We start from the raw sequence: 53,496 nt of genomic DNA on the forward strand, positions 1-53,496 counted from the left end.
TTTACTTAATATTTGTTACTGAAAATCTGTTTTGATGGAAGCAAAAGAAGGCAAACAAGTCTGGTACACAAGGAACAAATTGTGCTGGTGGGTCTGGAGCTAGTGGGTCTAGTGCTAGTGATTTTGGTGTACAAGGAAGTGATGGAGCTGCAACTATTTTAACTCAAGGATCACAACCTCCTCCAACCCAAGATTCTCAAGCATAATATGTTTATTAATTATGCTTGTTTTTTTATTACGCAATTAGACATATTATTGAAATATTCAGTTGTTATGCTTGTTTTGTGACTCAAATGTTGGATGTATTATTGCATCAACACTCTATCATTGTGCCTCTTTTTGCCATGTTTTTTGAGATGTAACTATGTTAATGGTTATCCAAGATTTTACTGGTTTTTCTGGTTCAATTAGACTATGTTTTTTATTATTTTTTTTACTGTATTTTACTCTTTTTTTTTTTTTGTGATTTTTACTATTTTTTACTTATTATTGGAGATTTACTGATTTTTTTTTTGTTTATGCTATTTAAAGTTATTTTATTTATTTTTTCTTTTTTCCATATTCATTTTGACAAGGGGGTAAAAGTCCGCATTTTTAAATAGGGGGTAAAATTCCGAGTTAAGCAAAACAGGGGGGTAAAACTGCATTTAAGCCTAACAAATAAATATAAATAATAATAATATTATATAAATACATGTGGTTGATATTTTTAGTTTCTTGATATGTCATGATATTTTTAATACATATACAGTTTTTTATAGACACCGGTTCATTCCACCGGTTTAATTCAGTTTAATCAGATTTATCATGCGGTTCGATCAGTGACTTTGTGGTTCGACCAATGAATCAGTGACCCAGTATCCTTACCGGTTCGATATCCGGTTCGGTTTTTAAAACACTGCTCAAAAGGAAAGGTGAAAAAGAACACGCGTTTTGCTGAAAAGATGAAATTGACCCCATGTAATGTTATATCTAATTTTTTTTAATATATTAAAATTGATTACCACTAAAGTTACTAATTTATCCTTATTACTTTTAATCACATTGCAAGTTTTATATACTTCATTGTAATTTCACTAACATAAAAAATATAGAAAAATAATATGCTTAAATATATGAACAAAAACAAATTATAGATAAGAACAAAAACATAAAATTCTATACATAAAAATAGAAAGAAAAAAAATAAAAAAATTATAGAAAGTTTAGTCAATAAAAAAATTATAGAAAGAATATAGAAAAATAAGAAGAAACCGCATAAAAATAGAAATATAGAAATAAAAAAACAATACTCAATAAAATAAAATAAAAAAACATAAACAAAATTTTTTCATAAAAAAAAAAGAAACATAAAGAATTTTTTTATTTTATAAACGAAATTAAACAATATATTTACTACAAAGTTTACTAAATTAACCTAAATATTCATAATAAAATTTCTAATTTTTTATTAAAAATATACACGGGACCATTATTTATCACTTAAACATAAAAATTTAATAAATAAATCTACAAGAAATAATTGATACAATAATTCCTAAGTCAAAAATAAAAAATTAACACAATAATTCTACTTATATTTTAACAATATCATATAACGAATTTTTAAATATTTAATTTTAAATAAATTTTCTACATCAATATACCGACAAACTCAAATATATAAAAAAAAAGAAAGAAAAAAAAGTCAATAGAGGTCTTTAAACTAGTTAATTAATGTTGTGAACATAAATCCTGTAACATTGCTTCTATAAAAAAATCCTGTGACATGCATTGCGTCATTTTTTTTAACACATTGCGTTAATTCTTTTACACATCAAAAATGCTTCATACTCTACTTGTTTTCTTGACGAAAATTCATTGGTCTCACTTTTTTTTTTTACGTTAAGAAAAACTCTTTTAATTAAAGCTGAAAAATTGCAATTTTATTTAATCGAAATTTATAATTAATTATTTAAAATTATCAATAATTAATTAATTCAAGTTGTAAATGATTTAGACTCCTTATGTAGATAGTCAAATGTTTGATATTTGACTCCAATTTATGAAAAAAATTTAGTTAAAAAGAGAAAACCCATTTTACGTAACCTCATAGATTCTCTAATAGGGATTAATCACTGTTAAATAATGTTAAAAACTTCGTACTGAAATCATGGTAACAAAAAAAAAATGTTCATTAATAAAAATTTAAATTAAATAAAATCAAAGAAGATTAATGTCAAGGTTATTTTTATCATTGTATAAATACATCTTTTACTTTTTATCTTTCTTTCCTTTCACTTTCTCTTATACCAAACAACTAAAAAATCATTTCATTTTCCATTCACTTTGTCTTCTCTTACTTTCTTTCCTTTCAGTTTCTTTTTCCTCTCACTTTCTTTTGTGATCCAAACACACCATTAAGCTTCCCAAAAAATCAATTTTTAAAGCTCATTAGAACCCGAAATACTAAACTAGTATACTATTAAGGAAAATGTTAAACGGGACACTAGTTAATAGACATTAATTTTATCTTTTATATCTAGTTTTAATATGTTTAACAAGTGCTCCGAAACATTATTTAGCATGATATCCATTATTAATTAGTACATAAGATAGGTTTAAAATTTCAAATTTGCACGTAGTTCAACTACCCTCATGCAAAGAAGTTGTGATAGTTGCAGTACTTAAAAAGAACCAGACAAGAGTACTCCTGTGAGAAAATTTTGCATTCAATATTACATCAATATTGCTTGATCTTGATCTTAAAAGTAGCATTCTTGTAGCTAATGAAGCTCTTAATTTGTGCCACTTCTATATCATGTATTGTTGTTAAAAAGTTAAGCTAGATCGTGTATATATTTAGAATTTTTAAAAGCCGGATATATGCAAAATGAATTTTTTTAAGCTATTTGGATTTTGAAATTTGATTATGTTAAAAATCTTAAAATTAAAGAAATGTGTCTGAATTTTAAAATTAAAATAGTAAATTTGTCAAAAATAAATAAATTTATTTGGCAAATAATTGTATCTTTTATTCGCAGTTGCGAAGATTAATCTATCCAAATAATCGAAATTCATTTTGCCGTAAAAATAATCGAAATTCAATTAAAGAGTTAATTTTATCTAATAAATATTTGTTTATATGCACCGACTATGAATTAAACTCCAATGCACGGTTTTGATGATTGAAGATTCAAACGTGTGTCCAACTTTGATTTTGTTGCGGTTTCCTAGAAGCTAAACATTGGATAGGGGTTTAGTGAATTCACAAATATACTGATTACAGTTGGCCACATCTAAATCGTCCGTTCAAGATCGGACGGTTCATATTAGGGGTGTTCGCGGTGCGGTTTGGTTCAGTTTTGAGTATAAAAGTCATCCTAACCGCGAGATAAAAAATGCATGCGGTTCGGTTTGGTTCGGTTGGTTTTTAAAAATTCATCCAAACCAAACAAATGCGGTTATGGTTGATTCGGTTTGTGCGGTTTATCACGATATACAAAATATGACAATATTTTTAACTTGTTACAAAATAAACATTAGAAATTTTAATTTATTTTATTGTTTACATGATACAATATGCATATCCAGAAATTGCATATACATAAATTTATTTTTAATTTCTGGATCGCGTGAAATGATATGTTTTGACAGCCTATTATTTTATGGACTCAATTAATTTGGGTTAATTGCTAATAGTTGATAGAGCTAAGTTAAGTATTGCGGTTTGGTTTGGTTTGGTTCGGTTTTCTAAAATGAAAACCGCAAATCAAACCAAACCACCGTGCGATTTGAAAGAAAAATGATCCGTGCGGTTAAAACTAAATGCAATTTCAGTTTGGATTGGTTCGGTTTGCGATTTTACTTTTGGATTGGTTCGAATACGATCACCCCTAGTTCATATTTTAAAATCATATTTTATAATTAAAATCTGACCTTAAAATCCGAGTCATCTGATCAGACAGTCTAAATTTACTGACTGCATGCAGTTGCTGTTGTTTTTAAGGGTAATCAGCTCATCTTATTCATTGATCAAGAGGCCTTTTATAGGCAAAGTACAATAGCTTGCAGTCTAAGCCAACCAGTTGGCTGTGCAAGCCTGCAGGCAAGGCAAGGCAGGCCAGGCTTAGGCGTGCGCGCATATCTGCAGGCCAGCAGGCATGGCTTAGGCTTAGGCTGCAGCCAATTTCTTAACATACAAGCTAACCATTCCTAACATACCCTCCCTTAATTGAACACATACAAGTACAAAAAACACAAAACAAATGTTCAATGTATCAAGCTATTAACATCACACATGCCTAAGCCCTCCCTTAATTTGCAAAAGGACTCCAGCTTCAAAGGCTTAGTGAGCAGATCTGCTAACTGCTCTTCACTCCTGCAGTGAACCAACTCAATAGTTCCATCCTTAGTGAGGTCTCTAAGGAAATGAAATCTAACATCAATGTGCTTTGATCTTCCATGCATAATAGGATTCTTTGAAAGCTTAATTGAGGAGCTGTTGTCACAATAGATCAAAATGCACTCTGATTGCTTCATCTTCAAGTAATTCAGCACATTCTTTAACCAAATTCCTTGACAGGCACAGGCTGCAGCTGAGACATACTCTGCTTCAGTGGTTGACAAAGTCACAATTGGTTGTTTTTTAGAGGACCAAGAAATAGCACTACCTCCCAACATGAACACAAAACCTGTAGTGCTCTTCCTATCATCTAAATCACCAGCATAATCTGAGTCACACCACCCTTTCAAACACAAATCAGACTTGGAATTAGACTTGTACAGAATTCCAAATCCTAAAGTACCTTTCAGATATCTCATAATTCTCTTCACAGCAGTCACATGCATCTCAGTTGGCCTTTCCATGAACCTTGCCACCAAACATACTGAATAAGCCAAGTCAGGCCTTGTGGCTAGTAGATACATTAGACACCCTATCATTTGCTTATAGACAGTTGCATCTGTCCCTTGCTCAGTTTCATCTTTAACTAGCTTGCAACCAGGAACTATAGGGCTATTCACTTGATTACAATGTTCCATTCCAAACCTAGACAAGATTTCTGCTGCATATTTCTGCTGAGTGATGAAAATTCCATTGCTATCTTGATTAACTTCCACACCAAGAAAGAATCTCATTTTTCCCAAATCTATCATAGCAAACTTTTCCTTCATAGATGACTTAAATTCATCCATCAATTTTTGATTGTTTCCAGTGTAGATCAAATCATCTACATACAAACTCACCAACAAAATCTCATTCTTCATACCATATTTGACAAATAAGGTATGCTCATATGGACATTTCTCAAATTTCTCTGCACTGAAGTAAGACTCAATTTTGCTGTACCAAGCCCTTGGAGCTTGCTTCAATCCATACAAGGCCTTCTTCAATCTATACACCATGGACTTATCCTTGCTGATATACCCTAATGGCTGACTCACATAGATGTTCTCAGTTAATTCACCATGTAAGAAAGCAGATTTAACATCTAATTGAAAAATCTTCCATCCATTATTAGCTGCAAATGCTAGAATGGATCTGATAGTGTCCCATCTTGCAACTGGTGCAAAGACTTCATGATAGTCTATGCCATGCTTCTGTGTGTATCCCTTAGCCACCAATCTTGCTTTGTACTTATCAATTTCTCCCTTCTCATTATACTTTGTCTTATATATCCACTTCACACCAATGGAGTTACAACCAGCTGGTAGAGTAGTGAGCTCCCAGGTATCATTATTCTTGATTGACTCCATTTCAACATCCATTGCCTGTCTCCAAACTTCATGTTTCACTGCTTCATTGTAAGTAATTGGATCATTGTTAGTGTTGATCACTGCAAGATTGTGCAGTTCCAACTCATCTTCATCAATTTCTGCAGCTTGACCAGTTACATAGTCATTCAATCTTACAGATGGTTTTCTTATCCTTGGGCCAAGAGGAGAACTTCTCTCAGCTTCACTATCACTAGATGTTTCATTTACCACATTTTCATTGTTGATAGCTGTAGCTTGTTCATTAGTATCAACTGGATTCTCAGCAATACTTCCATCTGCTGACTCAATCTCTTCCTAGTCATTGTCATTTCTAGCTGGTTTCTTTGGCTTATTCCAATTCCAGCTCTTTGATTCTTCAAAGATCACATCTCTACTGATTATGATTTTATTTTCAATAGGGTCATAAAGCTTATATGCTTTAGACTCTTCACTAACACCAAGCAAAACACACTTTTTGCTCTTGTCATCTAACTTCTTTCTTTGACTGTCATGAATATGCACATGAGCCACACATCCAAAAACTTTAAAATGATGCACAGATGGCTTCCTCCCACTCCGTGCTTCCTCTGGTGTCATATCTTTCACACTAAGTGTAGGACTCCTGTTCATCACATAAGTTGCCCATTTAATTGCCTCAGGCCAAAATCTCTTTGGGACACTTCTTGCATGAATCATACTTCTAACAATGTTCAGCAATGTTCTATTTTTCCTCTCAGATACTCCATTTTGCTGTGGAGTATAAGCTGCAGTCAGTTGCCTTTTAATCCCTTCCTTACTGCAGAAGTCACTAAAGGCATTAGAGGTATATTCACCACCTCTATCTGTCCTAAGACATTGTATAGCACATTTAGCTTCTTTCTCAACAAGGGCCTTAAAAGATTTAAAACAGTCAAGAGCAAGAGATTTTTCTTTTAACACATATATCCAGGTTTTTCTGCTGAAATCATCTGTGAATGTTATGAAGTACCTGCTTCCTCCATTTGATTGAGGAGTAATAGGGCCACAAATGTCTGAATGAATCAGTTCTAATCTTGCAGATGCTCTCCAATTGGCTTGTTTTGGAATAGAGTCTCTGGATTGCTTACCAGCCAAGCAATCAACACAATTATCTTCTATTTCTTCAAGGTCTGGTAGTCCCTTCACCATCTGTTTCTTGGATAGAGTATTCAATCCCTTGAAGTGCAAGTGACCATACCTTCCATGCCACAACACAGTTGATTCTTGCTTTGCAGACATCAAACATCTAGGGTTGATAACAGTTGCAGAAATCACATACATTCTATTGCTAGACATAGCAGTAGTGAACAGCAAACCCTTTTCTTCATGATAAATCTTGCAAGAATCATCTTTAAAGATAACTGTGACTCTCTTTTGCTGCAATTGTCCTATGCTAATGAGATTGGTTTTCAAGCCAGGGACAAAGTACACATTGGTAATGACATGAACTAGATCATTAATCTTTAGCCTCACACTACCTTTTCCCATCACAGCCATTCTTGAATCATCACCAAGTTTGACTGAATCTCTATAACTATCATCAAAATCAATGAACCAATCTTGATGACCTATCATGTGATTACTACACCCAGAATCAAGATACCATGGTTCAATAGCATTAACTTTTGATTCTTGATTAGTTCTAGACATAAGCAGCATTTCTTCTACACTATTGTATTCAGCATAGTGAACATTACCTTCATACTCAAGGCATTCACTCTGATAGTGTCCAAGCTTGTGGCATTTGAAGCATTCAACAAACTCTTTGTTTTGCCTTCCTCTGCCACGACCTCTACCACCATTGTTTCTTCCTCTCCCTCTACCAGCTCCTTTCTCAGGATTGGAGATTTTCAAAGCTTGTTCATCTGTAATTTAAGTCTGTCTCTTCATCCTTTGTTCTTGCACAATCAAACTACTCTGCAAGCTATCAATGGACATAGCTGTAACATCATTTGATTCCTCTATGGAGCAAACCACATAATTGAATTTTGAAGACATAGATCGCAAGATCTTTTCAACAACTTCAACTTCTTGCAGAGTTTGGCCCTGTGCACTCATGCGATTTGCAATAGCAAGAGTTCTTGAAAAATACTGTTCTACGGATTCATTATCCTTCATTTCAAGAACTTCAAATTCACGTTTCAATGCTTGCAGGTGAGCACGTTTCACCTTCGTGGATCCTTGGTACTTGCGTTTCATAGCATCCCAAATGTCTTTGGATGTGGTGCGAACAAGAATCGTTTCCATAATCGAACGATCAATAGATTGAAAGAGGTAGTTCTTTACCTTCAAGTCTTTCAATTTGAGCGCTTCAATTGCTTGCAATTGTTCAGCTGTAGCATCAGGTGGCGCCGCCGTAATGCCTGGTTCAATTAAGCCCCAAAGTTCCTTCGATCGAATGAGATTCTCCATTAGCATAGCCCAATGTTCATAATAGCCATCAAATTTAGGAACTTTGTGTGATTGTACTTCGTTTCTTCCGCCATTGATGAAAAGAAGAAGCTTCAGATGAGGAAGAAAGAAGAAGAATCGTAACAGAAAACGGTTGCAAAAGTGGTTGTAACTGATTTTGGTTAGAAATTGCAATTTCTCTCTCCTCAGGTCCCTAGAGTAGAGAACCTGATACCAATTGTTGTTTTTAGGGGTAATCAGCTCATCTTATTCATTGATCAAGAGGCCTTTTATAGGCAAAGTACAATAGCTTGCAGTCCAAGCCAACCAGTTGGCTGTGCAAGCCTGCAGGCAAGGCAAGGCAGGCCAGGCTTAGGCGCGCGCGCACATCTGCAGGCCAGCAGGCATGGCTTAGGCTTAGGCTGCAGCCAATTTCTTAACATACAAGCTAACCATTCCTAACAGTTGCATGTAGTCAACTTCACATAATCCAAATCTGTGAACATTGGAGTTGTGTTGATGTGAAAAGCTGCAATGATTTTAGACTAAACCCACGTCTAGTTGATGCAAAACAAACCATATGCACTAATGAGGAATCCAAGTACTTAACTTATGAGAATGGATTCTCTCAATTACTTGAGGGAAATAGTTGAATCTTAGCCATTGATTTTGAGAAGTGAAAAAAGAAAAAGAGAAAAAAGGTGAATTAAAAGTAGAGATTGAAAAAATTGAGGAAAACATTCTCTTCATTTATGTCACATTTTAGTTTTTTTTTGTTACATTAGAAAAAAAAAAGAAAAAAGAAGAAGACAACAATGTCACATTTTAGTTGTTACTGCATATATTTTTTGTTCTAATAATAACTAACAATAAATTATCGTTATTGTAAAAAAAACAAAAATTGTCGTTTCGGGTCAAAATTTCAACATTCAGGATTCATTCAAAAATTCAAGAAGACAACGACAAAGCAAACGAAATAACGTAACATCATCAAATTTGACAAGGACATTATCAAATTAATAATACAATATACAAGTGGTCCAATTTAAATCATATACCGTATTAAATTCCTATATGTTCTTTTATCAAAAAAAAAAAAATTCCTATATGTTCTTTTAGAAAGTAATTTTGGAAAGACATTAATTTTCCTATAGCAGTCCATTTAGCCGTCTTCGATCAGATCGCTAATCAACTATTGAAATCAAAGAAGAGTCAAGTTAACCACTGTTAAACATAAAAGCAAAACTAAAGTAAATTTAATTTTTCTAAACAACTTCTAAATTCTAATCTCTAGATTGCACGAAATGTTTAAACAACAACTAATATTAAATGAAGTCCATCTAACACACTACTATATTTTATTTCCTAAAAAAGGCTATCGCTTTTAATATTCAAATTGAAAAGAAAATCAAACCTATATCTTAGATATCTATACCCTTGACCATAAATTAATTAAATCTCAATTAATCAACTGAGACAAATACTCAATTAAAGTGCATTTTTATTCATCCTCATGACAATAATACAATTAGTAGGAATATTGCATGTAATATATAAAGATTAGAGTTTGTTTTGATACATTCACTTATTCATCTTAAAAAAGTGAAATTCACTGAATCATTTGACAAATAAAATACTATGTATTTTTACTCAATGGATCATCTCACTAAATTTAGGTCCTTAAACATATTATGCAACTAATTTTCACTTGATTATTTACTGTTAGAAACGACAAAACGAGTTTGGCCATCCCAATGACGAATCCAAAAATTTTGATCGGTGGAAGCAAACTCATATACAAAAAAAAATATTTATATTACAAATTTATCAACACATAATTAGTGACAAAATACTTACATAATTATCACTAAGCAAAAAATCAAAGACTACAAAAACTATATTATTTCATACATAAAATGAAAATATTGTTTCTATGAGCTTAATTTAGTTGATAGTGACATCACATTTTATATGTAGGGATCATAGTTCGAACTTCGAATACTCTACTTAAAATTCAAGCAATATTTAGATTACCTGACAAACCAAATTGAAGACACCGAAACAAATATAAATTATATTTTTCCTTGTGTTTTCATATTTTGAAATTGTTATTGATAATTGTTTCAAAAAGAATGGCATATAATTATTTTTCGGCTAAATTACACTTTTGCCCCCTAACTTTCACAAACTTGTTATTTTGACCTCTTACCTTTTAAAATGGCACTTTTGGCCCTCAATCTTTCACAAACTCGCGATTTTGGCCCCTATCATAGTTGATGCACATGTGACAACTGACTCACATGCCACATCATCATATGTGGCAAGCCATGTTGACGTTGCATGTAAGTCATTGTCCATGTGGCAAGACATGCTGACGTGACATGTGAGTCACTTGCCATATATGTGTTGACTTGATCAAAATCAATGAAAAATTATGATCATACAATGAGAGTACTTTTGTGGCCGAGATATGGGGGGTTGTTGAAGGTTTGAGGTATGCTTGGCATATGGGTTTTAGAGCGTTGGAGTTGAACATTGATTCGATGGTTGTTGTTATTAAAGCCAACATAACTTCTTGTCCGATGAGACTTTCTTTAGTGAAATGTATCATGCATTTGTTGAAAAGAAATTGCGTAATTGTAATTTAGATTATATGGTAACTATCTATGAGTCTTGTCCTTCATAGATTGGTGAGGTTGTAGATTTTGATGTAGTGAGAATTACTATCTCTAAAATGACTACTCCCTCTGTCCCAAATTATAGGGGAAAAAAAGTCAATTTCTTTATCCCAAATTATACAAGAGAAAAAAAACCAAAATTCTCTTTTTCAAGAATTATTTTTACTTATTCTCATAAAATTAAATACAAATTACATTTAATTTTCTCTTTCTCCACTTTTATCAATAAACAATGACCAATGAAAACTATTTGTACATCCTATGAAACTTCTTTCAAGAAAAATACAAAAACACATACTTCAAATTATAATATTTTTATTTTTCTTAATAAATGTAATTTTTATTTTTTTCTTATAATTTGGGATGAGCATTATGTAATTTCTCTTTTTCAGACATTTGGCTCACTATTAAAAAAAAACCCTCAAATTTGAAAATATCTACAAAACCAGGTGAGTCACAAAGATCCGCTAAACAAGTGACAGACCAGTTGCTTAAAAAAAAACCGTAACAAATCAAACATTTATTGATTAATTAATAAATATAAAAAAAAAAAGAAAAAAAAAGAAGGTAAGGTGGCCAGTGAAGAAATCAAACTTGCGCACTCGTTGTTCACATCAAATAGTTCTTCAACTCTTTACATAGATAAAATTTCCCTATTCTCACGAAAACTTGCGCTATTTCTCTCTTTATGTTTCTCTCTCTCGCTTCGATTTCGATCCAAAATCATCAACGACATCGTTTCAGCTCCAATCTTTGTTATAGAACTGGCGATTCAACTTTCTATGGCGACGGAAAAGTTAATGGCCGCCGGTGGCCCTAAATACGTTCAAATGAGATCGTCTCCGCCTTCGTCTCCTCCTCCGGCAACTGCTGATTTTGCATCACTTCCGTCTTTTCGTTACAGTAGCGGCGAAGTCTATCGGATTTTCGATGAATTGCCTAAAGCTAATATCGTTTCCGTTTCTCGTCCTGATGCCAGTGATATTAGCCCTATGCAACTCTCTTATACAATTCAGGTTCAATATAAACATGTACGTTAATCTCTCTCCCTCTCTGATTTTGTAGAATTGTTCAAAATAGAAGATAGAAATTTCTGATTTCAATATCTGATGTTAATTGCGTGAACTAACAGCGAGTAAAGAAATCATAAGGATTTGAATTCTATATTTGGAAGTTTCTGATTTCAATACCTAGTTGCTCTTTTATGCACTTTTTGTATTTATGTAATATGAGGACACTCACACCGGTAATAATCTTAGAAAATGGAAGTTATCGAATTTAATCACATATATAGGTGTTGTATAACTGTTTGGCATCGATACCTGTCGGACACCAGACATCCTTCAATTGGAAGTGTTAGTGCTGGATAGCTATTAAGCACGGACACCGACAGAGACATTGACATATCGACACGGATAATAATTTAAGAAAATGTAATTATATATGTCGGTGTTGTGTCGTACACATTCAATGTAATTATGTATGCCAGTGTCCATGCTTCATAGTTAGATTAGTGTATGTATGTATGTGTATGCAATTATGTATGTGTCTATTAGGTAACTTTATATGATGCAATTGTTCTGCAGTTTGTTTGTGCTTTCCAAAAGGGTTGCTACTTTACTTAGTTTCAGCTTTGGACTTTTCTGTTCGAGATAGAGAGAGAGTCTGACCTTTCTAGTAAAATTAGAATTAAGAAATTTTAAGGTAGATTATCTTGAAATCTAATATCAATCCATTTTTCAATTTATAAATATAAATATTTCGATACAGAAAATATGATAATTTTACTAGCTCCTGATTTTTCCTCAAAATCGTCCATCTAAACACGCACTCAATTTTATTTTACATATCTCAAACAAAAGTCTCTGCTTTTACATATGTTAATCTAGAATTCAGAATTAGCTCAGCAGTTGTTTAGACTTGAAGTAAGTGTAGGAGTTTCTATTATGGAAGACAAACAATATATAAGTGGAGAGGAACAATATTTGTATACCTTTAGTGACCTTGTTTATTTCATCCGGTCTTCCTTCATACTGGATTATACTCACATCCTATTTTCATTCCAGTTCAAGTGGGAGCTAGAGAAGAGAGCGCACCAAGTATTTATTTTGCATTTTGCGTTAAAGAAGCGTGCCTTTATTGAGGAAATCCATGAGAAGCAAGAGCAGGTAAGCAATGCTCTTTATACTGAGATTCATTTGATTGCTTATATTTAAATTGTTCGTACATTTTTTTGTATTATTTGATAATATCATGCATATCTAGAAAAGTTTGGATTTTAATGTAATGTTCACTGAAACCTCATATTAAAGGTTAAAGAATGGCTTCAAAATCTAGGAATTGGCGAACACACTACTATGGAGCAAGTTGACGAAGAAGGTGACGATGAAACAGTTCCTTTACAAACTGATGAAAGTGCTAAAAACAGGTGATACTCAACACTCAGCTTTTATTGGAGCACTCTTACAATTAAAATTTGTTAACCTGTGGTCATAATATCCTATAAGTTGGATTTTGGTACAGAGACGTTCCATCTAGTGCTGCTCTACCAATTATACGGCCAGCTTTAGGACGACAACATTCTATTGCAGACAGGGCAAAAAGTGCAATGCAAGGGTATCTGAATCACTTTTTGGGAAATATTAGTATTGTTAACTCTCCCGAGGTATGCTTTGTGCTTTAGATTTTGAAAATAGATATCTGTTATCTTATACCGACATTATTCTTTTTATTCAATTGTTGATTCACTATCGTGGTTCAACCAATGTCAATTTTTTTCGTTATTGAATTGATCAAGACAGTGGTCACTGGTTGGACTAGTGAGTCACTAGTTGAATTGGTATATATTAAAATAATTTCAAAAGAATTTATAACCCATACAATTTAGGGTTAAATATGTTTTTAGTCCCTACAAAATTACGATTTTTTAAGTTTAGTCCTTATTAAATTTTAATGGTCATTTTAGTCCTCCACAATATTACAATTTCCAAGAATAGTCCCTATTTTGTAGTCCTCAAAATAGTCCTTATAAAATGCAAATAGGGGCTAAAAGTGAATAATTTTTTTTGAGGGATTAAACTTGAAAGTTCGTGATTTTGTAGGGACTAAAAGCATATTTAACCCTACAATTTACAGATAAAAGATTCCAGGAAAATTTAGATTATACTTTACATTTTTTTCACTTCATGGTTCTAATCTAGAATATCATTTCTTAGATTATACTCCCTCCGTCCCAAATTATAAGGGAAAATAAAAAAATCACACTTATTAAGAAAAAGTAAAACATGATAATTTGAAATATGTTTTTGTGAGTTTTTCTTGGAATAAGTTGCATAGGAAGATGTAAAACCAATTTTTATTGGTTGTTGTTTATTGAGAAAAGGGGAGAGAGAGAAAATTAAATGCAATTTGCATTTAATTTTATGAGAATAAGGGAAAAACATTCTTGAAAATGATTTTTTTCCTTATAATTTGGGACAAAAAAAATGGACTTTTTTCCCTTATAATTTGGGACGGAGGGAGTACTTTAATATACATTCACAATTTTTTAACTTCATAGTTCTAATCTAGAATACCATTTTATTAGATTTTTATATTGCGCCAAACTCATCCTTACAAAACCGACTTGTAAGGTCAGAATTGCCCCCACTTATAAACATATGTTCAGGCCATCTCTCGTCCCATGTGGGACTCTTAACACATTTATAACAATTAGCCCTTATTTTTTAATAATGAACAATTACTTACTTTAAGAGAGTAAATAACTGCTTACCAAACATAATGATCATCAACAATTTTTTCTAAAATTTTATATATCTGTTATATCCCTTTACCTACAAGATGATGCAAACTTATTCAAAAAAAGAAAAATGAAAAAAAAAAACGACTTGCCGATTTTTGCACAACATTGGTCGGAGTCAAACCGCTTTTCACCCTGTCTCATGCACTTTTGTTCCGGTTAGTGGGCTGGATTGGTAATATGACAGGTTTATGGTCAGGTCAGTTGAACCGTCCGATCCAAGCTGGTTTTTGAACGCGGGTTCAACTACGTCAGACATTTCTGATGTGCATTAAGTTATATGATTTAAAATTAAGCAGGGACAATTCAATATTTTGTTAATTTAGCATATGAAATGAATGCAATTTTCATATCTGGCGTTGATTATACTGTTGATGATGACGAATTGTATTGTACGCATTGGATCCTTGATGTCAAGGTTTGCAAAGTTGGTCTAATTAACGAATATACTGGCTATACAAACCATTCATCCATGACTATTTATGTTCTGTTATTAGCTGTTTGTTTGGATGTTTGTTGAATTTGTGTTTAATCATGACCGCCGGACAATTTGTTTACAATAAGCAATTGTATGCTATAGGTTTGCAAGTTTTTGGAGGTGTCAATGTTATCTTTTTCACCGGAATATGGCCCTAAGCTGAAGGAAGAATCTGTGATGGTGAAGCATCTGCCTAAGATCAAAAAAGATGATGACTCCAGAAAATGTTGTTTCTCTGACTGTTTTAATTGTTGTAATGACAATTGGCAAAAGGTAATGAATTATTCTATTGAAGATTTGAAGATATATATATATATACTTGGGAAGTCAGATGCAAAATATATACTTAATATATACCTACGTGCTGTGAGAAGTCACGCATAAGGTAGCTGTGGAAACTTGTAAAGTATCACCAAATATTGCCAAACACAGTGCATCAAGTGCAAATTTAACAGAAGACACAAATCCTAGCTTAGAGGTAACAAATAGGAGAGCATACAATAGCTTAAGTCTCATATTTTAAGTATTTTGGGTTAATCGAACAAAATGATGTAGAGATATTTAAAGATGTCAACCATAAGATTCAAAAATAGGGTGGATGAAATGAAAGAAAGGTTTAGTTTTGATTTGATTTAAAAGTACATTCAAGCTTCAAAAAATTTTGCCGCACAACTATAAGACTAGTAATGTTTTTGTTGAACTGCCAACAAGAAAGTAATTTCAGTGTGTAGGGATTAGTGGTTACACCAGACAAGATTAGATTTGGAATAAAATTATTAGAGAAAGAATGCTCCTATAGTAAAAGAATGGAAGAATCTTGCCTTACATTGTTTGTGTCTCCCTTTTCAAACTTGTAAAATTGAATGAGAATTTTTAACTTGATAATATATATATTTTTTAAGTTTCTTAAATATAAGAGATGTGATTTTGGAAGTGGGCCCATTTTATGAAAGTTAAACTAACATTTTTCTGACTGCTTTTCAATAATTTTAAAAGTACATTACTGGGTATTTGGGGAAAGTGTAAATTGCGATAGATAGGGAAGTTCATTCCCTGAAGTAATATAAATTATACATGTGTATTCGGATCAATATACAGAATTTGGGGCCAACACATGCTACAAACTAGTATTGAATCAACTTACAAAATGTCTACTAATGAGGGCATTATTAGCATAAGAAACTAAACCCAGACCTTTCTAGTGAAGTACATGATCCCCTACCAACTGAAACAAATCCCCATAGGCATTTTAATTATTTACCTGACTTTGAATTTCTCCAGACGATCTGGTATTTTAAGACCTGGAAATTTAGTGGCGTAATTTTAATTCTGATTGAGTTTTTGTTATTTTGTTTTAACTTCAGAGTTATCACTTTCCTTTTTGTGTACAGGTGTGGGCCGTATTGAAACCTGGATTCTTGGCATTGCTGGCACATCCTTTTGATACACAACCCTTGGACATTATTGTTTTTGATGTACTGCCCGCCTCAGATGCTAATGGAGATGGTCGTTTATCATTAGCGATTGAAATGAAGGAACGGAATCCTTTACGCCATTCATTCAAGGTGTTAATTGTTTCTTCATAGTCTTGTACTTGTGCTTGTGCTTAGAAGGGTTTAATGCTAATTGTTATTGTCTGTCTACCATATCAAAATCTTGAGCAAGTCTCCGGTCTGGTCCTTGAAATATTTTCAGAACATCATTTTGATTTGATCCTCTGTTTCAACATGCAACAATTTTTGGGAGATCAGTGACATCAAATTGGTCCTCACGTGATAAACTTGGTTGTGAGCGGCATCAATTTGATCCCAGTAAACAGTAACTTTGGGACTTTTAATGTAAAAAATTTCCATTTTGAGGACAAAACGGATCTAATAACCTTTTGAAGACAAAATTGTTGTTCCAAATTTTTTTCAAGGACCAAGATGAGGGTTGTTCTAATATATTTACTAGTTATTAGCTGACTTGTGGATTATATCTGATATATGGTGATGATATACGTAGTAAGATACGTTCTTAACACTTAATTGAATACTTTAGGTGACTTGTGGAATCCGAAGTATTAGAATTAGAGTTAAAAGTAGTAGTAAAGTTAAAGATTGGGTCGCTGCAATTAATGATGCTGGACTCAGGCCTCCCGAAGGCTGGTGTCATCCTCACCGCTATGGTTCTTATGCTCCTCCAAGAGGCTTAATTGAAGATGACAGCCAAGCCCAGTGGTTTGTAGATGGGCAAGCAGCATTTGAAGTCATTGCTTCTGCAATTGAGGATGCCAAATCTGAGGTTTGTTTTTTTTGTTCTATAACATTCAAGGCAACTTTCATGATAACTTATTTATATCAAAACAGACAATAATGGTTGTTTTCAAGTCGCTGTTTAATGGTCCAACGATTCATGCAGATATTTATCTGTGGGTGGTGGCTGTGCCCAGAACTGTATCTACGGCGACCTTTCCAGGCTCATGCTTCATCAAGGCTTGATAATCTGTTGGAAGCAAAAGCTAAGGAAGGGGTTCAGGTAACTTTTAATTGGAATTCTTTTTACAATGTCTTGTCAATTTTATGATCCAAGAATCCAATTTACGGAATTACCGTTGTAATTAAGTTGTTGAAAATTTAAACTGTGAAGAGATCATTATGGCCATCCCAAGGATTTTCGTATGGTGTTATTGTTGGCTCTCAGTTATCTTATTTTCATCTGATTTCTGCTATAATAATGGCCTATTTTATATTCCTCAGAGATAATAATGACTACTTTTTCCCTTCTGGTGTTCCTAAATTCGTTTTTTGTTACTAAGTGCCGTCTATTTAATTTTGGGTTTTGGCCCAACATATGATCTGACATGAAGCCAATGATTTGATTGAACTTGAAGCGGACAGACCAAGTCAATATGGACCTATAGATATGTCTGTTTTTTGTGTGTATGGTGAGAGGATTTGAACATTGAGTACCTCCGTTTGTAGTATTCACTGATCATGGGGGATTTTTATTACTTTGTTGGACTCTGGCCTATAGTTTGATGTAGTTATAACCAATTTAAAATTCATGTCCATTTTTCTTCTCTTTATTTTCTGTTGCCCACCTTATTACAACATTTTTTCTCTCAAAATATTTGAGTCATTGTTGTATAGGCATGAAACATGGACATTTTAAAAAAGGGTTGACGCTGGGTAAGATATGTATTGAAGCTTGTCAAACAATATGTGATGCTTAAAATCCTGACCGGACTCTTTAAATTAAGCTTTGTCACAATATCCATGTTTATGTTGTGTAGCAAATGCATGCCATTATTCATGAGTTTTGTTCTCAGAGAGGGATGGCAGTTTGTTGGAACCTTTGAATTATATAATGTGAACTTCCAGCATTCATAAGATTGTTTAACAAAATTCTGTTACTAAACTCCCCTCTCTTGGTAGATTAGGTGGCTCTTTAATATTTTGTTTGCTTGGTTTTTGAGTTATGAGTAACACTGGTTGAAGGTATATATATATATATATAGAAAGGAAAATGCTATTTAGTAAGAATTTCTTTGCAAGAAAGAGAAGAATCTTATGTGGCATCATGTAACTCTTCCAAATGATAATCACCCACTACCCCATGTATGGTAAGCCAAAATCTAATTTGTCAAATTTCCTAATTTTGTGGATTCTTATCTTTCTTGTTTAAATTATTCATACTAAATAGCATTGCTCATATAGAAATATATAATTTAGTCTTCTATAAATGTATTTCAGAATGGAGAGAAGCTAAAAGGTAAATAAAATTGAATTGTTTTATTAATAGTTCACCAGTTCAGTCCACCCGAAGATCAATTTATTATTGTTGATATTTAAATACAGGAATAGCATATTGTATTGTAATTAATGCGGCTGATTGTTTATTGATTTGTTTCTAAGCCTATATAATAGTATCACCGTGGTGTAGTTTAGACACACGGTTTCACCATATCCTCTCTCATTTTCTTTCATTCAACAGTTATGAAGGTTCTAAGTTCCTTGTATGCCACCTGACTGAAATATAATGAATTGCTTTATTTCCATTGAAGTGTAAAGATTTGCATGAATGCCTTTTTTTTTGTTTTTCAGATTTACATTCTTCTCTACAAAGAGGTGGCTCTTGCTTTGAAAATCAACAGTGTTTATAGCAAGAAAAAGCTTCTTAGCATTCATGAGAATGTGAGGGTATTACGCTATCCTGACCACTTTTCTACTGGTGTTTACCTGTGGTATGAAATCACCTAAAACTTCATTTGTCTTTGGTTTTATGAATGCGTGCATTTGTTGTGTTGTTAAAATATGAAAAATATCTCAATATTTTGGTTGTCTTGGAGTATTTTTTAAATATCTTGCATTATCTCTTAAGATTTGTTACCATACTTCTCTACATTTGTTGATTTGTTTCCTCATTAAATTAGGATAATTAGTACGACTAGCTTCCTTATTTAATTGAGGAGTCTAGTATTAGTATAATTGTATAAATAAGGTTTATTGTTTATTCTTTTGTATCATCAAAGAATCATTATCACAATTCAAAGCTATTATTCTTTCTCTTCCCTCTTTTATCTAAGACCATGTAACTTCAACATGATATCAGAGCCGGATCATCCTCCATGACTTATCATGCACTATACGGCTAACTAACAAGTTCCTCTGAAGTCTAGAAACAAACTATAATAATTTTATGAGGAGTGCTAGCAACACACTCTTACCAACATACACTCTTCTATTGGTTGCATTTCAAATGGATTCCAGTAAATCATGTAGGCCCCACATAAATGTAATGGGATCCATATGAATTTCAACCAATACAAATACAAGATTTGTGTATTTATAATAGTGTGTTAGAGAGTGTGTTACTTGGATAATTCAAATTTTATTATCTCCATGATTCTTTTCTTCTCTTCAGTGGTTAACAATTATGGCCATCCTTTCTCTCCCAAGTTCTCTCATTGTTGTTGTATCCTTTCGTCAGCTTTCGGCTATCTCTGATAATGTTTGACCCTTGCTATCTTAGATGAAGTTTGGCCCTGGCTATCCTAGATGAAGTTTGACCTTGGTAATCCCAAATGAAGTTTGAGCCAACTATCATTAGATTTAGTTTGGCCTCTGCTATTCTAAGATTATTTATGAATAAGTTGTGATTCATACCAGCCTCCCATTGTGAATCACAATGCTTCCAAATGTTGTTCTTAGCGTATTTGAAGAAGTTTTAGTTATTGTCATTTATAATTGCTTGCTAGGAAATGTTGACCGTTGATCATTTTATAGCATTTTTTGTTTATGCAACATTCAAACCAACTCTTTACATGATTTGTGGAGCCCATATTATATTTTTCTTTCCGAGGATTTATTTGTAACAAACTCAGTGCTCAGTAACCTTTATAGCTTGAGGAGGATTGTTATTTGTTAGAATGCGTGACAAATATCTCATAATCTATGTTATCAATTTCGGATAGCGGTGCAGCCAACCCCAAAAATGAAGTGGAATGGGAGTGGGGAGTGGACACTATTTAGCAGTGTGGGCATTAATACAGTTAATAATAATAAACGCATAATTGCCGTAAACTGAAATAAATTACTCAAAATTCATGAAGTATTCATAATTAGATGTAAAAACCACAAGTCTTAAGCAAACATCACTTGTAAATTACCAACAAAATTCAAGGAAACAAACACTTTAAGCCTCTAAAGCTTAAAGTAACTAAACATTCCAACTTCAACAAACAGATTATCAAAATCCTATATTGATGTAATTTTATATTAAAGTGATCAAATATAAACTATATTGGCTATAATAATATAAATATAACTAAAGTAACAATGTTCAATGTATTATTATTATTATTATTATTAATATTAATATAATTCGATTCTATTGCTATATATATATATTAAAAACCAAATAGAAACGTCTGGAAGAATGGTGAGTCCTCTTGAAAATAGAATTATACAGGATAAGCATAGCAGCTCCAGAGAAATGAAGCATGATATTAGCAATGAAAAATGACGGAAAAAGAAAATGAAAAAGGGTAGAACGGAAAATAAATAGGGCTGTTATGGAGGATCTTTTCTCCTTATGGTCAACTACTCATCCCTTTCTTCTTCACTTGCTTATCTTTCTCTCCGCTCTCGCTTGTCCTTTTTCTCTGTCTCTTACTTTTGTGTTCACAGAATTGCTGAAAAGTCAATTTCAGCGTATTGGCATCTTACCCACATCGCGACGACAAACTCATGGTATATTGATAAAGATATGGAAGGGAAAACAAGATGATAAGAGATGAAGGGAGAGAATCTGTGCACAGAATGAGAGAAAACGTTTCTCTTGGCTGCCCCACAACTGCTCCGACCCACTTTTCTATCCGCCAAACCGCCCACACCAACCGCTCCACCAAACTGCGAGCTCTGTTTTTCCGTGCCGCCCTATGATAGCGGCCTCACCAGTCGCTTTTAAGAACAGAGCTTATAATATTTAATTGTAATAATGAGTATTTTAGAAAATGTTAGATTGTCTCTTGGGATTAACTTATATATGTCTTTGTTTTTTATGATTTGTCTCCTTGTTTACTTTAGGATTTAACACTTTTTGTCCCGGTAAAAATCAGGACCATCCAACTTGAATCTCTAAAAGTTTTGTTCATTTTAGTGTCTATATTCAACAAAAACTGTATGTTTTAGTTCCTTTGCAGGGACTGAGAACACAATTGTTATATTTTATAGGCACTAAATGAAAATAATTTTTTATATGGACTAAAAATGAATGATCATGATTTTATTGGAGTTAACATATTTATCCCTTACTTTATTTTGGATTAAGATATTTTAGTATTAGTATCAATCGTGGTTAGTGCTTAGCCTCTTGTATCATCAAAAACCATAATCATCATTCAAAGTCATTCTCCTTTCTCTTCCTTGTTTTAAAATCTTTGCCTCTGTGGGTATGTTGGTGTGTGTGTGTGTGCGTGTATCTGTGAGTTAGGTGTGTGATATTTATCAGTGTATATCGATCATGCTACACTTTTGTGGTTTCTTATTTGTGCTTATGAATATGCACAGGTCACACCATGAAAAACTTGTCATTGTTGATAATCATATTTGCTTCATCGGAGGACTGGATTTATGCTTTGGTCGATATGACGCACCTGAGCATAAAGTCGGAGATGTCCCTCCGCTAATGTGGCCTGGAAAGGACTATTACAACCCAAGGTAAATTTTGTGAATAGAAAATAAAATCATATAGAAGCTTTATGGAAGAGTCCATTTGCCATGCTGTGAAATTGCTGAAAGCTTCATTTAAATTTTAGGAGACAAGGCGCTTCTTTTACTATTTCAATGTGTTTGGAGAAATAATATAAGTTTTGTATGTGACAGTAGAAGGCTAGAAGCAAAACGTCTGCTGTTAAAAAATTAATTGTTGCTTCTAATAAGGTGCTCAAGCAGAAACCTGAAAAATGTATTTTTGAATCAAGTTCTGATTTCTGATCATGTCTTATATTAAAGGGATTCTAAAAAATAATAAAATATTCCCAGCAAATCCCAACTGGCACCAAGTTTCTTTCTATTTGTCAAACTGGAACTACAATATGACAAGTATGAGGATATGAGGGTGTTAAAAAATTCGTCAGATTTCAGTTCTTAATGCTAAACAAACGTGTATGTTTGTTGGAAAGAATTTCATGTACACCCAAAATCTTACATCTATATTTTTTGGTAAGAGAAAGGATGAAATTCAAATGAGGTTGTTTTGAATTTTTTTTCCATAAATGGTAGTTTTTTGGAGTAGGCAGATGCTTGTGCAGTTAAGTGTATAAATGATATTGATATTTTCATACAGTACATTTCCCGAAGTTTAGCTAGCTGCCTATTCAAATTCACTTATAGCCTTTATATAATGACTCGTCACTTTAATTCAAGGAGACGCAAAATGACTAAGAAATCACTGAAGAATTCTAACAGCTATTTGATCACACACACACACACACGGGAATGGATTCTCTCAAGTGTAATTTACACTTGAGAGAATAAAGTGTGGTTTGTTACCATTGATCAAGAGAGAAAAACATATAAAAATTTAGAGAAAATGAATTTAGATGGTGTTAGATTACACTTTATTCTCTCAAGTGTAAATCACACTTGAGAGAATCCATTCCCCCCCCCCCCCCACACACACACACACACACACGTGTTAGGGTCCGTTAGATTTTGGAAAAAAAGGGAACTCGACAACGCAAAAACAATTGTTCCATGGTTACACACACGTGCGCGCGCACACACACACAAGTGTTAGGGTCTGTTAGATTTTGGAAAAAAGTAAGAAACTAGACAACACAAAGACAATCATTACATGTTTGGTTAACTAAGCGGTCACAGGACAAGACAAAAACAGGATTACTGACCAGACAAAAAGCTTGTAGCTCAACAAACTACGGGACAACTTTTTGTCTGAAAGACACAATTCAGAATATAAAAATGTTGCTTTCTTTTTATGAACATGTTCTCTCACTTATCTCTCCTCTATTTCTCTTTGTCTCTCTCCAACTTTTTGTCATGTTCATCATCCACCAAATACAATACAAGGCAAAAAGTTATCATGTAATATAAAGGTTTATCTTGTAATGTGTTGCTTGTCTGGTAGTTCAGTGTGGATCAACGCATACTTCGTAGTAGGCTTAAAATTAGATTCCAATATCTGTCCTATTGATTAAACAAACAACTTACAATCCTAACTTAGATCCCAATATCTGTCCTATTTATTATACCATCTCTACATGATTTTCTACCACAATTGTTGCATATCCCAACACCCGTCTTCAAGATGATACATGCATATATTGTACCAGGCTTGGTCACATATTTGTTAGGATATGTCTCTCATAATTTCTTGGTTATAGATCGAGTCTTGTTGAACATCATTCATATATTCATTTCATTTTCAATTTTGATAGAGAATCTGAACCAAATTCATGGGAAGATACAATGAAAGATGAATTGGTTCGTGAAAAATATCCTCGTATGCCTTGGCATGATGTTCATTGTGCCCTTTGGGGACCACCTTGTCGTGACATTGCTAGGCACTTTGTTCAGCGATGGAATTATGCCAAGGTTAGACTTATTCTACAATTGCATTGAAGTCTTGAGGCATTCTGGTCCTTTTCCTATGTTCCTGCTAGGAAATAATTTATTTATTTTATTTTACATCAGAGGAACAAAGCTCCACATGAACAACAAATACCATTACTTATGCCTCAACATCATATGGTTATTCCCCATTACTTGGGAAGCAATGAGACACCAAGTGAAATTCAGGACAATGTCAATGATAAAGCCTTCAAGAGAGAAGATTCATTTTCCTCATGTTGCCAAGACCAAGATATTCCTCTACTCCTGCCTCAGGAACCGGTTGGGTTGGATATTCCTCCAGGACTCCCAAAACCAAATGGGCAAAACTCCTCTCAACATAACCATGACAAGCCAAGAAGGATAAGCACTGGCCTTCCTTTCTCATTCCGAAGGGCCAAAGTAGCAGCAGTTGGTCCGGATACACCAATGAAGGGCTTTGTAGATGATCTTGACTCTGAGCATTATCACGAGAAAATGCCTCATGATAGAGTGTCTCATGTTGATTCACAAAATACAGATCTGGAATGGTGGGATACTCAAGAGCGGGATGATCAGGGAGGTTTTGCTGATGAATCTGGACAAATTGGTCCTCGTGCTTCGTGTCGTTGTCAGGTATGCTGTTTTCATAGGGTCAGCAAGAGGTTCTTTAAAGTGTACAAATACTATTTTTGTCATTAAAAATATTTATCGAGAGAAATCAGATATTTTATTGAAGCTCTTGCCGTTTTTTTTTTCGTTGGCAACATAAAGACTAAAATTCGTGGGAATTGATATTTCATATATTGCTAGAAGATTGACTTTAAGAGGGGGCATTAATATGATTCTAATTGCTTTTGTTCTTTTCTTTTCACTTGTGTCCTGTTATTTTTCTTTTACACCATTGTATTTTGTACCATTGAAATACTTTAATTGATAGGTTATTAGAAGCGTCAGTCAGTGGTCCGCCGGAACAAGTCAAACTGAAGAGAGCATCCACCATGCTTATTGCTCTCTCATTGAGAAAGCTGAATACTTCATCTACATCGAGGTATTGAATAAACTTCTAAATTTAATGGATGCAATTTTTGAAGATTGATGGGTGTTGCAAATGTTCATACTGGAAGTGGTTTTGCTTTGTTATTATTATAATAATAACTATAATTATAATTATAACAATAAAACATATTTGGAAGCTGGCAATTAGATTGAAAATAAGTACAAAAGAGCCGGGGTGATTATTACTTGAATAACCATATCAGTATTTTTTTTAGAACTAAAATGCCATTATTTGTTTGGAGAGGTCATCCCCTTAAATGGATCTCAGTTACCTCGAGGGGATTAGTCTCCGCAGTTGCGCGTGGAGGATAACTTTGGTTTAGCAAAAAAAAAAATGCCATTGTTCTAAACAATTTGAATATCTAGCGAGTTTCGGCATAATATTTGCAGTTCTTTAGATGCTCTTCTTCAAGATGATAATTGCATTTCATGCTTTAATGACGTGGCATTTGTTATGCTACTTTATTTGCTTGCTTCTGCAATTCATTTTAGTCATAATTGCTTATATTTAAGGGAAATTCTTTATTGTTGAACGAACCAAGTTTAAGTCTGAACCTGTTTACTATTATATGGATTTATGTATTTTACTATTTTAAGCTTGTTTTGAAAGTTGTCAAACACCACATCAGTTTCAGATATATAAAGAGAAAAGTCTCATACCTTAAAATATTTGAACCTTTTCTCTGCAATGCCTTAGTTTAAATATTTATGCATTTAAATTTCCAAGCTGCTATAAAAATATTTCAAGCTTATAGGGATCTAATTTTTTTTTCTCTTCTTAAATCTGTTTTGACATTTTTTGACTGTTCTATTTTATCTTTGCGAACTTGTTCCAGAACCAGTTTTTTATCTCGGGTCTTTCTGGAGATGATATGATACGTAATCGTGTGTCAGAAGCTTTATATCGGCGGATTATGCGAGCTTATAATGAAAAAAAATCTTTTAGGGTTATAATCGTCATACCGCTCCTGCCTGGCTTCCAGGTTCTAATTAATTTCTTTTTCTTTTTTCAACAAGAGAAATATTGCTTTTGCATGAATTTTGGACTTACTTGTCTGTTATCTAGGGGGGGATTGATGATGGGGGTGCAGCATCTGTGAGAGCCATAATGCATTGGCAGTATCGAACCATTTGCAGAGGGGTGCATTCTATCTTACATAATCTTCATGAGCTTCTTGGTTCAAGAGTACATGACTACATCTCTTTTTATGGTCTAAGGAATTATGGTAGACTCTCTGATGGTGGTCCTGTGGCAACCAGCCAGGTATGTTTTTACATCTTTGATCATTTGCTTAAGTAGCTCTGGTCAGCTTAATCACATACACATTTTTGCAGGTATACGTTCATAGTAAAATCATGATTATTGATGATTGTATTAGTTTGATTGGATCTGCTAATATTAATGATAGAAGCTTACTCGGCTCCAGGGACTCTGAGGTACAGTTCCAAGCCTCTTTCCTTTCATATGCTGTAAAAGTTTGATCGGATTTTGAGGTTTTATTACTGATTCACTCCCACACACGGGCACTTATTTCTTGCGCCCTTGTAACAACTTTTTATCAATGTTAATTCTTATATCATTGAAGCAACATAATTGATATCTAGTTAGCTTTTTCTCTTTTCTGCAAATTTAAGTATTTCTGTTCATATATAACTTTGAGTTTCTTTCACCAAATTACTCACTCCATTTCATTTTGAGTGCCAATTTAGTGTCATTTTATCTTTTCAATGCAACATTAATTTTTCTCTTCAATTTGTCCTTCAAATAAATAGTATGTGCGTCATTTTCAAGTCATATATTTCACTGCATCTATAACAATAACTAACAGTCTAATAGATATAATATGTGCAATTCAGTAAACTTATTCCACTCATTGAGTCATTTATTGTTTTTCTTAAACTTTTGAAGAAACCTTAAATGACACTCAATTAGTATTAGGTTTTTTTACATGATACTTATTCAACAGTACATAATTGGTTTGTAAGACGAGAGATGCCACTCTTTATAAATTCTTTTCAGGCCTTAACTCTTTTCATTGTGGGACTTGATTTTTTTTTTCCAAACACTCACCTCTCACCCATCATTATTCACTATTGGGCTTGGTGCATGGATAAATTTGGTGGGTGGTCCGAATGAATAAGCTCTGATACCGTATTAGGTTTTTATATTGAGCCTAACTCATCTTTACAAAACCGACTTGTAAGGTGAAGGGTGCTACTCCATAAATTCTTTTCAGGCCTTATCTCTTTTCAATGTGAGACTTGAGTTTTTTCCAGTAATTAGTAATAGAGGGTGTATCAGTTTGACATATTTGTGATGTTAAAAACTTTTTGGAGACACCTTAATATAAAACATGTAACTAGTGAAAGAATAATTTAATTTCAACTGGCTAGTAATCATTATAGCCAACATTCTTTCTCTCACCTTAAAAATTGTGTCATGGTTTGTGAACCCATTGACTGATCTGTTTATTATTTATATACAACAACAACTTTAGCCTTTTCCTACCAAGTGCTGTTAATTATTATTTGCACATTTGGAAATATTTAATTTGACTTTTTAAATTAAATATGAACTCATAACTGTTGTTTCAACTTCGGTCCCTTTAACTGTCCCACATGGATTTCAGATTGGTGTAGTTATAGAAGACAAAGAGTTGACTGATTCTTATATGGATGGAAAGCCTTGGAAGGCAGGGAAGTTTTCTTTGACTCTTCGATTAGCATTATGGTCTGAACACTTGGGTCTCCCGGCAGGAGAGGTTAGTAATTTTCCATTTTTGGAGAGTAGTTGTTTCGTGTGCTTGATTAGTAATGATTACTTTTATATATTGTCGTCAGGTCAATCAAATAATGGACCCAATTGTTGATTCTACATACAAGGATATTTGGATGACAATAGCAAAGGTAATAAGAAAGATTAAGGGTGTATGTTTATTTCTAATTTGAATTATAATATATCTGTAATGAGTCCTGGATCATGTATGGCATGAGCTTCATAGCACCAAGTTCCCTTTTTCGTGGTGTTTTAAGTCATGTATTCTTATAACAATTATTATGTGAACCATTACTTGCATAAAACTCATTTTCTTAAAGTAATTCATAATTAGTTATCCTTTCATTCCCAGCTTGGAGAAACTTGGCCCTTTTTGTTGGAACTAAGCTAATTGTTGTTCTGATTGAACATAGGACATACACACCAGGCCTTCATCTAAATGTTCTTTAATAAAATGCCTATCAATATCAGTTGGAATATATGTTCATCTAATGCCTCTCATCTAAATGGAAGATATGTTTTTTCCTACAACGCTCTGCAGGAAAATAAGCTATATTGGTCCTCCAATACGACTCTTAAATCATCTAGAATAATCTCCAGCCAGTGGTGCTGATAGTCTTCGGCTATCGCTCTCGATTTTGAATTTACGAATGATACCACATTCTGCTTCCTTCTCCCCTATGCCACTATTCCCCAAGAAAGGTGCAATACTCAGGTGTTAATCTTGTATCCACTAGGAAACCTGCATAGTCGATGGTTCGAGTAACCCTCTCCTCGAACAAAATTCCTTTCCCAAGGCTTCCCTATAGGTTGTGCAGCATCCTATAAGCAGATTGAATATGATATTCTTTTGGATCATGCATTAATTGACTTGTTGCATTTCCCAGTGTACCACGTCTTGTCAAGTGTCAGCTGGGTACAAGTTAACCAACCAACCTTTCGGTATATCTTATGTCAACAGCTGGTTCTTATTTAGCTTCTCCCAACTTATTATTAGGACTCCTTAGTATTTGTTTGGAATGGTGGGCGCGGTCATTTTGCAGTAGTTACCTATACTCTCCCAAAATCCTTGTAGGGTGCATTGCTTGCTTCATGCGTATGTCACTTTTACAACAACCACAATCAAGCCTTATCCCGCTAAGTAGGGTCGGCTACCTGGATGGAACAACACCATAATGTTTGGTTATATATATTTCTATCAAACTAATTAATCTCAAGGTTCTTCTTAATAGTTTCTGTAGAAAATAATAAGTGAATACTGTTGTGTGTTATTCCTCAGCTCAAGGTTGGTTTAAATAGGAAGAGTACAAACATAAAAGGAAATAATAGATAAGCTTAGAATCTCCTAGAAATAACAAACTAGGAAACTAAATATTTTCCAACAGTTTCCCTTATTGTTTTTCCAGGTCTTGCTCCGCCTCTAGCAATTTGACTATCCTCTATATGATCTACTCTCCTTACTACAAAATCTATAGGTCTTCTCTCCACATGTCCAAACTACTTAAGTCGAGTTTCCACCATCATTTCTACGAGTGCTACCCTAACCCTCTCTCTCTCTCTAATGTTTTCATTCTTAATCCTATCTCTTCTGGTCTTGCCACACATCAAACGCAACATTCTCATCTCTGCTATGATTATTTTATTTGTGTGCTGGTTTTTTACTGTCCAACACTCCATCCCATACAACATTGCAGGTGTTACATTGTACGATAAAAAAATTCCTTCACTTTGAGCGGTACTTTTGTATCACAGAAAAAAACCTGAGACCCTCCTCCATCTCAACCACCCAACTTGAATTCAATGGTTTGCATCTCCTTCTAGTTCTCCATCATTTTGTATTTTGAACCCAAAAATTTTAAACTGTATGACTTGCTGTATGATATGATCTCCAACTTCCACCTCTAAGTTAGAAGTGCTTTGCCTTTTGCTAAACTTGCATTCCATACACTTCTAAGGCTTTTCTCCAAGTCGCTAACTTCACATTTAATTTCTGCCTCGACTCTCTAAGTAGGATATATCATTTGAGAAAAAAAATGCATCTTGGGGTTGCCCTTGGAAAGTTTCTTATATTGCTCGACAATATGATAGGGGATTTATGGCTGTGTATGGCAAGTTTTATATGGTTAGTCATGGTAACAATTCAGATATACTCGTGCCATGTTTTTTTTTTGTTTTTTTTTTGTCAAGTAGCCTAGTGGCTAGAGTCTCACACATTTAAATGTGGAGAAATGTGGAATTCGGGGTTCGAACCCCATCCACTCCAATAATGTCCCTGGTAGCTACCATTTGAGCTACACTTATGGGACTGTGCCATCTTTTCTTTCTGTTTATGCAATGTGAAATTAACAAGCAAACAATCATGTCTAATTGAGTTCTTTTACATAATGTACTTCAGATTACAGAATACATGTCAGATCTTAATGTTTCTGCTTAACTGAATACTCCCTCCGGACACAAATATAAGTAAAAATGCACTTTTTAGATTCATTGAATAACAAATGTATTTATTCAGTATTATAGTCCAGATACATCTGTTATTCAATGAATCTAAAAAGTGCACTTTTGCTTAAATTTGTGTCCGGAGGGAGTAAGAAACAATACTTCAAATTATAATACTGATTATTATCCTCACGTTTTACAGACAAATACAGCAATTTATCAGGATGTCTTTTCCTGTGTACCTAATGATCTGATACACACCAGGTATGTTGGTGTAATTGTTGTACATTTTTTATGTCTAGGTTTGTCTTTTCCGTTGTATTGTCCTAACATACATCATAAACCTTTTGTTTCTGCAGACTTGCTTTCAGACAAAACATGGCTTTGTGGAAAGAAAAAATTGGACACACTACCATCGATTTAGGAATAGCCCCGGATAAACTAGAGTCCTATCAGGATGGAGATATCAAGAACACTAATCCCATGGAGAGATTAGCATCAATCAAGGGTCATCTTGTTTCTTTTCCCTTGGAGTTCATGAGTCAAGAAAGTCTAAGACCTACTTTTAGTGAAGGTGAATACTATGCCACTCAAGTTTTCCATTGAGTACGATGTCCAGTATACAAAACATCTTGATTTTCATATAGGGGGGATTTGTAATTAATTACTTGCAGAGTTTCTTTTTATTACAATTCTGCAAATGAGTTGGGAAATTGGGGTAGGGGGGTCACTATGTGCAGAGAAGAGCAAAGTTGGGAGGGAGGGAGATAGAGGGGATACCAGAGAGAAAGAGAGAAATTAAGAGAGAGACGGAGGGGATAGAGGTCGGAGAGTGCTTGAGAGATACAAATCCATATTCTTGTAAAGAATGTATCGATAACTGGTTCACTGTAAAAATCCACAGTTCACATTTTATAGAGGAAATAAATCAAATCAACGATACATGCTGATTACTTTCCATTATATTTGTGTCGTTTGTTCTTCTCTTTTTTTCGGAGTGTTCAAAGATATCTATGAAGTACAGGTATTCCTAAATAGAAGACACATAACTATGCATGTATGAGGTACGTATCAAAAGTATGTTTTTCTTTTAAAAATTGGAGACTTGATTTGGGTAGTAAATTTAGGGGTATAGGGTGAGTACTTTTAGTTTTAGTGCTAGGATAAGAGTAAAAAATTTGTCATTTAATACAAATAAAATAAGGCTTTTTGTTTCACACGTTCTTGCGTTTAGCATTCTATTTTTCTATCTCGCATCTCCTTAATATTCATTCTTGTGTCCATGTAAAACTATTGTAAGTGGCCTGTTGACTGTTTCTTTTCTCTTTTCCTTCTTTCAAGGGAATCGAATTCAGTACCAAATGTTTACAATACACTCGTTGTGCACCAACCACTTCTACTAGACCCGGTAGTTGTAGTGCCATTTTGTTTCACGGGCTTACATCATTTGCCAGGTTGCGTTTTATTGATCCATTTTTAGTTGTTGCATCACACTTTTTGTCATGCATATGTTAGAATTAGAGATACACAAATAGGAAAAGAGAAAGAAACGGCTAGGGTTTCAATAGAATACCAATAGCTTAACATTATAAAAAGGTTACTGGAGAGAATATATAATAAAACTTGATGGACTCTAAACTAACAGGCCCAATAACATAGACTATTATTTTATTATCTAATACTTACTCTCAAACTCATGATGCATCAACAAGAAGCATTATGAGTTTGTCAAACAAAATACGAAAATAAAATAAACTACCAAATAAAATAAACTTCTAACATCACCCCCCAAGCTAAAGCTTACTAAACTTTAAGCTTGTTACAAATTAGCCCTGACAACAAATCAACCCAATTAAGATCACGATCAACGCAGCAATTTACCATCAAAGAGGAGAGAATCAAATCAAATTAATCCAACATCCAATCCAATGCAGTCCAAGCTAACCAAAAATCAAATCAATCGAACAAATTCAAACTAAACTAATCATAAGAATCAATAGGGAGAAGTGCAATGCAATCAGAAGAGAAATGCAATAGAGGGAGAAGTGCAATGCAATCAGAAGAAGTGCAATAAGGGGAGAAGTGCAATACAATCAGAAAAGAACAAAGGGAGGCTACTAGGGTTCCATAAGAATAGAATATCATTACTTAATAAAATAGAGTTACAAGAGATTATTACATAGCAAAACCTAGTGGATTATAAACCTAATGGGCCCAATAGCATAAGTCCAATATTTTGTTATCTAACACCTACCCTCAAACTCATGATGCATCGGCAAGAAGCATTGTGAGTTTGCCAAACAAAATACTAAAAACATCTAACAAATAAAATAAACTTATAACGCTACCCCTCAAGCTAAAGCTTACTAAGCTTTAAGCTTGTTACAAATTAACCCAGAAAATAAACCAACCAAACTAATAACTAACCAATTGAGAGAAGTAATCAAAGTGAGTAATCATCCGAGAGAGAAGTAGCATCCAAAGAGAGAAACCATCAGATAAATAGATCATCAGAGAGAGACAAACCAAATCAAACCAATTCATCATCCAATACAATCCAAGCTAACCAAATCCAAACCAATCCAACAAATCCAAACTTTACCAAACCAAATTGTTCCGATCCAAACTGAACCAAATCTTACAAAGTACAAACTAATCCAAACCAACATAAAGAAGAACCAAACCACCAAACAGAAGAATCAGTAAATAGAAAGAGAAGCAACCAAAATAGGAGAACATATAGAGAGGAGCAATCCAACATAAGAGAAATCATTAGAGAGAGAAGCAATCAGACATAAGAAAACATCAGAGAGAAGCAATCAAACAGAAGAATTGACAGAGAGAAGTGCAATGCAATCAATTGGAAGAAACAATAGAGAGACAATCAAAGATAAGAACCAAATAGAGAGAGAACCAACTAAACAGAAGAAGTCAATGAGGGAAGCCAATGAGGGAGAATACCAATCAAACTAACAAGAATCAAAAGGGGGAGAAGCAATCAATCAGAAAGAGACCAATAAAAAGACAATCAATCAGAAGAAACCAAATTGTGAGCACTCGACTCACCATACAACCAAATTGTGAGTACTAGACCCACCAAACAAACAAATTCAAACAAATTTCCAAATTAATGGAACCAAACCAACGAAGCCAAAACAAATTGAACCGAACGAAACCAAATCAAGACATACAAACCAATAAACACGGAACTAAACCAAGAAGGGAGAGTGACACAAACACAACCAGTGTCCGGGTTCAAAAAACTTTTTCACAACTAACACAAACGAAGCATCGCAGCCGGACATATCAAAATTGAAACTACACACTCACAACCAAAATGGTTTCTTTCAAATCACTTTGGTGTCATTCTAATTGTTCATGGGCAAACAATTAGCAACTAATAAAGAAACAAAAATCCAACGGATAAAGAAGCAAACAATGAGAATACCAGCATAACAAAATTTCTCAATTTCTCACATATGGACCGAACAATGAGACCAACAAAATTAAAATCGACAAAACCACTTAGTTACCAAGAGAACTAACCAGAACACTAATCACCATAGAGAGCAAACATATTCTCAAACTATTGAGAACTCAAAGCGGAAGTAACAAGTGATTCAAGGCGGATCGAACCATGCTCTGATACCATGTTAGAATTAGAGATACACAAATAGGAAAAGAGAAAGAGACGGCTAGGGTTTCAATAGAATACCAATAGCATAACATTACAAAAAGGTTACTGGAGATAATATATAATAAAATCTAATAGACTCTAAACTAACAGACTCAATAACATAGACTATTATTTTATTATCTAATAGCATCATTGATTCATTTCCTTTTAAATTTTGGGGTGTTTGTATGTGTGAGAATCTAAGAAACGAATTTGGAGATATTTTGTAGACAAGGATGCTATTAGGTATGGACTGTTATCTTATATAAACTAGTAATATAACAGTTCATCCGCACGGGTCGCCCGTTGCCGTGTTTCTTTTTAATGCGTCTGAATATTTTGTAGATGATGTTTTAGTCAAGTTTGTAAAGTTGGATAAATGTCTTAATGAGCATGATGGGGGCAATAGTAGTAGTTCTATTTGGTGGTTGGACTTAGTTTTTATGAGTGCTGGAAATAATTATAGCTCATGGTACATTACTGATGTGATATATTTGATTACATATTGGAGAATATACGATATATTTACAAAGTCATAAATCATATATTACTTAGTGAGACATCCGTCAATTAAATATTTAAATGTTGTGATTTATTTATTTATTTTTAAATCGGATATCTCTACTTGTAATTATAAAAATTAATCTCTCAAATTTTCTGTGGAACTTAATTAACCGACAAATTTTTTCTAAATATTCTAACATTTTTGCATATCTAATCTTGGGATTGAACCTGGGTGTATGTTTTTTGGCGTAAACCGGGTATCCTCTGCGCGCAATTACAGAGATTAATCCATATGTTATGATGTCTTTGATAATATATACTATTTCTAAATTCTAATATACTACTAATTTGAGAATTAGAGATGTGATGCAAGAGACATTTTACTCTTTTAAAATAAATTATCGCGTTTAAGGGTAAATTAAGATATCCCTCCGAACCACTAAATTCTAACACCGAATGAGTTGTTAAGTATGTCTCCATGATTTGTTCATCAATTGTATAGATGTCATACTTTATTTATTAAATCTAGGAGCAAGTATTTATTAAAGAACTAGGTGTTCCACAAATGAAACTTTATTTTCAATAACTTTAAACTCAACTTTGGTGGATTATTAACAAAAAACAAATGAAAGATAAAGTGGAACAAACAACTGTGGATGCAAAAAGGATGTTAGTTTGGGATATGTAGCAAAGCAACCATGTGTCACATGGAACAAGGACGAGCCAGCAATCCTTGGCAATGGAAAGATTAATCGGAAATGCACTCAAACGTGCAGAGTTAGGAGGTAGATAAAAAAAAATACGTGTGTGAGCACGTCTTCTATATTTTTGGCCTAAAAACTTTGACAATTGAATTTGTGTTTTAGTAGCTATGAGCAACTTACACGATCGAGTAGCTTGATAACACAATGGTATAATGGGAAAATCAGAAGTGAAATGTGACACTTTAGGAGAAATATGTGATGGTGATGATGATGATGATAAGGGGAATACAAATTATAGTTGCCATCTTTCATTAACCTCTAATACTATATTTGTATATAGATATATGTTTTGAAGCAGTTCGGTGCAAATTGGTTTCACGATAAATTCTGTTATTATTCCAGCCCCACATAATTATCTCGAGTATCTAACTAGATATGATTTGATTTGAGTAGGGAAAAAAAATGATTTCAACCAAGTAATTGACAATTAACTCAAATAGTTAATAACTTTCCTCCTCAGACGAATTGTTGAATTCAAGAGCGTTTAAATGAGATAGCGCGAGTTCCTTTTAACTTAACAAAAGATTTGGATTCAATGTCTTATTAGGATATGTAGCAACATCAGAGTTTGCTGCCCTTTTAAGTCCCACAAAAATTGATGGATTTGTTTCTATAGTTGTGTACAAAAAATATCTGATTTACACACAAAAAATTAAAATGTATTGTTAAAAAAATTCGAGTTCAATTCTTAATAAAAATATTTCTCAGCTAATTTTACTCTTCTAACTTATTTAATACGAAAAAGTTGAGACGATTTGAAACTTCTAATACGTATTGATAAATTCTTGTATATTATGAATTGAGGTTGGTAATATTGTTGTCAAAATCTGTATGAAGTATTCTAAGGGCATCTCCAATGCAAGTATCTTATTGAGTTCTTAAGGCTAAGCAACCATGTCTTATTTTTTTTTACCATTGGAGTTGGATGACATGGCATTGGAAGTTGCTTAAAAATAGGGGATGGAACTTCATATTGCAACTCTTAACTTGGGTGGCTTAACAATAAAAATCATTATTTTAATAGGTATTAGTGGGTCCCATAGTTATTATTTTTAATAGGTATTAGTGACATACATGATGGTAATTTTGATTACGATCATGTCGATAATGACACTCCATCGGCTAAAGTATCTCATGGTCCTCATCCACTCTTTTTAGAAACATACATGCAAAGGCGAGCACATATGCGTGAAAAACAAATTCATCATCAACTTCAAGCAGATTTGGTGGAGCATATTTGGGAACACTTCAGGCATGAGAACAACGAAAATTAATTTATAAAATTTATTGTTATGTATTTTATTTTATTATGTATTTCTTATTGTTGCGTATTTTTCGTCACTTGCTAGTTATTGTCGCTATGTATTTCTCATCGTTTAAAATAAATTTATTATATTTTTATGTATTTATTATATATTTTTAATGTTTTTTAAACATTTATTGGATTTAACCATATATATTAATAAAATAATTGATATAAAAAATTTAAATCAAAATTAAATGAAAATAAAAAATATATATAAATTGGTGGGGTCAAATATGAGTTGCTTATTTTAATGCCATTGGAGTAAAATTGGTGAAAGTTGCTTATCAAATTCTTAAATCCTACATGGCAATTTGGGTCCACAAAAAGTAACTTAAGTCACCCATCTAAGTTCCCCCCATTGGAGATGCCCTAAATACGAATCTTAACTCTTCCAAATCATATATCTGACCCGTCGTTTTCTTAGCTTTCTTCTGTGAATATTATATGTGGCAATCATGCTTCCTAGTTTCCACCTAAAGCAACCCTGGCCATGAATTTGCTATTGTTTGTTAATCAAGTTTATTGTGAGTAATAAATTAATCTTATCGGTATCCACTTGTTTGACCTTTGAGATTATCGCATCCCTTAAACAACTAGCCAGATATTATTGAATGGTCGGGATTCGAACCCCGGATTCCACCCTTCTCCACATTTAAATATGTGACAGTTTAGCTACTAGGCTACTTGACATAAAAAAATTTCTACTTTCACCCAATCAATAATCATATTAGAATCTAAAAAGCCGATTTTGTAAAGTTAATTTATACTCAAAGTATCCGGTCCAAAAATCGCCTAATTCGAGAGACATCAAACCTACCGGTTACCTCCCACTCGCAAGATTGTCCATTTAAAGTTAGAATGTTTTTTTGCTCTGTATTGGCCGACCCAATATAAAAAATGACATCAGGAATCACATGTAAGTTCTCAAAATTTTAAAATTGTATTAGAATATCCGGGGAGTCACATGTTAGAAGCCAATTTTGCAAAGTTAGTTTAGACTGGTCAACTCAAAATTATAAAATGATATTAGAATCTATCCAAAATTCATTGACCACATGCCGCTATCAGGTTATCGAACTATTCTTAAATGTTTTTCATATGATTTTTAACTAAACTACCCATGATTGTTATAACCACAAAATGTGTATTTTTAGTTAAGAGTTATATGAAAAACACTTAAAAATGTACCCAAGTTTTATTAAATTTTCCACAAAAGAATCTATTCCTGCAATGGATCAATCCAATTAGCATGGTATGTACTCTGTGTTATATTATTGAGTCTAATGATTAGAATATTCAGTCAATTAAAGTTAGTCTAATTAAGATTAGAGATAATTTATTTAAATTAAAGCCAACAACTAAAACACAATCTGATTTCATTTCATCCACACAATTTATTAATTGTTCATTACTTACTTGTCAAGTTGCCATGCTAAGGTACATATATTTAATAAATAAATACTTCATGACCTCGTATCAAAATAGACCTTGTAAGCTCAAAATAGTGGAAACAATAATAATATATTATCCATCTATCCAGAAGTTCCAACTCAACTAATAAAAAATATCGGAATTGTTAGGTCGGACGTCATGACCGGGTTTGAACTCCGACTCCTCTACTTATATGTGAGTTTATAACGAATTTGTCATTTCGTCTATCTACCAAAGATAAATATATTACTCATTTTGCTATCTATCTAATTATTAATTATACCCCTAAAGTTGGCTACCACATGGTATGATAGTAACCATGACATTTTCAATCACTTTTCAATACCCAAAAAGCCCTTATGTTTTGTATCTTATAAGACCTACCATCAGCCACCACCGTACATTACACTACAAGTTACCATAACAAAGCTAGTTGTGCTTATATTTTTGGGTTCATAGAGTGTTAGTAATATATAAATAGCTTCAGAAGAATCATATCTCAGAATCATCTCTCAGATAGGATTTGTTCTTGGCATTCTCATCACAGGCATGCAACTGACCCTTTGATATAACTTGAATGGTTTTTTTTCTTTTTATAAAGAGCTTAGCGGCGAAACTTGCACATACTAAGTGTTGATAAGTGGAGAATTGCAGGTTCGAACCTGATCTATCCTAGCATATCAAATGTGCATGCAACTTTTTATAGTTGCGATGTTATAAAGTTATTTTATCATGATGAAATTTATATATTAATTAGAATCTGTTTGAATTTACTTATGTGAGCATATCTACTTGCATAAAATCCATAAATACTTATGAAATCGTTTGAGTTTATGGAAACAACTTATGACATGTCATATGCTGTTTTCAGCTTACTTTCAATAATTGTTCAAGATAACTTATGAAAAGAGCTTATAGCTTACAAAAAGTGTGTACATAAGTACTTATATGATAAGCCTTTATGCTATAAGCATTTAATTAAGTTGTGCATCCAAACAGAGCCTTAATTATTTTAATTAAGTTGGGCATCCATTTCTACTAAAACAGAAACATAATAAAGTGTTCAACTTTCTGGCAGTGTATATATAATCTGCCACTCTAATTTGCAATGTAGTGGCCATGGCTCCTTTTCCATCTCTTGTTAATGTAATTACAAGAACAATATCTTTGAAGAAAGACAAGAGTTATGGAAAAGATGATGATGCAAGAAAAGTTGTGGAAGCAATGGCAAAAGAAGCAAGGGAGAATGAAATGTTAATAAGTTCATCTGGAATTGTTAAATCTAACAAGTCCAACAATTTTTCATGTGTGTTCACTAAGAAGGGTCAAAAAGGATTGAATCAAGACCGCCTTATTGTTTGGGAGGTATGCCAACTTGTTTAGTTTCCAAATTTCAATATCTTATCGATGCATGTCCAACACTGAGACACGTCTAATATGAAGAGTGTCCGTGCTTTATAGTTGCCCATAAACTGTTTTTAACTTACTACCTCTAGTCCTAATTATTGAGGTTACAGACTCTTACCATTGAGCTGACACTGATTTGAAATTTGGCCCGCACAATTAGAATTGTATTAGCTTTATAAATATTATTTAGAGTCGGTTTGAAATTCATTTGAGTTTGTTTACGAGAGCTTATGGAAATAGCTCTTGATATTGCCCATAAACTGTTTTTAGCTTACTCTTTGTAGTCCTTATTATAAGAAACAGTTTTTTTGTTAGGTTCATTACATGATTGATATATCTGACACATGACTTGGATATTTCGCAATATGTTTTTCGGCATAAGTGTGACAAAAACCTTAAAGTTAAAGAGTTTGATTAGAAAAGGAAATTATATTTATATATTTTACTTTGTTTATGCTGCTAGGAATTTGGATGTCAAGAAGACATTATTTTCTGTGGAATTTTTGATGGACATGGCCCTTGGGGACACTTTGTAGCTAAAAGAGTCAGAAAAATGTTACCTAGTTTTTTGTTCTGCAATTGGCAAGAAAATCTAGCAGAAAAATCACTTGACATGGATTTTAAGATGGAACCAAACCATAAGTATGATATATGGAAGCAGTCCTACATAAAGACCTTTGCTGCTATTGATCAGGACTTAAAGCAACATACTGGAATTGATTCATTTCAAAGTGGAACCACAGCTTTGACAATTATCAAACAGGTTAATTATTTATAATATCTGATATGATATTGTTTGTATCTACAAAATATTGATATTTTGTTTATTTCTATGCTTCTTAAAATGGTTTGGTAATAAGTAGAATATATGCATCCCTATCCCACATAGGATGTTTCCTGAAAAGGATTACTCACTGTAACTGTGTTAGTCATTATCGATTGTCTGATCAACAAATAAATGGTTGATATTAAAACTGTGTTTAAACTACATTGATCAATCAGAACCGTCTGATTGCTTTTGGAAGAGTGAGATTGCTTACTGCGTGTAACATTCCCTAGTCCTATGTCCATTTTTAATCAAATATGAAAACAATAACTAGTTTTGTATTTCACATTTTGGCCAATTAAATGCATTCTAAGTTGGTTTCCCTAATATTTCAGGGTGAATATCTCATTATAGCAAATGTTGGTGATTCTAGAGCTGTCTTAGCAACCACTTCAGACAATGGCACGTTGACTCATATTCAGCTTACGACCGACTTCAAGCCAAATTTACCAAGTACATATACTCTCTAGTCTGATCTCAAATTAACAACCGAGATTGTTTTAGACATATTTTATTATTGTGTAATCTGAACCGTCCAATATCAAACTAATGGCTGTATCTGTGCGGATATTCTTGTAAAAATTTCAGAGGAAGCGGAGCGCATAATGGAATCAAAAGGGAGAGTATTTTGTATGGAAGATGAACCAGGAGTGTATAGGGTATGGATGCCAAATGGTAAGACACCAGGACTAGCAATATCAAGAGCATTTGGTGATTATTGTGTAAAAGATTTTGGATTAATCTCTGTGCCTGATGTCACACAAAGAAAACTCACCACTCTTGATCAATTTGTCATCTTAGCAACTGATGGGGTATGCATCTGATTTCCTTTCAAAAAAAATTTGGCGTAAATCACGTATCCTCTGCGCGCAACTGCAGAGACTAATCCCTTGAGTCTTGTGGGACCCATGTTAGAAATAATATAAAACCATTGATGTGGCTCTATCCTAACGGCTTAAGCTTTTGGGATAATCGGTTATTTGACAACCCAAATGGGCAATATATGCTATTACAATTTGGATCATGATATTAACATAATTGAAGGATTTTGATGTAATTTCTTGTAATTTTTATCTTAGGTATGGGATGTTATTTCCAACCAAGCAGCTATCAAAATTGTTGCTTCAACACCAAATAGAGAAAAAGCAGCTCAAAGGCTAGTGAAGTGTGCTACACATGAATGGAAACGTAAGAGAAAAGGCATTGCAATTGATGATATATCAGCTATTTGTCTCTTCTTTCACTCTGCTCCTTCACATGGAACCACTAAAATTGTTGTATGAGAATGATGCATGGTTCTGCTTCCTTTACTACACAATGTATAAGCTTTTATGTGCTTGTACAATAAAAATAAAAATAAAAATAAAAAAACATCTCCTAGCTCTAGTCTTAGACTATTCTCCCTCCGTCCCAAAATATAAAAGAAAATTGGTCAAAAAAAGTTGATGTGTTTGGTTAAAAATTTGGACTAATTATACATCAACTTTTGTTGACAATTTTCCCTTATATTTTGGGACGGAGGGAGTATTTTACATGTCACTTTTAGCGAAACTTTTGTTCTCAGGATATATTTTCTGATTTGGATCTTCGGTAAGTTCTTACAATTTTGCACTTAAAAGATGTCTTAATTAATGTATTGAAAGAATGAGATATGTAACTATTTTTGCCTTATTCCTAAATAAATATGAGATTTTTTACGTATCGGGACACTTTTGAAGAATGAACGTAAATGTTTGTATAACAATGTAACTTGTACAAGTTACTTGGCACCACATATTATACCTTTTTGAGCTTATATTCATAAACAGAGGAGAAGGCCATGAAGAACAATGATAAACACCTTGAAGATGGAATCTAAAGTCTAACTCAAATGTAAGATAGAAAATGATGCAATAAGTTAGCATTCATATTGAATCATAAAAAATAAAAAATAAACAACACAACTCTTGGATCGCTTGAAAAGTTTAAAACGTTGGTCTCAAGATTGAAGATGAAGAATAAAAATAGTTTTATTTTCATACACCACAACCATCTATATACACCTTACTTTAAAAAATGTTAAAATAGGGTTCTACCCTCTTTTTGTAACAAAAAAAAAATGTTAAAATAAAAGTCAAACATTTTTAATGATTGACAGTTATTATTACCAATGTTATATGTGAATTAGTAAATCCATAAAAGTAACCATATTCAAATCACCGACAAAGTTTAAATCTAATTGAACCAATATAGAAAACACATATTACCAATCGTTAGTTGATTTATTGGTGATTGACGCTGAACTTGGTAGGGAGGACTGCGATTCGATATCCCGCAACTGTGATTGGAGGGGACTGGAACCACTTGATGTCAGAACCGACCTCCCGAATCAGATTAAATCGGTGGTGAAAAAAAAATATAGAAAACACATACTTGATACTAAAGGATGTACCTCAAACAAGCTTATAAACTAGTTCAATAAACTATAAACTAACTTATTGGACTTAGCAAACACACCTTTTTGTATTCATGGAGTATATCAACTTAAGTTGTCATCATTAAACAACAAAAAAGGAGGGTGACAAGTGAGACCGCCGTCTTAGACCTCACATTTATTTAGGCCTCGAATTTATAAGTTTATTTTAATTATTTGTATTAATTTTAGGGTCATGTTAACATGTGCATCAAGGGCACATGTTAAGGTATCTAAAAATAGAAATATGCATTTAATAACATAAAAAAATTTAATTTTTAAAAAGTATAATGTACAAGTTACAAGAGAATATTACTACATTTGTATTCTTAACATGTGCCCTTGGTGCACATGGTAACATTTTCCTTAATTTTATTAGGAGAAATTACGCTCACTTCTCCGTAAGTCCATTCAAACGTCACTAGCACGGACACAAATGTAGTAAATGATATTATAAGAAAGAATCCGTGGTTTAATTTATTTTTTTATAAGTAAATGATATTATAAGAAAGAATAAGGGATACTCAAACTCTTACAACAAAGAACAAATAATTCAAGAGTTATGGATGCAAGACAACGGATCTAAACACTAACTAGGGAAAGGAATACAAGCGCGGGAGAACCATAACCAAAAGTAAGCTTAATTTTCTCCAAAAGCACCGACGCATCCGGAATGTCACCGTTGAAAATAACATCGTTTCGGACTTTCCATAAATTACAAGTGGTGGTCAACCAAACCAAGTGACGAATACGCTCTTTATCTTTAACATTGAACAAATTGCCAAAGGCCATAAAATGATCGATTCCTGCTGCTCCCAAGGGAAGGGATTTTCGAAGCCAAGAGAAAACTTTGTTCCAAACTCCGTTACTAAAATGGCACGAGAAAAAAAGGTGTGCACTATCCTCAATGTGCTTGAAACAAAAAACACATGGCAGATCATGGGGATTTAATAATATACCTCTGCAATGAAGAGCGGCCCTTGTTGGTAGTTTGTTTAAAATTAACCTCCACCCGGAAAAACTAATTTTAGATGGTACATCCGTTCTCCATAACCGTTGTATAGAATCTAACACATTGCTATCCAAAATCACAACCTGCATTTGGTCTAGTGCGGACGACTGATATGTGAAGCAGCTGGAAAAAATGCGCGGGCGGAAGTCGCTCGCTTAGACAGTAAAGTCGCCACCGAACTTTTATTTATTCCCAAAGGAAAAGGAAAATATCGATAAAACCTCGAAAGAATGGAAAAATGGTCGTCGCAACCATTTCCGGGTTCGGGAGTCAATTATGTGAGGGGAAGGTATTAGCACCCCTCACATCCGTTGTACTCAACGGGAACCTTCTAGTTAACTTTAGGGTTAAAAGAGTGTTTTAATTTATTTGTTTGCTTTTATTAATTATCAGAATTATTTACAAGTGGGGGAAAAATTAGTTTTTTATTAATGGGCTCGACAAGATGTTGAATCCTGCTCCTACGTATTCCCTAGTGCGATTGGAAACTCAAAGCCCCGTAGTTCTGGGTAGAAAATGATTGTTGGTTGGTTGATTTTATTTATGAAAAAATGTTGGCCGCGCTTGGGCGAAAAATATTTGTTTGATTTTAAGACGGACTCGCACTTGAGCGATGGTACCCGTTTTGAAAAAAATAATAATTAGAAGTGCGCGTACGAGCGCGAAAAGTGAGTAAAGTTTGGTGAGTTGAAATTGATTTTATTTGTGGAAGACGAACAACTAGTCGACAAATCGTTTCGCTACGCCTCCGATCGCTCGAGAGACAAGCGGATGTAAATTCGCCCATTCCCTTTTCAATCCAAGGTTTTTTACTATTTTTATGGAATACGAACAACCAGTCGACAAAGCGTTTCGCTAAGCCTCCGATCATTTGAGAAACAAACGGATGTACATCCGGCCATCGCCTTTTAATTCGAATTTTATTGTTTTTCTTTGATGTAAATTTAAAATTGATGTTTTGTATTTTTTATGTTTTTTGGCATTTTTATATCTTCTGAATTAAATAAAATGAAGCTAAAATAAATGAATTAGTATATAAAAAAATCGCAGGGGAGGTGCAGAAAGCAAGCAGAAGTTGTGCAAATAGCCGGATAAAGGACACAGGCCTAACTCAGAGGGCCCAAAGGCACTGGCTGCCCAAACAAAAAATAGGGGAATGATCTCTGTCGTCGGATGGATCAGACGGTATTAATGAGATGAGGCTGAGGAGTGCTTCTGGTCGTTTGATATAAAACAATGGCCAGCGATGAGTGTGCTGCGGTGGGCATGCGTGTGCTGGATCGGATCACTATAAATAAACAAAACCCACCGATCTTCCTCATTTTCTCAATTCTTTCTCTCTCCCCTTTCACTTTTCTCTCTCTCGGTCTCTCACCTCTCTCTTGGCTCTCTTGTGTTCTTGATATTCAAGAACAAGAGATGATATCTCTTCCATTGGGTTGTCGCCATGGGTTCTAGATTCCGGCGCGGTGGCCACCGGACCGGTACGGCACCGCCGCCGCAGGAAACAACCTCTTTGTTTTTTTTATATATATATTTTGTTTGGCCGATTCCCCCTTCTTTTTTTTTAACCCAAAAACTCAAACCTTAACCCGAAACACTCCTGTATGTTCGATTTACACTTTTTCTCACCACGAATCCAATCCATAATCAAACAAAAGCATCCAAGTCAGGGAAGAGCACCTTAACATGACTTGCACAAATAAATTAGGGCTTTTCTCTTTAAGTTAAACACAAGAAAAGTGTAAGTACCACAAGTCATAGAATAGTTTTAATTTTAATTAAACCATGACAAACTTTAAGTTCTTGATTAATTGGAATTTTCTCAAATGCCTAGCTACTGACTATTGTGAAAGCCATGGTTTCAACCATGAAAATCCATCTAACTACCCTTAACACACTAGTTTCATAATAGCTACTATAAGACTTCCATTAGGAGTTAACTAAATCATAAATATGAAAAAGACATAAAACCATTCTTCAAGCTCTAAGAGCTTGACCTGCTATGGAGAAGAAAAGAAGTTCTAGTTACCTTAGGAGAGGAAGCTCATCACAACTCCTAGCTTTCAAACAAGCTTCGAAAGGATGAAAATGGTGGAGAGATGAATTTTGAGTGAGTGTATAGTGATGGTGGAGTGTGTGGTTCGGCCATGGAAGAAAGATGAGTGAGTTTCCAATTTATCCTAAACCTTCTACTTAATAGCTAAGCTAAGGATCATGGCCATTGTTCAGAATTCAGAACAACAAATTAAATTCTAATAATCATAATAAAGGCATAAAAATCAACCATAAAGAGGAACCTTGTTAAGTGTTAACCATCAAACACAAAGATAAATTATGTTTCAAATACATAAAAATTGAGATGAAATCAAGTCACCCTTTTCAAAGTAGTCTTCTTGCTAAGCAATTCTGGCACAACAGAGGCCACGACTGTATGAACCAGCAAATCAGTAGGTTCTTGATCATCCATTGTCTTCTCCCGGAACTTCAATGTAGAAAGTCAGGCAAACAAACGCATTAGCATCAAAATGAACATTATTAAAACTGTAAATCAAAGTCATACACAGTTTCATAAAGCTCAAAATATCATCATCCTACAACCCATCAACAAAGTTCTCATTTTTCATATAATTCGCAGTGTCCCATAAAGTCATATCCATGTTCACATAATCCATTTTCAATTTATGCTCTCTCCAGAGATCATCACATCTCAGAATATAAAAAATAAAACATATGTTGTGAGCTAAAATATACTTAACACAAACCAATTACGGCGACAGTTTATGCTGACACCACAATGCTTCAAACACCAATTCTGGCCCATTAATTAAATTCCATAATCAGATTGACCATAAAAACAAAACATCAATCTTTTCAATAATCACATTCACAAAAAACAATTCAAGTCCCACTTTATGGTTCAATATACAAAAGCAAAAGTAGAAGATTACAAAAAATTACACAGGATTAAACCCTTAATCATCAAAATCAAAGATTAAAATGAAAGATAAACATATGCTAAAACCTAAAAACCCTTAATCGTCAGAACTCACCAGTTTATGACTCTGTAACGAGCTGAGAGAGCTTTGATTCGTTTCACTGAGCTTCGATTTGGGTTCAGTAAGCCTTGGTTCTTCAATTAGGGATTAGAATTTGTGATTCAATGAAAGGGATTGGAGGCTAGGGTTCGAGAGAGAACAAGTGTTAGAGAGACATCTCTTCGATCGCGAATCTAGGGTGAGAGAGAACGACAAGCTTCGATTCGTGAGAGTAGAGGCCGGAGAAAGAAAGAGAAGCTTCGATTTGGAGTTAAGCTTCGATTTGGAGTTAGGGTTCGTGAGAGAGAGGACGACTGCGAGTGAGAGAGAGGACGGCGCTGGTGGTGAGTTGATTAAAGGTTGCGGAGGGTTCAATCTTGTCGCCGGTAGAGGACGGCGGTGAGGGTTTGCATCGCCGGTTCTTGCGAAGGTGAGGGGTTAAGGTTGCTGCGAGGGTTGCGTTTTGGGTGTTCTTGCGAAGGTGAGGGTTTTTTCTGAAGTCTTGGGAGAGAGATATCACACTATTACCGTTCCAAAAATTTTTTTTTTTTTTTTTTATTCAACCTGACGTTTTACATCTGTGGCTAAATATGGTCAGATATATACATATTTTAGATAATTTTTATCATAATTACAAGATTGCCACCGCGTTTAGTTATGCATCTGGTACATTGAAGCCAGATGTAAAAAGTCTTGTCTATTTATTTTTCACATCTGTGGACATTGAAGCCAGATGAAAAGACTACTCCATATAGCATTTTACATCTGACATATGCTCGTCAGATGTAAACATGATGTGTAATATGTCATATTTGTACTAGTGTCATGGACATCATTCTCCAGCCGGGTTTTCTCCTCACCCAAGGTCTCGGCAGCAGATACCGTCTCATCCTTCTCCTTGACCAGCTTTGAGATTTGCTCGCCCTGAGCATCGGCATTCTCCTTAAGCTTTTCCTCTGTGGCAGCATAGCTTTCCTTTACCTTCGCCAGCTTATCTTCATAATCTTTCTTCAGTTTCTCAGCCTCACTCTTCTAGGACTCTCTCAAGTCTTCAATATCTTTCTCCAGCTTGGTTTTTGTCTCGGAGTATCTCTTCTCAATATCGGCTAAGTTGTCATCCACGTCCTTCATTTTGTTTTTAGCCTCTGTTATCCCATAATTTAGCTCAAGGTAAAATATGTTATAATCTTCAGTTTCAAAGACATTTATTACTATAAAAACATGTTAAATGGCTTTAAATAGCCTCAGTCTTTAATGTCTTCAAGAACAAGAGAGATTATCTCTCTTATCTTATCGTTTAAATGAAGGTTAAGGGTAATGTCTTTAAGAACAAGAGAATTCTAATGGAAAAACTTCATATTTCAAGACTGAAAAATGTTTCGATGGAAGCCAATGAATCGAAGTAGTCAGGGATTGTGGACTTAGAGTATTTTTCGTCATTTAAGTGTGATTCGACTTCGACGGTTACAACGGTTCAAGGCCTTGGTTTATTTCAAATGCAGAAGGACGCGTGGCTGAAGTTTAGTAGTTTAACGTTAGAATAGACGTTACTTAGTTTTCTATAAATAGAAGTATGTATAGTCGAAATAATGGTCACAATTCATTTACACAAAATCTCAAACACTCAAAGTATCCATGTTAAGGCGAGAAACGAGTTACTCGAGAAAGATGTATGAATCAGTGAACCTTTTCACTTTCTTTGTAATTTTTACATTCTAAATGCAAATTTACTTTCCATAAGTCTTTATTTTCTAAAGCATTTACAAATTCTGCATTTTATTGGTTCTCTCGTTCGAGTGAACTTACTTGTGTTTGTATGTAACATATGTTTTAGAAATCAAACATATTGTTCTTTTGCAAAACAAAGATGTCTGTAAAGATAAACTTCCAAACTTCTTTTAACAAAATGCATAAACAATTGTCCCGAGATTTACTAGTTGATCTCTCAAGTAATTAATTTAAACTAGCGGTTGTTTACCAAAAATCAGTGTAAACAAATTGGCACGCCCAGTGGGACGGGTTGTTTTGTGCAATTTACATTTTTGAAAGAAGTTTATTTTCTAAAAATCCTTTTACAAATACTAAGACAATTAGTATTTATAGTTTGTGTTTTGATTTTGTATGCATTTGAGAAGTGGTAAATCTTTACCAAATTTAACTAGTGTTAAATCTAGATCAAAAATGGTTAGACCACCAAATAATAATCAAAACAATAACAACAATGTCCCAAATCCTGAAGGACAGCCAACACAAGCGTCAATTAGTAACGCTACTGTCATGGCTCAAGGCTCTGGAACATCTGCTTCAAGCGTTCCTGCAGTCAGTTTTGGGAATATAGGGGTAACAATGCCCTCAACGAGTTCGACTATATCTGGGTCGATATCTTCGTTAGTATCACATGGTATAGGGGGCAGTCAGCCTGGTGCTGAAGATGTAAGGAGCCCCATTCGATCATTTCTGTTGAACCAATCAGGATTAGGAATGCCAGAATCTTTAATGGCAGGCTTACATAATTCTAATCAAAATCCTGAAAGGAGTACCATGCCTTCCCCAGCAGCCTCTGTTGTGGGAAATAGGGCCAGAGACATTGCCTTACAAAATTTAACCAATGTAACTATGATGTCCTTTCGACAACAAATGGACGAGAGTAATCATGAAATGGTTAATACTCTGACTTCGCAATTGGGAACTATTTTGAATCCCTTGATCAACAATACAAATAACAACTATCAGTTGTTAGCCCATCAGATGGGGCGAATTGCAGATTTCTTTGGTACTCCTGCAATGCCTAACCAAAACCTTCAGCCCATTCGAAACCCAATACAGGTTCAGAACCAAGGGTTTCATGTGAACAACGAAGTTCCAAACAATCAAGTGCCACAAGTGGTACAAGAGGAACCACCGGCTCCAGTAGCGAACCATGTGCCGGAGCCTGAAGTAATTTTGGTTAATAGAAATCAGAATGCTGACGAAGTAGTTAGAAATGTGCAAAGAAATAATTTTGCGCAACAAGATAACTTGGCAAATTTAGTCGAAACTATCTTAACTCAAAACGGTTTCAATGTTGGCCTACATAGGCCTAACTTTATTTCCCCATTATCCGAGTATGTACTACAAACTGAATTGCCAAGGGGATGGAAAATCCCTAAATTCACAAAGTTTGCTGGGGACACAACTGAGTCAACAGTGGAACATGTGGCAAGATTTTTTGCTGAAGCAGGAAATTTGGCAGATAATGAAAATTTAAGGTTGAAATATTTCCCAAATTCCCTTACAAAAAATGCTTTCACTTGGTTCACAACTCTTCCCCCCCGTTCGATTCAGCATTGGACTCAATTGGAAAGGGCTTTCTATGAACAGTTTTATATGGGCCAATCTAAGATTAGTTTGAAGGAATTGGCCAGTGTGAGGAGAAAGACACCAGTCCATAGATGATTATTTGAATCGATTTAGGCTACTCAAAGCCAGATGTTTTACTCAAGTGCCTGAACATGAGTTAGTCGAAATGGCTGCTGGAGGCCTAGATTATTCAATTCGAAAGAAATTAGATACACAACATCTAAGAGACATGGCACAATTAGCAGATAGGGTAAGACAGGTCGAACGCCTTAAAGCTGAAAAGGCTAGATCGTCAAAGTTTCAAAAGCGAGAAAAGATTGCTTATGTCGAAACTATGGATGATGATGACGAGGAATATGTAATAAACTATGGAGACATAGAGGATAATGAAATTAATGTGGCCGAACTAAAACCTGACCCTCCTTATGTCTGTAAATTACTAAAACCTTCGAATGGAAAAAATCCTGTCGAACCTAAGAATGATAAATTTGTTGCTAAGACTTATTCATTTGACATAACTAAATGTGATGAAATATTTGATTTATTGGTTACTGATGGCCAAATTGTTGTTCCAAAGGGATTGAAAGTGCCTCCCCTTGAACAACAAAAGAAGAGAGGTTTTTGCAAATTTCATAATTTCTTGGGTCATAAAACCTCACAATGTGTTCTTTTCAGGGATCTGGTTCAAAAGGCTTTGAAGGATGGAAGGTTGAAGTTTGGAGAGAAATCCAGACAACAGATGAAAATTGACGAAGATCCACTACAAATATCAGATGCTTCCTATGTGGAACCGGTCGAATGCTTGATGATCGATGCCATGGACTTATCAGGAGGCGCTCAATTGGTTTCTATTCCAGAGAATGAATACTACGAGAAGATGAAAGTAGTATATCCTAGGGCTGAAGAGGAACTGATTGACTTTCTGCAAAGGTGTAAGCTTAACAAGTCTGAAGTTATGCTTTGTCCAAGGTGCAGTTCCGTATTCGACAAGAAGGCTACTGAGGGCCTCAACAAGTTTATACCATTCAGAAGAAACAAAGAGAATTGGCCAAAGTCAAGGTCAATGAAAAGACAGAACATGGCGCATGCTAAACCAATACATCAAAGGTTGGGCAACCCAAATACTTTTGTGCCATCCAACAACTCACCAATGAACAAATGGGTTCATGGTCATGCATCAAACTTTGTCAGAAATTCTGTTGACAAGGGAAGTTCAAGTAAGAATCATTCGAGTCACTCTGTTGATTCGAAGAAGTATGCTTACAGAAACAATTACAAGGGAAAGAATCCCATGACCCGCACACAATGGCGTAGGCATCAGCGCCAACAAAGACTCTCCCTTCAAGAGGCTCAAAAGACTGAAGACAACAAAGGAAAACAGGTTGTCGAAGTAACCAGAAGACCTCTGAAAGAAAGATTGACTCAACCAGGGGATGATCGAAAGGTTGAGAATGAGTTCGAAGGAGAGAACATGGAAGATGAGGATCTCCTTGATTCAGATCCCGAGTTTGATGTGCTGGTGAACGTAGTTTCGATCCTCCCTGCTGAATATGACGTATGGTCAGAAGTGACCGAAGGGGAGGATGAGTTCGATGAGTCTGAATTGGCTTTGCACAAGCCAATGTGTTATTATGTAATGAATAATGGCTGTTTAGAGGAACAGATGGCCAATTTTGAGAGGCCAACTGAGGGAATGAAGAATCATTTGAAACCCCTCTTTATTCAGGCCAAAGTAAATAATGTGGGGGTCAACAAAGTGTTGATTGATGGAGGAGCAGCAGTAAACCTGATGCCAGAATTCATGATTACCAAGATTGGTAAATTTTCTACTGACTTGCACCCTCACAACATCGTTCTTTCGAATTACGAAGGTGAGACTGGTTTCTCGCTGGGGGCAATTCAAGTCGATGTGGCAGTTGGCAGCACTGTTAGGCCAACTCTGTTTTTGGTTGTAGCATCGAAGGCCAATTATAATCTGCTTCTAGGAAGGGAGTGGATACATGGTGTTGGAGCAGTGCCTTCGACTCTCCATCAGAGGGTGAGTATTTGGAGAGAAGATGGTGTGGTGGAAAATATCGAAGCCGATCAAAGTTATTTTAGGGCTGAGACACACCACATAACTAAGCATTCATTTGATAAGAAGTTGGCGAACATATCGCCATGCACTGAACAGGGATATGCCTATGCCCCTGCTGATAATGTCTACCATTCTGTCAAATTGGATCCAACTCATGGATTCATTTGGGAGAGAGAGGAGATAGATGATGGTCCACATGTGGATGAAGGCAAAGTCCGCCCAACTGGGTGGGACCTTGAAGAATACTACAATGACTAAGCCCAATGCTTGGGCCAAGATTTCGGCTTACATGGCCGAAAACAGAATAAAAATGGCTTTAGAAGCCACAATGCTACAAGAAAATATGGCTGTCGAAGCCAATAACTGTGAAAATGGCAAAGTATTGCCAATGACTCAAAAATTGGACTGCATCTATGATGAAGAACCATTAGGATTTGAAAAGGATCCTTCCAGTTCCAGTCAAAAGATGCAGGCCCAAGACCCTTTGGAGGAAATAGATATTGGAGAGGGCTCGATCAAAAGGCCAACGTACATCAGTGCTAATATCCCAGAGGACTTGCGTGATAAACTGGTTGAACTCCTCAAAGAGTTCAAAGATTGTTTTGCTTGGGATTATGATGAGATGCCAGGTTTAAACAGAAATTTGGTCGAACATAGATTACCCATTCGACCAGACAAGAAACCAGTTAAACAATCACCAAGAAGATTTGCACCAGAAATCCTATCTAAGATCAAGGAGGAAATTGAAAGGCTGCTGAGAAGCAAGTTCATCCGGACTGCCAGTTACGTCGAATGGTTAGCAAATATAGTTCCTGTCATTAAGAAAAATGGTTCTCTTAGGATATGTATAGATTTTAGGGATTTAAATAATGCTACCCCTAAAGATGAATATTCGATGCCTGTAGCAGAAATGTTAATAGATTCAGCAGCAAGGTTCGAATATCTTAGCATGTTAGATGGGTATTCTGGGTATAACCAAATTTTTATCGCTGAGGAAGATGTGGCAAAAACAGCTTTTCGATGCCCAGGGGCTTTGGGCACCTATGAATGGGTCGTAATGCCGTTTGGATTTAAAAATGCTGGAGCCACATACCAAAGAGCAATGAACTCAATTTTCCATGATTTTATAGATACTTTTATGCAAGTATATATTGATGATATTATTGTTAAATCATCATCACAAAATGATCATTTGGTT

The 53,496-nt window shown here is 34.3% G+C and overlaps 2 protein-coding genes and 1 long non-coding RNA gene across 7 annotated transcripts; 2 read left to right on the forward strand and 1 right to left on the reverse strand.

Moving 5' to 3' along the window:
- Nucleotides 1-11,389: 11,389 nt before the first annotated feature.
- On the forward strand, nt 11,390-31,429 carry LOC123883721 (phospholipase D zeta 1-like). Of its 2 annotated transcripts, XM_045932617.1 has the most exons (20): nt 11,390-11,854; nt 12,890-12,991; nt 13,136-13,251; nt 13,347-13,488; nt 15,203-15,373; nt 16,492-16,665; nt 17,141-17,383; nt 17,501-17,617; nt 19,186-19,325; nt 22,153-22,302; nt 24,042-24,198; nt 24,298-24,828; nt 25,133-25,243; nt 26,088-26,234; nt 26,318-26,515; nt 26,587-26,688; nt 27,882-28,013; nt 28,093-28,158; nt 30,669-30,730; nt 30,826-31,429. In XM_045932617.1, the coding sequence occupies exons 1-20, from the start codon at nt 11,606-11,608 to the stop codon at nt 31,070-31,072; spliced, it is 3,357 nt and encodes a 1,118-aa protein (XP_045788573.1). In that variant the 5' UTR covers nt 11,390-11,605; the 3' UTR covers nt 31,073-31,429. The 2 variants fall into 2 exon arrangements, with proteins under 2 accessions (XP_045788573.1, XP_045788574.1); XM_045932618.1 differs by lacking the exon at nt 11,390-11,854 and having other exon boundaries at nt 13,161-13,251.
- A 7,057-nt stretch (nt 31,430-38,486) lies between these two features.
- Nucleotides 38,487-42,081, forward strand: LOC123883722 (probable protein phosphatase 2C 73). 4 transcript variants are annotated; one of them, XM_045932622.1, is made up of 6 exons: nt 38,487-38,801; nt 39,262-39,512; nt 40,018-40,317; nt 40,716-40,833; nt 40,969-41,192; nt 41,460-42,081. In XM_045932622.1, exons 2-6 carry the CDS (start codon nt 39,267-39,269, stop codon nt 41,661-41,663), a joined length of 1,092 nt encoding a protein of 363 aa, XP_045788578.1. In that variant the 5' UTR covers nt 38,487-38,801; nt 39,262-39,266; the 3' UTR covers nt 41,664-42,081. The 4 variants fall into 4 exon arrangements, with proteins under 4 accessions (XP_045788578.1, XP_045788577.1, XP_045788576.1 ...); XM_045932621.1 differs by having other exon boundaries at nt 38,524-38,801; nt 39,226-39,512; nt 41,460-41,961; XM_045932620.1 differs by having other exon boundaries at nt 38,524-38,694; nt 41,460-41,961.
- Nucleotides 42,082-46,078: 3,997 nt separating this feature from the next.
- Nucleotides 46,079-47,381, reverse strand: LOC123883723. The gene is made up of 2 exons (XR_006800416.1): nt 46,898-47,381; nt 46,079-46,329 (listed from the first exon to the last, which is right to left on the reverse strand). It is a non-coding gene; the product is annotated as an uncharacterized LOC123883723 (long non-coding RNA).
- Between the last annotated feature and the right edge of the window lie 6,115 nt (nt 47,382-53,496).

The sequence above is a fragment of the Trifolium pratense genome, linkage group LG5 (genome assembly GCF_020283565.1).
Source record: "Trifolium pratense cultivar HEN17-A07 linkage group LG5, ARS_RC_1.1, whole genome shotgun sequence".
NCBI classification, from domain to species: Eukaryota; Viridiplantae; Streptophyta; class Magnoliopsida; order Fabales; family Fabaceae; genus Trifolium; species Trifolium pratense.

Bases quoted from the DNA above. Each gene is read 5' to 3' on its own strand.
- LOC123883721 (XM_045932617.1), top strand. From the start codon at position 11,606: ATGGCGACGGAAAAGTTAATGGCCGCCGGTGGCCCTAAATACGTTCAA. The intron at 19,326-22,152 runs GTATGAAATCAC...GAATATGCACAG, and splicing joins TCTACTGGTGTTTACCTGTG to GTCACACCATGAAAAACTTG. The intron at 30,731-30,825 runs GTATGTTGGTGT...TTGTTTCTGCAG, and splicing joins AATGATCTGATACACACCAG to ACTTGCTTTCAGACAAAACA.
- LOC123883722 (XM_045932622.1), top strand. From the start codon at position 39,267: ATGGCTCCTTTTCCATCTCTTGTTAATGTAATTACAAGAACAATATCT. The intron at 39,513-40,017 runs GTATGCCAACTT...TTATGCTGCTAG, and splicing joins ACCGCCTTATTGTTTGGGAG to GAATTTGGATGTCAAGAAGA. The intron at 41,193-41,459 runs GTATGCATCTGA...TTTTTATCTTAG, and splicing joins TCATCTTAGCAACTGATGGG to GTATGGGATGTTATTTCCAA.